The sequence below is a fragment of the Lepidochelys olivacea genome (genome assembly GCF_965140295.1).
Source record: "Lepidochelys olivacea isolate rLepOli2 genome assembly, chromosome: 4".
In the NCBI taxonomy this organism is placed as follows: Eukaryota; Metazoa; Chordata; order Testudines; family Cheloniidae; genus Lepidochelys; species Lepidochelys olivacea.
Window position 1 is genome coordinate 138,937,621 of NC_140414.1, and position 72,089 is coordinate 139,009,709.

Below are 72,089 nucleotides of genomic sequence, written 5' to 3' on the forward strand. Positions count from 1 at the left end.
TGCTTTACAAACACAAATGCAGCTCACAACAGCCTTATGGAGGTAGATAGAGCTTCCGGTCACCACTGTACACATGCAGAAACAGAATAACAAGGTCATATTAGAAGTCTGCGGCAGAGCCCATCACAATGCAGAGCCACCAAGTCACAGTCCTCTTCCTTTTCCCCTCAGACCGTGTATGTGGTGGTGTTATTTAATTCTTGCAGCACTGCCAAGAGAATATTCATTAAAAACTATTATGATAGCAAGCAATGATTACATTGCTGAATGCTATTAGGGACCGAGACCTCACAAACCCTTACTCACAGGTGTACTCTACTCACTCAAGATTTCCCATTAAAGTCAATGGTACTACTAATATAAGCAGAGGGTTTGCAGGATCATACTCACATTGATCTGGTGAATGTAGGGAAGATTGAATACCCAATTATTTTAAGTTTGGAAGCTTAATTCCACAGCCATGGTGCAATTCAACAGTTAGGATCCTTAAAACCCCATGCATGCCTGTGCTCCGATCTAAGCGGACATATGGAGGATGTGGTGCCCGAGATTCAAAAAAACTGCTTAAAAATAAATAAGCAAGACATAAAACTTGGGAAAAAAATATTTGGCAAGTTATTAGGCTGTCAGCTTGTTGACCTAGAGACATTCTTTTAAGTGAAAGCAAAGAGGGCTAATACCCTGGTGCATTCCTGCAGAAACGGTAGTGGTTGAAAGCTACCACTAAAACCAGGACATCAAAAGGGTGGCCACATGACCCCGCCCTCTCCTCCTAGATATGAGCATGGGAGAGGTAGCAGATAAGTGCAAGTCTTCAGAATCTTTTGGCATTTTCTCCCTAGAATACAGCTGTGTTTCCATATGAGGGAGGGTGAGGGAACCTACATTCTGAAGCAGTTCGATTGGTAACTTGATAATCACATGGGTGATCAGCAGGAGAAGACGGAAACTGGGACACCATTTTATTGCTCTTTGGACACATTGTCTCTTTGTTGTTTGTCTGTATCAGTCTGTCTGTCTTTTGTACATTGTTAGCTCTTTGGAGAGAGGGCGCACTCTGTTCTCTGTGCGTATAGTTCCGTGCCTTAGGCATTACAAGAATACAAGTAACTATTTCTGCTACCAATAATACAATAAATTTGAAAGGTAATTCAAGAGGGAGCAGGGCCCAAGACAATCATCCCCATGACACTCTGCCTGGCCACCAGATGAGACACCTGTCAACGAACAAATATGGAATATCCCCAGGTGCTCTTACACTTAATTATGGCGGCATTGCTAGCAGTGTTTATTTAATTTAATTTGGCTTTGATTTCATTTTCCCTCCTCCCATTTTCCTTTTCCAACTCCCAATCCACAAAGCTTTCAAAATGGCTGCCAGCACTTCCTGTGCAAAAACATACCTACTTTACATAAGTATTCTCCACACTTCCGATTTCCTGATCTTCTTCCAGGTAACGGTTTGCCTGCTCAAATGTTATCAGAAAAGAAAAGGGTTGCAAATATCTGCAGAATGCTTTGTCAGATTTATTTCCAGCATTTGTGATTTTTTTCTGTACCCATCCAACACCTTAAGTAAACTGTGACCCCCATACTGTGAGTCAATGCATTTTGTGGTGACACAATGTAAATTGAGAGCTCTGTATTGACAGGTGTTAAATGGAGGGATGGGTTAGATGTAAAGTTGCCTAACCTACCCAGATACATTGTTGGTAAACGCCAAATATCCACTTAACCCACTATCCCCCTCATCAAGTCTGTAAACTTGGACTAGAATGCTGCAAGAATAGGCCAGAAAAAAAGACAATGATTAAGCCTGGTGGGTCATGACATCATAACAGCACGACATCACCTCATCACTGGAAAAATGAAGGTGCCATCTGTGGCAATTGCACAGCTCTGGGGTCTTGATGGAGGAGCAACCTTAGCATCAGATTCTCCGGGCTGAGGACTATATGGCCCCGCTACATCAAGCTGGTCTATTCATCAATCCTTCCTGCACAGCACAGACCATGCTTGTAAGGCCCATAGGGCAACACACATATAACTGTGTATTGTAGGGATACTGATGATACATTCTCCCCAGTGTTTAGAAATGATTTTACTAAGGGGCTTGATAGACTCTGAACTGCACAATACAGAGTTAGTGACCCAATACAATAAGGGCCTAGGAATGAGACAACATATTCCGATTGATCAGGAAATGTTGCAATAGCTGTTTTCTCCCTTATTGTCTTTTCCCAGCAGACTGAGTTTATGTGGATCCTGTATGCCAAAAAAGATTGTTGGACTGTTCAGGAACTTTCATCGGTGCTCATCATGCAGTTAGCCTTCAAATACCCAGAGACAGAGAAATGTTAGCTCATTTCAAGCACTTTATTATGATCTAATTGCCCCAGAACTTGCTAAATAGACTGTCTACCAATAGTGTTTATATTTAATTAATGGTAATATTGTCTGTGTGGTATTGATAGTTCTCTCCCGTTTAACTTCATTCTTTACTTCATTGTACATCAGTTATACCTTGTTAAAATAAATTAAAAGCAGGATTAGATTTCTTACCAAGTATACATGGAGATGGTATTATCCATGGGAGGAAGGAGATACAGTGGTTGCAATTAAGGAGTCAGCGTTCGTTAAGAGAGACCAGATAGTGGTATCAGAATAGGAGATTGCCATAGTAACTGGCATCTATTGGCAAATATTGAGGTGTAGTCACTGCATGTAACAGATAATCACTTACTGCAGTAGGAAGAATTACCTAACTGGGTGTTGTATTCTTATTATGGTTAAATGTGGGCCCAAGCCACAAAGTTCAGTTCCAGATCCAAGTTTCCTCCAAAGATCTGTGGCATTTTTGTTCAGGGTCTAGTTTATGCCTAAATTTGGTTACAGGACCAGAAACAGATGAAATGTAAGAGGCCTCTTGCCGATAATAAGGATACAAAGAAGGGTGGCAATAGTTGGAACACCCTTCTCAGCTGTATGATTACAGGACAAGGATTATCTCTTTGTGATGTATTTCTATAGTGCCTACCAGAATGGAGTCATGATCGAAGAATACGTCTTCTATGCATTAATTCAATACTAATAATCTTAGCATGGGCTTGTAAAGGAAAATCTAGTAGGCCTAAACTTCTAGGCCTAAAACTTTGGTCAAGCTAACTGTGTATATGAAGCATAAGAAGAGAGTGTGGAAAATTCCATTGAGGGGCAATTGCAAACAGCACAGCTTAAGAAATGTAATCATAATCACTAGAAGTTAGAAAAAAACATTAACTGCAAAGAAAACACCTGTCAATAACAGGAAAAGCTTGTTTTTGCTAAACTCCAAGTAAGGCAAAGCTACTGTTAAAGCTTGCACTATATGCCAAATAAGGAAAATATTGTTGAAGGAAGTGGGTTTGACAAACACTGGTTTTCAGCAATATAAGCTCCTGTATTTCTGTTTATGCCAGAGCAGCTCCGGCTGACTCTCCCTGTATGCACATGCTTAAATAAAGGAACCTCAGGTTTGTTCTGATCCAAACACAATGCAAGGCTATTTTTTCCACAACAGGCTAATATTTAGATACTACCATGTGTTAGCTGGAACCTGATGCACATGTAGTGGTAAATGACCATCCACAAAGAAAGACAAGCCACTGTGCCAAGCAAGAGGTGCTTCTGTACTAAATTTACATGTCTGTAGTGAATTAGAATTAGCAAGGAAAGCCTGTCCCTTAGCTATAATATAGCGCCAGCATTCACTGTAAACCAGAAGACAACACTGAGCAGTCACACTTTCAGTTCATTTGTGGACATAGTCAAACTTCCACGGATACACGAAAAACCTTTCTGAAAAGCAAATGATGTGCATGTTTGTTTCCATGGAACAGGTAGCATGTTCAAACTGAATGTGGGTAAATATATAAACCATAATGCAGATGATGAAACCCTAAATGCTTCCTCTGCAGGGAAACATCGATATAAAAATCGACACTGGAGCTAATGCATATTGGGATAAATATCCTCTGATCTTCAAACCAGGCTGCATTGGGTTTGTTGGAATAAAGTGCAGTACAAGCATTAGGACAATATGGAAAAACATCCTTTTTCAACACTTTCTCTGAACCATCCTAGAGAGTATATGGGTGTTGGGAGGTTAGAAGAGATATCATGGATATTTCGGGTTTCAGCATCATATTTTTTGTGTGGTTCACACACCAGCACAATAAAATGAGGCTGCAGACACTGTCATATATTAGAATTCTCCTGCTCAGCTGAAAAACACAGCTCCCCTTCACACCAAAATATATGAGGGCTTTCTAGGCAACTGAAGCAAATATAATTGCCTACTCCAGTAATACTCAGGCTGGATTCCTGAGCTGTACACAGAGATCTGGTCCCCGCCGCACTGATTTTTCCTGCAAAGACTTTTTGGAACATGTGTTACCCCCCCTCTATTTCTCTATCTTCCAGAGTTAGAAGAGAAAACACTGGGAATACTGTGGCCAAAAGAGCTAATGCAATCCTTGGATGCATAAAAAGGGAAATCCTGAGTAGGAGTAAAGAGGCTATTTTACATGTGGATTTGATACTGGTATGACCACTGCTGGAATTCTGTTTCCAGACATGGTGACCACAATTCAAGAAGGATGTTGACAAACTAGAGAGGGTTCAGAGAGGAGCCAGAAGAATGATTAAGGATTAGAAAGCATGCTTTATAGTGAGAGATTCATAGAGCCTCAATCTATTAAGCTTACAAAGAGAAGGTAAAGGGGTGATTTGGTTACAGTCTGTTAGTACTTGCATGAGGAACAAATATTTAATAATGGGCTCTTCAATCTAGCAGAGAAAGGTATAACATGATCCAAAAGTTGGAAGTTGGACCTAGGCAAATTTAGACTGGCAATAAGGCATACATGTTTAAGAGTGAGTGATTAGCCATTGGAACAACTTCCCAAGTGTCAAGGTGGGCTATGTATCACTGACCATTTTAAAATCAAGACTGTATATTTTTCTAAAAAGATATAATCTAGGAATTATCGTAGAGAACTTCTATGGCCTGTGTTATGCAAGAGATCAGACTAAATTATTGCAATTGTCCCTTCTAGCCTTGGCATCTATTAAATTAGTCTTTTCTCATCTGGATCTAAATCACCAACAGACCAGTTGAGCTCGTATGATATACAGAACAGAGGACGATAAAAGCCCTGGCCCAATCTCCCAGTCTCAATCGCCAATGAAGGTGTCGTGACTCTTATTCATAGGCTTGCAGAGACTTAATTGTTTAAGGCCAATACCCTATTATTTGACACTTATGTAATCATGTCATTCTTTCTTTTCCATCTGAACTCACCCCAGATCTACTGAAAATATGATCCTTTTGGCTCCTGCCTTAACTTTCCTTCATTGATTCTGGCCACTGTTTAGTGCTTTTCTTCCAGGGTACCAAAGTCCCCCTGGACCAGCTGTCTGGTTGGTGTCTCCAACAGCCCTGCACCACTTCCTAGGGGCTAGCAGAGGAACCCAGGCTCACCTGCTACACTGGGTTCCAGCCCAGAAACCCTAGAATGGGCAGCCAAGGTCTTCTCAGTCCTACTCCTTACTGCTATTTCACTGGGCATCTTCCTACTCAGCCCTCGTAGGCTTGCTTTCCCCGCAGTTCCTCTGGGGCTGACCCTCTGTCCAGGTCAAAGATCCCAGAGCATCCTCTTGTATTTTATTCCCCCGCTTGGATTTTCTCCTTCCCATCTCTCTGCTCCCACAGCAAACGCTCTCCCTTGCAGCCTCCTTTTGCTCTCAATTTCCTGTCTTTATACTAATCAGCCTGTTCCTGGCCAGCTAGGCTTCATGATCAGTTAAGCCTGGCTCGTCCTCTGGCTGCATCCAGGTACCATAATTGGCCTGTCAGGCCCATATTAACCCCTTCAGGGCCTGTGTGGGGTAAGCACCCCATCACAGACCTACAGGTGGAGAAGATTTATGACAGAAGAGGGAACTTTCATCTAGCAAAGCCGTAATGAGATGCAATGCTGGAAGCTGAAGGCAGACAAATGCAGACTAGACATAAGGTGAACCCTTAATAGTGAGGGTAACTACTGGAATAATTTACCTAGAGATGTGGTGGATTCTCCATCACCTAATGTCTTCAGATCAAGACTAGATATCTTTCTAAAAAAGATGCTTTATTGGTTGGGAAGAATATCCACAGTCAAAATGAATATTCTGCCAACGATATTATTCTTATTTCAAAATCTTTCTGTGATTATCCCACACAAAACCCCAACAGGAATAAAGAGGATGTTGTTACAGTTTATATGTAATAAGAAAAGACCAAGAGTGAAAGAGACTCATTAAATGCTGTGGACTAGGTACTCCAGATATTCGGTGGAACTACCAGCAAGCCAGTAGTGGGCTGGGAGTGCTCTAAACCAGACAAAAACTGGGTTGTTATTGAACAAGAAAATTTCAGCAGTGTAAACATTGGTAGGCTACCAGGTACTACTAATATTTTTTTAAAAAAGTCACACCCATCAGAAATTTACATACATTCTTTAACAAAGGATACTCTATGGGTCTACGATAGAACTAGACATAAGATCAGTTCTTTTCCTTCATCAATGGCACATATTGCAAATAATACAGATCTTAACCCAAATCACGAATAGGAGAGCTTTAAAGATTGGGAAAGCCATGGAATGCACAAGGATACCAGTAAAGAACGTTTTCTAATTTATTTTGATATCAAAACTAACTTTAAACTGGCTCATTGGCTCCTAGTACCATGACTTTCAAGTCAGGCACCATGTTTCTCAAGTTTCTAGAAAACCTGTTTTATACAGAAAGCTAACTTTAATAGAAGCAATGGCGTCTGCTCAATTAGGAAACCAAAATATTAGAGAGGTCAAGCGATTAGAAAAATTAATCGTGATTAATTGCACAGTTAAATAATAATAGAATACCATTTATTTAAATATTTTTGAATGTTTTCTACATTTTCAAATACATTGATTTCAATTACAAAGCAGAATACAAAGTGTACAGTGCTTATATTTTTGATTACAAGTATTTGCACTGTAAAAAACAAAATAAAAAGTAATAGTATTTTTCAATTCACCTAATACAAGTACTGTAGGGCAAACTCTTTATCTTTGAACACACAAATGTAGAGCTATGTACAAAAAATAACTGTATTCAAAAATAAAACAATATAACATGTTAGAGCCTAAAAAGAAAAGGAGGACTTGTGGCACATTAGAGACTAACACATTTATTTGAGCATATGCTTTCGTGAGCTACTCTGAAACATGTTAGAGCCTGTAGGTCCACTCAGTCCTATTTCTTGTTCAGCCAAGACAAACAAGGTTGTTTACATTTGTAGGAGCTAATGCAGCCCACTTCTTGTTCACAATGTCACCTGAAAGTGAGAACAGGTGTTCACATGGCACTGTTGTAGCTGGCAGCGCAAGATATTTACATGCCAGATGTGCTAAAGATTCATATGTCCCTTCATACTTCAACCACCATTCCAGAGGACATGCATCCATGCTGATGACAGGTTCTGCTTGATAATAATCCAAAGCAGTGTGAATCGACACATGTTCATTTTCATCATCTGAGTCAGATGCCACCAGCAGAAGGTAGATTTTCTTTTTTGGTGGTTCGGGTTCTGTAGTTTCCACATCACAGTGTTGTTCTTTTAAGACTTCTGAAAGCATGATCCATGCCTCATCCCTCTCAGATTTTGGAAGGCACTTCAGATTCTTAAACCTTGGGTCGAGTGCTGTCGCTATCTTTAGAAATCTTACATTGGTACCTTATTTGTGTTTTGTCAAAATCATTATCTCCCGCGAACAAACTTGTTTGTCTCAGTGATTGGCTGAATGAGAAGTAGGACTGAGTGGACTTGTATGCTCTAAAGTTCTGCATTTTATTTTGTTTTTTCACTGCAGTTATGTAACAAAAAAAAATCTCAATTTTTAACTTGCACTTTCACGATAAAGAGATTGCACTACAGTACTTGTATGAGGTGAACTGAAAAATACTGTTTCTTTTGTTTATCATTTTTACAGTGAAAATATTTATAATCAATAATGATAATATAAAGTGAGCACTGTACAATTTGTATTCTGTGTTGTAATTGAAATCAATATATTTGAAAATGTAGAAAAACATCCAATAATATTTAAGAAATTTAAATTGGTATTCTATTGTTTAACAATTCATTTTTAATCATGATTGATATTTTGAATTAATTGCATGAATTAACTGTGATTAATATATTTTATATGTATTATATATATACATATATATATAAGATATGCTCTAGCTCCAGAAGAATTTATTATGGGCTTGATGCAGAAAATAGCTAATGCTCCCAGGAAGACATAAGGCAGATGTCCAGTAGCCCAGAGGCCCTTTCACAAATATGGTTTCTTCCTACTCATCAGATCTGCTTTTCCCCTGTATTCTCTTTTTATTTTTGTGACAAATATAAAATCTAACTACTCTATACTCCCATTGCCCTGAATAACCAATATAGCTAGAGCAGAGATATGGATTCTATTTTGGATTGTCTAGCACCAGAACTGCTAATTAAGTCACAGTTGCACGCAGAACCCCCGCAGTCAGTTACACCAAGTAACACAGGCACAAATAAGGGTAGAATTCAAGTGGTGTAAACTTTGTCATTGATGATGATGATGATGCACCAACCAGAGAGGACAACATTTTAATTTCCAGAACCCACATTGAGTTTTCAGGGAGGGTTGTAGGCAACTGAGAATATCTGATCTGGAGTCATTAAGACACAATGAATGACCCCAAGATATTATTCCTATGGACATGATTTTCAAAACAGAGTCACTCTTCAAAGAGTCCCTGACTTGGTGAAACTGTCTTCTACTGAAGCTATTGCCCCATGATGGAAGGTGAAGATGAGGCTAGGCAGCTGATGGTTGGACATGAAAGAGGGTGACATACCCTCCTGTTTTAGTCACACAAAACCATTTGAATAATCATGTTAATTAACTCCTTTATGTGCCTCCTATGAGGCTACCCATGCCTATGAAAACTCATGTGAATCTAACTAAAACTGAAAAATTTGACATCCATACTTTAACATATTCCCTCTGAATTTACACTGAGATGGTAGTCAACTCCAAAGAAGTCCCAACAGTTTCCATGCTAAGAGTGTAACGTAGTCCCATGGACATGGGAAAGTTCTCCATATACTTTCTTCTAAATATTGCAGTAGTTGTTTTGAAGCAGCTGATTAGGTCAAACGCTTGATGTGACAATGCTAGCATAATAAAGCCTTCTTTCATAAATAATGAGAATTCACATACAAAAGCCACTTTAAACAAAAGTTAAGGATTCAGAGTTATGGAAATCTACAGCAATGAACCAAGCCTCCAATACCTACTTCACCAACAGTGAGTCTCCATTTCAAAATTATATATTTTGGTTCTGTTATTTACAGTTATCTATAGAAGGTTTGAGCCTTAACTATAAATGTTGACTCCTTTGGTTAATTTTGTGTAACATCAACATTGCTGTAATACAACTCACAACATAAATATATGTAATTCCACATCTATTCCAATTGTGTATTTATTTTATTTAAATACACACACACACATTTCAACCCCTGTGAGCAAACATTAAGCAGAGACAGTGCTACAGTAAAGTTGTATATCACAACAAATTAATAGTATATTTTCCAGTCATATGATCAGATCAGGAACAAGGGTTTAATATGGCACAGAGAAATGGAACTCTACCAGCGTATGATAAAAATGAAAGTACAAGAATCAGATCACGATAGAAAGCAAGACTGTTGAATCTCAATTTTCAAATTGCCCTATTAAAATAATACTATTGTGACCAGAATGAGTAGAATAGCGGTGCCTGGATTTTACTGTGCGTTCTGTACATATTGTAAGAGAAATCTCACATTGCTGGGTTAGATTTAAACTATCAATCCAGAATTTGGACTGAATTAGATCAAGCCCTGCGTACTGCTGCTGATAGCATGTGTTCATATTTCATTATTCTATTTATTTCAATACAGAGTATTGTTTGCTACACAGCAACTCAGTATAGTATTTTTCAGTGCTCGTGAAAGCAGTGCTTACATATAGGCCATTGATGTTTATATCTGGGCTGCCGGCCAGGAGCTAGGTATATATGGGTTGAACAATGAATTTGGATTATGGAATATTTATTGGTTGTCTATTTTATCTCTTTCATACCAAAGAGAGAGGCTTTCATCTGTTACATGGTACAATACTGTTTTCTTCACTTGAGAGGATTATTTCCTTAGCAGTTTTTTCCTTACCCACCCTGGCATTTCTGGTTTTGATGTTTTTTAAATATACAAATACACCTATTTGCTAATAGAATACAAAAATTCCTGTGTATTCTTGACATCCCATGTACTACTAATATTGTAAGAATATTTGCCTGCATTTAAATGTCAGGATGAAGTCACCTCACATAATCTCTCCTTGCCGACTGTGTGTTGCCAACTTCTCTTTTGTCTGCATAATTCTCTCTTGCAAAGATCCTTTTGCAAACTAGTGTTTTTTTAAGAATATCACAGACAAATACAGCTCTCCTATGGCATTATGAATAAATGAAGCTGGTGGTGGGTGAATAGCAAGGGAAGTGAGATGCTAAAAAGAAGAAGAGTGAAGTAATGAAGGAAAGCAGACTTCGACTCCCTCAGGAAACAGATGGGTAGGATCCCCTTGGGGACTAACATGAAGGGGAAAGGAGTCCAGGAGAGCTGGCTGTATTTCAAGGAATCCCTGTTGAGGTTACAGGGACAAACCATCCCGATGCGTCGAAAGAATAGTAAATATGGCAGGCGACCAGCTTGGCTTAATGGTGAAATCCTAGCGGATCTTAAACATAAAAAAGAAGCTTACAAGAAGTGGAAGGTTGGACATCTGACCAGGGAAGAGTATAAAAATATTGCTCGGGCATGTAGGAATGAAATCAGGAATGAAATCAGGAGGGCACCTGGAGCTGCAGCTAGCGAGAGATATTAAGAGTAACAAGAAGGGTTTCTTCAGGTATGTTGGCAACAAGAAGAAAGCCAAGGAAAGTGTGGGCCCCTTAATGAATGAGGGAGGCAACCTAGTGACAGAGGATGTGGAAAAAGCTAATGTACTCAATGCTTTTTTTGCCTCTGTCTTCACTAAGAAGGTCAGCTCCCAGACTGCTGCGCTGGGCATCACAACATGGGGAATAGATGGCCAGCCCTCTGTGGAGAAAGAGGTGGTTAGGGACTATTTAGAAAAGCTGGACGTGCACAAGTCCATGGGGCTAGACGAGTTGCATCTGAGAGTGCTGAAGGAACTGGTGGCTGTGATTGCAGAGCCATTGGCCATTATCTTTGAAAACTCGTGGCGAACGGGGGAAGTCCCGGATGACTGGAAAAAGGCTAATGTAGTGCCAATCTTTAAAAAAGAGAAGAAGGAGGATCCTGGGAACTACAGGCCAGTCAGCCTCACTTCAGTCCCTGAAAAAATCATGGAGCAGGTCCTCAAAGAATCAATCCTGAAGCACTTACATGAGAGGAAAGTGATCAGGAACAGTCAGGATGGATTCACCAAAGGAAGGTCATGCCTGACTAATCTAATCGCCTTCTATGATGAGATTACTGGTTCTGTGGATGAAGGGGAAGCAGTGGATGTATTGCTTCTTGACTTTAGCAAAGCTTTTGACACGGTCTCCCACAGTATTCTTGTCAGCAAGTTAAAGAAGTACGGGGTGGATGAATGCACCATAAAGTGGGTAGAAAGTTGGCTAGATTGTCGGGCTCAACGGGTAGTGACCAATGGCTCCATGTCTAGTCGGCAGCCGGTGTCAAGTGCAGTGCCCCAGGGGTCAGTCCTGGGGCCGGTTTTGTTCAATATCTTCATAAATGATCTGGAGGATGGTGTGGATTGCACTCTCAGCAAATTTGCGGATGATACTAAACTGGGAGGAGTGGTAGATAAGCTGGAGGGCAGGGATAGGATACAGAGGGACCTAGACAAATTGGAGGATTGGGCCAAAAGAAATCTGATGAGGTTCAATAAGGATAAGTGCACGGTCCTGCACTCAGGACGGAAGAACCCAATGCACAGCTACAGACTAGGGACCGAATGGCTAGGCAGCAGTTCTGTGGAAAAGGACCTAGGGGTGACAGTGGATGAGAAGCTGGATATGAGTCAGCAGTGTGCCCTTGTTGCCAAGAAGGCCAATGGCATTTTGGGATGTATAAGTAGGGGCATAGCGAGCAGATCGAGGGACGTGATCATCCCCCTCTATTCGACATTGGTGAGGCCTCATCTGGAGTACTGTGTCCAGTTTTGGGCCCCACACTACAAGAAGGATGTGGAGAAATTGGAAAGAGTCCAGCGAAGGGCAACAGAAATGATTAGGGGTCTGGAACACATGACTTATGATTAGAGGCTGAGGGAACTGGGATTGTTTAGTCTGCAGAAGAGAAGAATGAGGGGGGATTTGATAGCTGCTTTCAACTACCTGAGAGGTGGTTCCAGAGAGGATGGTTCTAGACTATTCTCAGTGGTAGAAGAGAACAGGACAAGGAGTAATGGTCTCAAGTTGCAGTGGGGGAGGTTTAGGTTGGATATTAGGAAAAACTTTTTCACTAGGAGGGTGGTGAAACACTGGAATGCATTGCCTAGGGAGGTGGTGGAATCTCCTTCCTTAGAAGTTTTTAAGGCCAGGCTTGACAAAGCTCTGGCTGGGATGATTTAATTGGGGATTGGTCCTGCTTTTGAGCAGGGGGTTGGACTAGATGACCTCCTGAGGTCCCTTCCAACCCTGATATTCTATGATTCTATGATTCTATGAATGTAACTACGGTGAAATAGTGTAAATTTCACAGCTGAAATTTAGGATAATGAGTTAAAAATAACTAAAATACATATTATTCTTCATTTTTAAGTGAGCTAAATTCTTGCTAAAGGTGTGAGATTGACAGATGTTAAGTCCTCCATGAAAAGCATGGTACAAGCAGGAGAAACGTAATTTTTTGCCCCAGCATTGTGACTCAGCTCTGTTTTACAGTTGCCTCTGTTATGGGGAAGTATGCAGTTATTTTTCTATGCCCATTCAATCCTTTACCTGGTTGTGATTTTGGTCCATTAGAAATTCATATGTAAACACCAAATCATTTCACATACAGTAGACCAAACAGGATTCATATTATAATCACTGATAGTTATTCCCTTCTCTCGGTAGTAGTTTGAAAGTAGTCATTTACAGTTATATGACTTTGGGGTGAATTCCCTTGCTAACTAGGGTTCATTGTGGATATACAAAAAAGGTCCAATTTAAAGGAAAGCAAAACAAAATGAAACAAAAATTCTCCCCAACCCCGAAAATCTTTTAATCAAAACCAGGATGATTACTGAGTAAAATTGTATATTTTGTATGTATGTATTTTGTATGTAAAATTGTTTAACTCAAATGTTTGTTGTTGTTTTACATAATGTCATCAATATTTTCAAAGTCTGAAATTTTGTTTGGATGAAGTTAAATTTCTCATAACATTTATGAAAAAATGGAAGCTTTCACATTTCAAAGCAAAATTGGTCACAATGTGAAAAATTCACAAAAAGTTACATGAGTGGGTTATGAAATGGCCTGGAAAACTATTGCAAATATTTTTCCATTGAATTTTGGGGCACAGTGTTCTGCATTTGTAGACACCATTCCTGAACCATAACTAAGTTATACTGTGCATATAATTATTTATTTTCACAGTTTCCAAAAGAATGAAAGAGTGGGTTTTAGCACCTGCCGGAGAATGAGCTGAAGATATATAGCAGGTTTAACAGAGGAGTCTCAAAAACAGAATAATGGAGAAAATAGAATTAAGAGAAAGTAAATTCATGTTTCCAAGATTGTAAATAGATACGATCCTTAGAATGAATCCCTTGATCAATAACTTTTCTTTGGGATTCACAGAATGATGGTCAAAATGCTATCATCATGATATTTATGATATTTATTTCAGCGTGGTAGCCGTGTTAGAATGTATCAGCAAAAAAAACGAGAAGTACTTGAGGCACCTTAGAGACTAACAGATTTATTTGGGCGTAAGCTTTCGTGGACTAAAACCCACTTCATCGGATGCATGCAGTGGAAAATACAGTAGGAAGATATATACACAGAGAACATGAAAAAATGGGTGTTGCCATTCCACTGCATGCATCCGATGAAGTGGGTTTTAGCCCAAGAAAGCTTATGCCCAAATAAATTTGTTAGTCTCTAGGGTGCCACAAGTCCTCCTCATTTTTGATGATACTTAGTGAGAGAACAACTTGAAACATTTCAATAAGGTCTGATTTTAAAAGTGTGAGTCCTTTACACTTGCTGAAAATCAGGTCCCTTTTCTTGGCACCTTAATAACTCAAGTTGGCCAACCAAAAATTGAAGCACTGGAAAAAAATCACTGCTCATTTTTTGACAATGTAATCATCTGTGTTTCAAACACTCCAGGCAACATTGTACATAGACCACTTAGTTTTTTAGTTTGGAATTTAAAAAGCCATTCTCATAGCAGAGACTCTGATCTCTGTTGTATACACTGTAGTAAGCCCATTACTCAAGTCATAAATATTAGAGAAGTTAAAAATGGAAAAAAAACACAAGTATAGATAATCTAGTACATCCCTCATGCCAATACAAGACTGCCCTCTATAATATAATCTACATTTCTTTGTCCAGCCCAGTTTTCAATTACTCAGAAAAGTGGCCCCATCTGATATTTGGCTTACATTTTTCTTTCCTGAGTTTTATCCCATTATTCATAGTTACACCCCGGGGCTGTACACGCTTGACACTGATAGCAGTTATGTCAGCAACGTTTAGATGCCTTAACACATTCTTCTTTTTAAATCCTCCTATCTCTTCCCATGAAGAAACTACAAAAAAAGAAACTCTGGGTCCTCAAAGTAGTTTTGCACCAAAGAACCACCAATCAGTAGATGTACAAGAAAAATGTTCTAGTTATTTGTGTAGTAATGTACATAGCACAACGTCAATGGCTTGCAAACTAGAGAGACATTTTTTCCTTTCTGAATCTAAAACTGAGTGGCCTTTGTATCTTCATTTGAATTACAAAGTGAGCAACATTCTTTCAGTGGGAGACCCTGTAACTTTTGATTTGTTAATATTAATAAATGGCATTATTAGCAATTGGGGTTTTTTTTCTTATTTTCTTTGCTTTATCTGTTTTACTTCTTCAATCTATTTTGGTTTGGGATGAAAACCTTTTAAAATGCAAATTAATTCAATATTTACATAATAACATTTACCCATGTGATTTTTTAATCCAAGAATTTAATATAGCCTATAATTTCCAAATGCAGAAATTACATTTGTGTGTGTAGGTAGGTACTGTATTAATTGTGATTAAATGCATGAGCCAAAATAACTATAAGAGATTAGTTGACACTAAAAGGTCTGAACAGCAAGAATCTCTGATGCTTTCCATCCTTCTGTAACCTTGGTCACCTAGCTAATTTGAGCATCCCAGACATACCCTCTACATTTTTCAAGCTGGGGATTAATAAGGAATAGGAAAACAAACTAATTCGTTAAAAATAAGAACTGGACTCATGCTGGCTCAAATAACACAAATTAAAATCAAAGTTTCAGCTTTGGAATTGATTTAGATAAGGCCTTCTTGTCTCTCCCTAAACTGCGCCATTTCTTTGCTGGTACCCTGAACGATCCATTGTAGGAGTCTCAGGCCTAGAAAACACAGATGAGGTGACTGTGGCATCAAATCCCATTGTTCTTAGGGTCTGATTTCAAAAATGCCAGGCATCCAAACACCAGTTGAAATTAATCAGATTTGTGAGCTCACAGCACTTCTGAAAACTAGGTCCTTACCCTTTGGGGCTACTCCAGACTCAATAACCTGTGATGCAATGTTATATTTCCATGCACCAGAGAGCTAGGTATGTACTTTCAGTCTGAAGAGACTTATTTTAGATTATAGAAAACAACAAGGAAAGTACCAAGTAAAGTCTGCATGAGAGAGTAGAGTATGTCTACTAGAGTCTATTGCAGCTACACTAGTATTTTTAATGCAGTAGCTCAAGCCGAGCTAGCATGAATATGTTTCCTTGAGCTGTACTCCAGCTCCATGCCCTGTAAAATATGCTCTAGCTCAACCAGAAGTTATGGGCTTGGGGACTGAATCACTGGGTGAGGTTCTTTGGTTACTATTATGCAGTAGATCAGACATAATGGTGCTAGATGAGAGAGGACAATAGAAGTGGAAGCAAGAATGAAGCCCGACCATTGCACTGTCTTGTCTCTCTCTTTCTCTACTTGAACACTGAACAAGAAGCATCACAAACCTTATGAGAGACCCTATTATCGTGAGGTCTTCAGTTGTGCATCCTCAGACATCACCAACACCAACTCCACCATAGTGATCTGCACCTGTAGAGAATCTTCTAACCAAGCACTGCAAAATGCTTTATGACATTAAATGAGCCTCACAATACTCCTGCAACATATGAACATATTATCCCTCTTACGATTATCTTCTGGAAAACCTGTCTTATGGTGAGACACAAAACCAGCATAATCTATTCAGTTTATCCAAGGGAAGGTTCAGAGTTGACTTGATCACATTCTAAGAATGTTCCTACATTGAAAGAAGATTTCTGGCAATAGTGAGGTCTTTAATCTAGCAGAGAAGATTCAAGGACTGGGAGATAATGGCAGACAAACTCAGGCTAGAAATGAGGGGCACATCTTTAACAGTGAGGGCAAATTAACCATTGGAACAATTTGCCTAGGGATATGGTGGCCTCTCCATCACCTGAAGTCTTCAGATCAAGATTAGATGTCTTCCCAAAAGATATGGTGTAGCTCAACCAGATGTTATAATGGGCTTGATGCAGGAATCATTTGGTGAAATTCAACAGCCTGTATTAGGCAGGCAGACAGCCTGGATTACCATAATGATCCCTTGTCATAAATATAAAGGGAAGGGTAACAACCTTCCTGTATACAGTACTATAAAATCCCTTCTGGCCAGAAGCACAAAATCCTTTTACCTGTAAAGGGTTAAGACGCTAAGGTAACCTGGCTGGCACCTGACCAAAAGGACCAATAAGGGGACAAGATACTTTCAAATCTGGGGGGCAGAGCGGGGAAAGGTTTTTGTCTGTCTGTTCTGTGTGCTTGCCTGACAGATCAAGGAAGCAAGCAATCCAACTCCATTAGAATCAGTAAGTACTAGCAAGGGACTGTGTTAGCTTATTTTTGTTTTGGCTTGTGATTTTCTCTGTGCTGAGAGGAAGATGTATCCCTGGTTTTATTTTTGTAACTTTAAAGTTTGGCCCAGAGGGAAATCCTCTGTGTTTCTGAATCTTTTGTTACCCTGTAAAGTTATTTTTCATCCTGATTTTACAGAGGTGATTTTTACCTTTTTTTTTAAAATAGAATCCTTCTTTTAAGAACCTGACTGATTTCTCTATTGTCCTAAGACACAGGGGTTTAGGTCTTTGATCACTTGTAACCAATTGGTTAGGATATTATTCTCAAGCCTCCCACGGAAAGGGGGTGTAAGGGCTTGGGGGGATATTTTGGGGGAATAGGAACTCCAAGTGGTCCTTTCCCTGATTCTTTGTTAAATCACTTAGTGGTGGCAGCCTACCCTCCAAGGGCAAAGAATTTGTGCCTTGGGGAGTTTTTAACCTAAAGTGGTAGAAATAAGCTTTGGGGGTCTTTCATATGGGTCTCCGCATCTGTACCCTAGAGTTCAGAGTGGTCAGGGAACCCTGACATCCCTTCTGGCTTTAAAAAAACTATGTATAATATAGGTTTCAGAGTAACAGTCATGTTAGTCTGTATTCGCAAAAAGAAAAGGAGTACATGTGGCACCTTAGAGACTAACCAATTTATTTGAGCATGAGCTTTTGTGAGCTACAGCTCACTTCATCGGATGCATCCCGTGTTTCCATGGTATGCATCCGATGAAGTGAGCTGTAGCTCACGAAAGCTCATGCTCAAATAAATTGGTTAGTACACGGTATGTATCCGATGAAGTGAGCTGTAGCTCACGAAAGCTCGTGCTCAAATAAATTGGTTAGTCTCTAAGGTGCCACAAGTACTCCTTTTCTTTTTATGTATAATATAGTGTGACAAAGTTCCTCCTCTGCCTTGGTGGGTCCCGTGCTTATTGGCTGATTTGCTCACCTCAGACATTCACGGCAGCCCTCAGTTTGGCCACTTTCATGGCTCAAATCTGCCATTCACTCTGTTCGCCTCATCATTGGCCAGCATGGGGAAAAGGAAGAACAACAATCCTCACAGTCTCTGCTGATCCACCTAGTGGATCAGAGAACAGGCCAGAGACCTTCCTCTCTGGTGGAACTCACAGTCCAGGTCAACTCCTCCGGTATCAATTCGGGAGTTGGGGGTATAGAGGGATGGGGGGAACCCTGGCCCGCCCTCTACTCCGGGTTCCAGCCCAGGGCTCTGTGGATTGCAGCTGTCTACAGTGGCTCCTGTAACAGCTGCGGGACAGCTACAATTCCCTGGGCTATTTCCCCATGGCCTCCTCCCAACACCTTCTTTATTCTCACCACAGGACCTTCCTCCTGATGTCTGATAATGCTTGTACTTCTCAGTCTTCCAACAGTACACCTGCTCACTCTCAGCTTCTTGCACCTCTAGCTCCCAGCTCCTCGCACGCACACCACAAACTGAAGTGAGCTCCTTTTTAAACCCAGGTGTCCTGATTAGCCTGCCTGTCTTAATTGATTCTCACAAGATTTTGATTGGCTGCAGGTATTCTAATCAGCCTGTCTGCCTTAATTGTTTCCACAAAGTTCCTGATTGTTCTGGAACCTTCCTTGTTACCTTACCCAGGGAAAAGGGACCTGCTTAACCTGGGGCTAATATATCTGCCTTCTATCACACTGCTGTAGCCATCTGGCCTGACCCTGTCACAATAAATATAGATATATAAAGGAATAAAGCTGAGTGACATGGCCAAGATCACAGTGTACTCTAGAAAATCTGGAAACAGCTCCCATATGTTAATCGCAAACTCATGCTGAAATGCCCAACAGCTAATACAGTTGCAAAATGCTATTTGCCTAAGTGGAGGCTGCTAGAATATCTGTTCTGTGGTCTCCTTACTGCCTTACCCTTGTGAAGATATAAAAAAGTATTTGAAGACTTCTGACTGTGTATCTGGACTGAATCAGCATGCTGAACCTTTTGATGTTTTCCTATCCCTAACTATGATTAATGATACCGATGAACCTCGAGAGGTTTGTTAGGATAAGCATGCAAAAGTACATTTGTATCTTAGCTGAACTTATCCAAACCTGTCTCATTCAGAAACTGGGCTGGAAATAGAATGATAAACAAGTTCTTTCATGAGATTTACAGATTCAATTTCCCTATTTATTTTGGTTTGTGCCACTTAATATAGTTTTCCTATTTAATATTTTAAATGTACATTTTCAATAAATTCCCATCTCAATCTGCAGTTCCTTTAGGCAGTACTCCCCTCCTGATATACACTTGAATCCTAATGTTTTTGCACATGGACAGCATGTCCCCAGATATTGTCAACAGATGTATAGTTTAAAGCTGCATAAAATACCATTCAAAAGTCTCACCTGGGGTACAATATATTTCTACTCTGCTTTTATTCTGCCTTCTCTGCCTAGTACATGAGAAACTAAAATTGACAGAAACAATTTCTAGAGAGAGAACTGAGGAACCAGCAGGGGGCTGTTCTATTTCCAAGCATGGAAAGTTGTGTGGCTACATCATCACTATTTTCAGGTCTCTCAGCTGGCTGCCCATCCATTTCAGCCTGCCTCAAGACTCCATCTCCCTCACCATTTCCTCTACTCTGACTAAAGTATAACTTCCAGAAAGGCATCTAATCTCAACCTGAAAAATCAAGAGATGGAGAATTCATCACAGCCTTTGGTACTTTGTTCCAAAATGTTCAATCAACCTCACTGTTAAAAAAATCATGCCTTACTTCCAGATTGAATTTGTCTCGCTTCAGCTTCCAGGCACTGGTTCTTGTCATGTATTTTTTTACTAAATTAAAGAGCCCTTTAATACCTGGTATTATCTCCCTGTGAAAGTACTTACACACTGTAATCTAGTTTACCAAAAAGAAGATTGAGAGGTGACTGAACAAACTGAGCTGTTTAAATCTCTTGTTGTAAGGCATTTTCTCCAGTCATCAACTCATGATTGTGGCTCTTTTCTGAACCCTCTCCAGTTTTTGAACTTCCTTTCTAAATGTGGACACCAGAACTGTATGCAGTATCCCCCGTATCTGTCTCACTAATACAAAGGTAAAATCACCTCCCTGCTCCTGCTCACTCCCCGCTGTGTCAATAAGGGTGCATACATTCACCCTTATTGACACAGCATCATCCTGAGAGCTCTGGTTGAGTTGCTTGTCCACTATGACCTATAAATCCTTTTCAGAGTCACTGCTTTCCAGGATACAATCCCCCATGCCATGGGGCTGGCCTGCATATCTTGTTCCAAGATAGTTGTATTAAAACACATTTTGTTGTAATGAGCCTGACTACCAAGCAATAAAGAGTACTCTGTATAACTGCCCTGCCTCATCATTATTTGCCCATCCACCGATTCTTGATTCTTCTGCAAATTTTACCACCAGGGATTTCATAATTATTTCCAGATCATAGATGAAAATATTGCACAACATTGGGCCTAGAAATTCCACTAGAAACACTCGCCTGTATTCTGATCAGTGGAACTGGAGTCAGAAGGCCAGTGTTCCCTGGATGGGACACCATTGAAAAGGGACAGGGTGGGGAATTAGGCTGGAAGCAATTCTGTGACATGGACAGGGTTTAGTGACATTTCCCTTGTTCAATTTATCCTGAATTCAGCGTCACTCTTTGTAAATGAAATATTGGTGGCAGTGTCTGAACTGTTGAGTGCTTTGAAGAGCAGCGGCTGGCAGTGTGAGCCATGGAACCCTGAAATCCCCCAGCGCCCTGGATTTTGCAGACACAAACCCAGCAATGGGCACACTGGAATGAGGATTTTGAGCGGTCCACGGACCTTGCCATGCAGGAGGATGACATCATCAGGAAAGTAAAATTGTTCCTTTATCTTATGGGGGAATAAGGCAGAGAGATCTGCCCCACTCTGAAGCTAATCGCTGCCTCAAGCCTCACAGCAGTCCTCAGGGTCCAGCAGACCTATTGCTCCCCAGGGCAGAAAAAAAACTGTGGAGCAGCATAGGGTTTTCATTAGATAATAATTCAAAGGCGGGGGGATAGACCCCTACGTTACTGCCCTATGCACACTGGCTGCTACACAGAATTTTGCCTGCTTGATAGACTCCCTGATTCAAGGCAGTATAGTCTGTGGCACCTGGGATCACCACCTGCAGAAGCAGCTGCTCCAGGAAGGTGATCTTAAATCAGACAGATGCTTAGACATGGGAAGTGGAGCAGAAGCTTCAAGAGAAAGGATGAAAGCCCGAGAAGGCATAACACCTCCAGAAGTGAGAAAACAGTGAAGGAGAGCAGGTAGGTAGGGTCCCATACCCATAGTGAGATGCATTGACTGTGAGAGACACCAGGAGCAGGTAAAGGAGAAAGACCCTGCACTAAGGTAGCATTGCAAGGAATGTGGTAAGTTGAATAATTTTATCAGTGAGTACAAGAGCAGAAAATCTCAGAAACATTGAGTCAGACTTGTACAAGAGGGGGTTGGCATGTTAGACAGTGGTGACGATGTCATGACTCTCTAAATCCAAGAGACTATCAGGTCAGGCTTCCAGGACAGGAAAGCAACAAGGTACAATACCAACCTCCGTGTATGCAACAATGTCAACAGAGAAATGCCCTGTTTGATTTCAGCTAGATAGTGGGGCTTTCTGCAATGTGCTTCCACGGGGTGAATCGGACTTGAACACACCCATTACAAAAAGCAGGCACAATCTAATAATGTCCAACCAGAGCACAATGCAGCCCATAGGGAAATGTGACCTCAGAGTAACTAACCCTAAAAATAACAGGCAGTACCAACCGAAGTGAGTGAGTGGTAGTGGATGGTAAGCATCCCAGACTGCTCTTGGAGAACAGAGCCATGCAAGCTGTGGTTCTAATCAGGGTGCAGTGTCAGAATTTATAGCTGCAGTGCCAGAAGCAAAAAATGGGGAGTCCTGTAGACAGTGGAGACAATTTTAAAAGCATATGGGGATGTTTTCAAAGGAGATGGCTGCCTCAGAGAAAAGCTGTAACTGGAAGTAGATCCCACAGTGGAACGTACGTGCTTCCCACAAAGGAAAATTCCAGTGGCACTACATACAGTATATACTCGTTCAAAAGCTAAATATTTTTGGTAAAAAAAGTGAAGCATCAAAGTGCGGGGGTCGGCGTATCAACGGGTCTACTCCAAAATTTGATGGTTTTAAGCTCTATGGAATTATTGAATTGCATATCTAATACATTGTCGTTTTATTTACCTGGAGAGTTCACAGGCACAGAGCCCCTCAGCTCCCAGTGGCTGTGGTTAGCAGTTCCCAGCCAATGGAAGCTGCAGGAAGTGGCGGCCAGCATGTCCCTCGGCCCGCGCTGCTTTCTGCAGCTCCCATTGGCTGGGAACGGCAAACCGTGGCCATTGGGAGCTGAGGGGCCCCGTGCCTGCAGATGCTCCAGGTAAACAAAATGTCCAGGTCCGCTAGCAGCTTACCCTGATGGGCTGGGAGCCAAAGTTTGTCAACCCCTGAAATATAAGGTCAGCTTAAAAAAGGATCATACAATTTTTGCTATTTTTACCTATCCATCTTTGGGGGTTGGCTTATAAACAAACAGGCTAATGAACAAGGATATATACAATAGTTAGGTACACAAAGAGCTCAAAAGTCCGCATAGCAGGGGTATCGAAAGAAGCCATGATGCAAATTATGCATCTGCATAAACCCAAAGCCACTGAACCAGGCATTGACACGGATACCACTATCCACCACCCACAATTAATGACATCTTACCAGAACTTTCCAATGACATAATCTGTGTGGGATACATGTGTGTGTGTGTGATGTGATGTGAGGAATAAGTTTTGTCAGTAAGCTTTAATAAAGAGTCCAGCATGCTGACAACCTTTGCAACACGTTTTGGTCATTACAGATAGCTACAGATGCCAGTGGGCATAAACCCAGCACCAGAGTTGTTCCAGAGAAGACTCACCTAGTGCTGGAAGGACTGCCTAGGGTGAAAATAATTGCAGATGATAACCTCCTTGTAGGTGAAGGGAGCAACGATACAGCAGCTGAATGAGACCAAACCATAAAACTACAAGCTTTTCCACAGTGATGCAGGGATAAGAACATAAAACTCAACCTAGAAAAAAAAATATGATTCAAACAGAGTGAGGTGACATGCATTGGCTATCTGTTCATAGCAGAGGGACTGAAAGCAAATCTCAACATCATCAAAACAGACAGAGACATACCTGGTCCTGTGAATGTGAAAGGGGTACAGCACTTCATAGGAATGATAAAATTTTCTGTCCAAGTTCTGGCTGCAGTAGCAGAATCCTGATGTCAACTCACAAGGCAGGATGCTGAGTGGGATTGGGCAGGTCCCCAACAGCTAGCATTTGAAATGTTGAAAGAAATGATAGTGTGTGCCCCTATCCAGAAGTACTAGCAACCTGGAGAGCCACTGACCCACCAGCATGATCAATCGAAGAAATAATGGGGCATAGCTCTTTTGCAGGATCAACCCATCACTTATGCCAGAAAATCCCTGTCGGAGAATGAACAGGGGAATTGCCCAAATAGAAAAAAATTTACTTCTGACTGGGGTGTTTGGAGTGGATCAATTCCATCAATATACCAAAGGCCACCCAATAATAGTGCAATCACACCACAGATCCCTAGAGACAATCATGGGAAAGCCCCTTCTTAGAAAAGATGTTGATGGTCCTCCAGGGCTATCAGGTAGAGATCAGATATCGTACAGGATGGTTACTGGTGCTAGATGACACCATGAGTAGGGCACACATACCCAGCACTAGCAAACTGGGGGAATGGGATCAGGATATTAACATTACATTAACATGCTTCGTTAGGTCTCAGTAGGATTTCTATAAGCTTTGCTGTTGAAAATCAAAGAGGCTATGGATAAGGACACCCAATTACAGACAGTCAAGTGAGTGATACTAGCAGGGTGGCCAGAAGACAAAAGGCAAGTACTGATAACCGCAGAACCATATTTTCAAATTAAAGATGAGCGGAGCGTGCGGGATGAAGTAGTGTTTTGAGACAGAGACCGGTTGTCCCTATCTCATTATGTGAGGACGTCAAGCAAAAAATCATATGGGGTATATGACAGCTATCTTAGACAGGCTTGAGAGTGTTTTTACTGCCAGAAACTAATATACAACTCTGCTCCTTGATAGAAGGGTGTGATTCCTTCCAGTCCTGTGATAATTGCCCGCGAAAAGAGACTCTGTTACCAAATGAGCTACCCAACCAACCATGGGAGAAAATGTGTGCAGACTTTCTTACCTTCAAGAAAAAGCAGTACTCGATTGCAGGGGATTATTAGTCAAATTTTGTGGAGATCGATGCTCTGCCTGATACAAGGAGCAAGTTAGTGATTGGCAAACTGAAGGCCCAGTTTGTGAAGTATGACATTCCCAGCACTATATTCACTGACAATGGACCCCAATTTTCCTCAGAAGAATTAAAGGAATTTGCATGCAAATGGGAGTTTGACCACCATACCTTCTCCCCAGCATACCCACAGACTAATGGTAAGATGGAGTTAGCTATGAAAACAGCTAAGAGCCTGTTCACAAGGCAGTTTCTACTGGTTCAGACCTCTTGTTGGCATTTTTGGCCACAGGAATACCCCATCATAGGGATGCCAAATAGTCCAGTCCAGTTCAAAACCCTGCTACCAGTGAGGGGAGACCTGTTGCAGCCAGAAGGTTGAAGATACTGCTGAGAGGAGATGCCCAATTTACCAAAAGTTGTGGTGGATTCTTCATCATTGACAATTTTTAAATCACGATTGAGTGTTTTTCTAAAAGATCTGTTCTAGGAATTATTTTGGGAAATTTCTATGACTTGTTTATACAGGAGGTCAGAGTACATGATCACAACGGTCCTTTCTGGCCTTGGAATTTATGAATCTAAACAATCAGAAAAAGCAGGGACTACAATACAACAGGTCAGTTAAGGACTTTCCAGCCCTGGAGACAGGCCCTCCTGTGAGGATCCAGCCATGAGAGAGACATCAGGAGTGGACAAATGACTTTGTGAGGGGTGCAGTGACACCCAAGTCATATGAGGTGAGTATGCAAGAGGGACAAGTGATCCAGAGAAATAGGGACCACTTACAAGCTAGTAGACCCAACCCACAGAGAAAGGCTACAGAGATCACCACAGAACGGAGAGTCAGAGAACCATTTGGATGCCAACCTCACAGGGAGAGAGGAAACTCCACAGAGAGATAGCTGACCAGACTCAGAGACAGGTGACAGGGAGACAGAGATAGTCATTCCCAGTATGATAACCTGTTGTGGAGACCAAACCATCTCAAAGACTGTGTAACTATTTGAGTCTGTCACCTGTCTCTCTGCTAGCAACCTCTGGCCAAAATGAACAAGGAGTGGGGTCTGAGCCTCAATTATTTGTTTTAAATTTGTATATTAAAATATTTGTAAAAGAGGGGAGATGTATCATGGTCAGTGGAATGGGAGCTAGAGGGCCAATGTTCTCTGGAGGGACTGTTATTGATGGGTTACCAGAGGAACAGGGAACATGAGGAGTTCAGTTAGAAGGAATGTAGCCCCTTGGACAGAGCAGTCCACAGGACATAACAAAGTTTCACGTATTTAACTGAAACAGTATTTGTGAATGAAACACCCCCTTTGGCAATGATTCGCTTTACCCCTCTGTGTCTTCATTTCCCCTCCCGCCCTTTGTCTGGCTTGTCTAGAGTGTAAGCTGTTCAGATCAGGGCCTGTGTCTAATCGGGGTTTGTATGACACCTAGCACAGTGGGGCCCAATCTAAGTAAGAGTGTCTGTGTTCTATTGTAATATAATTCTCTTCATATTTACATCTGTCCTGGTAAGTGAGAGAAGAATTTGGTCCCTTCTTTACAGCATGTAATTCACAAAGGCAAGTATTCTACTTCTCTTCCTCGTGTCGCTCTATGTCATGGTTCTGTCTGTCATCACAGCTGCTAACACTGCAGTGTGCCACTCCAGTCTCTGGGAGGTTGTAGTGGAGAGGCAAGCATTGTGCACCATATGCCACTTTTGATCTTTGCTCAAAACTCTTACTGGTGAAGTTCTGAGCAAAGATCAAAGGCAGCATACGGCCAACAATGTTTGCCTCTCCCCTACAAGCTCCCAGAGATCGAAGCGGCACACTGCAGTGCTGGCAGCTGTGATGACAGGTGGAAGCAGGACACAGGTCTTACCTACACACTCAGATTTAGCTATACAGATGATCTGATTGAATGCTGTGCTACCATAAGCAGACTTCAGGGCCCAACACAGATGTTTATGTTCTGGGATGTTCTGTCTTGCATCTCACCCAGCACAATGCAGGAATGACCTGCAAATATGTGAACCACAGACAGTATCTGGCAGCTTTGTGCCCACCCACCCTTTACAACATGCATCATTCACAAAAGGAGGCTGGATAGGCTTCTATAATGGATAGTACTCAAAGTGGTGCCGGTCCGCGAGCCATCGGCTGCCGGTCTGCGCGCACTTTGGAAAAAAAATTGCCGGTCATCAGATAGCTTGGGAAGCACTGGTTTAGACACAACAAATCCTGCATCTTGGCAGGGGGTTAGACTAGATGACCCTGGTCGTCCTTCTAACCCTATGATTCTATGATAACAATATAGGTACACCACTGAGCACCACTGTTCACACCAGAAGGGCTAAAGCTGCAGAAGTGTTTCCATTAGGAATCCTGATTTTCTGGGGCTTATTTGGCTGTAAAAATTGCATTCAGGCTGATGCCGACAGGCAAGGTCTAATCAAAGGAGCACGTGGATTTTTTTAAAATAGTCAATTTGGCAAAAAAGACAGGAGTGTCAAACTCAGGACGCTTGTTAGGATATAGATATTCAGGCCTGTCTGTAAAGGCCTATACTCTAATTTAGGTGTATTCTTATCACTTAACTAGTTATAGAGGTATAAAAGAAAGAATCAAAATCACTGTCTGCCGGTGTAAGGGTCTTCTCTTACTGTGACAATCTGAGGCCCTGTTCTTTGGCTAAGATCTTTGACTAAACAGTAGAGGCAGCTATAAGCTAGGAAGTGTATGGTCACATCCTCACATTCCAAACTAGTCACGTTGAAATAAGGCAATCTGGGGCTGTTAGAAAGGTGATCCGATCTATCACCTCCAGAGAAAGGTAAGAGCCTATAGGATGTCAAAGAAAGTTTAGTTTGACAGTTTTCTGTTTGGTAAGAACTCACTTATCAATGGAAACCCTTATGTCTTTATAGATGTAATTGTGAAATCCTCATTTCTGTATTGTTTTGTCATTATAGTTCCCACTTTGCTATTGTTTATTTGCATGGTCTCTGTCTGGTTCTGTGATTGTTTCTGTCTGTTGTATAATTAATTTTGCTGGGTGTAAACTAATTAAGGTGGTTGGATATAATTGGTTAAATAATCATGTTACAATATTTTAGGATTGGTTAGTTAAATTTCAGTAAAAGGATTGGTTAAAGTATAGCTAAGCAGAACTCAAGTTTTACTATATAGTCTGCAGTCAATCAGGAAGTAAGGGAGGGGGAATGGGAACAGGGAATGGGGGTTAGGAAATTGGAATCATGTTTTGCTAAGGAGGGGAATGGGAACAGGGACACAGGTGAGGCTCTGTGGTGTCAGAGCTGGGAAGGAGGACACTAAGGAATGAAACTGGAATCATGCTTGCTGGAAGTTCACCCCAATAAACTTTGAATTGTTTGCACCTTTGGAGTTCGGTTATTGTTGCTCTCTGTTCATGCGAGAAGGTCCAGGGAAGTAAGAGGGCTTATTCCTTCACCCGCTAACAATGCTTACTGATGTCAGACGGGTTTTTAAAGCACTTACTATCAAATGTCCTCTTCTGATGTCTAACAGTTTCTAATGCATCCTCTATTCTGGTCTGTAGAACTCAGGGCTCCTGAATGCAGGGACACTCTTCTAACCACTGTGATCTTCCCCTATTCTGGAACATGGACTTAGATTGTGATAATACATAAGACTGACTGGAATCTTTGCCTAAACTCCAACCGAAAATAGGGCCTGATGCTCCTCGGGCTGTATCCTGGCCTTTGTCTTAGTGACATCATGCAAAAATGAGCCATACTCCAGGCAAGCTACAGACCAAGAGGTGAATGCCATGGCCTGCTGCTATGGCTAGGAAGTGGACTATGGGAACCTTCCTTCAAAGAGTACTGCAGATGTGGGTGAAAGGTTTTCTGTGTGGGAGCCTTCTCCCCTGAGTGTCATTTGGAAAGAAAGTGGATAACGAACCCCACAGATTCCTGCCCCGAGAGTATTGTAAATCATTTTGTCAATGAAAGAGGGAGAGGCAACAAAAAAGACCCATTAAAATGGAAATGAGAGTCAGGAGGTGGTTCAGAATTGCAGGAGGACAAGAGACCAATATTTATAAGCTGAAGTGGAGGCCTAGGGCCTTTACTAGTGTCAAACATTCTTAAAGCCCAACATGCTTTACTACTGTCCCTGCTAGCCACATATTTAATCTGATTTGGCAGAAGGGGCGAGGTCCAGGAGCAATTCGATAGGGATTCAAGGGGGGACTGATCCTTCACTGCCCTTTTTCCTTGTGTAGACATTTGCATTTCTGCACAGTATGTATAACAGGCTTCCAGTCAGAATTGGGTGGTATTCCGTACCCAACTTGCACAGGTGTTCACAACTACCCAGGGGTCAAGGCAATAGTATCCACAGGAGGGGATACTTGCTTGATTTAGGTTTTCATGGGCTAAGCTAACAAAGTCATCCAGAACCCAAGGATGGGCAGGATAATTTTGGAGAGCTGCAAACAAAGCACAACTCTTCCTCCTATCAAACCGTAGTTCAGCAGAAAGGGTATTGATTCCTGCATAGCAAAGTCTCATTCTCTTTGGTTTTGATTCTCCTCTCCCATGACCTGGTATAAAAGCCAGATGTGACTCCATTAAAGGTAACGGAGTTACACCAAAATTATAGATATCGCTGTCAGGCCATTTTGCTTATCTCATTTTTGATCTTCCTCACTTCTTCATGCTTTGCTTCTCTTCATCTTGTTCCTCCCCCATCCCTCAGCTCAATAAACAGAGATGGATTTATCACTGGATTACTCCCATTTTATACCAATGAAAATAATGGTGTAACACGGTTGAAAAAAAATACAGTGTAATACAGTTTGGATACGTACTTCCAGGAAAAAGAACTCAAACGTAAGCAAGGTTAGCCTCTCCATGGGAGAAAACCTTGAGCAGATATCTTGGGTGTTACATTTCAGTTCAAAGCCAGGGTTTCCTTTTTTAAAACACCTGAGAGCTGCTGAATTTAGAATGGAGAATTAGAATTTAGAATTTAGAAGTCTTTAGAATGGAAACTATTGTGACAGCAGCAGGCAAAGTGGCAACAATTTTCAGTTTCTAATATAATCTGAAATGGAATTGCTTTCATTTCATGACAAAGTCAATACTGTTAATGGAACAGAAACATTTACTCAGAGAGTAATGAAGAGAGTTCACATTTCTGAGAATAAAAATGATTTGTCTGATGAGCCACCTGGAAACTGGCATGTTTTTTGAATACAACTTTAAAATGCTAAATGTTAAAATAAGCAAATGTTTAGAATGAGAGAAGAACAGAACTTTAAATGAAACAAAGTATTGGGACAGTATGTTGCTTATGTCAACTCCCTAATTTATGCTCATTAAATAATCTTAACTAACCAGTTCACTTCCCACTGATTGTGCCTCTGTGCTTTTTATTCATGTTAAAGTAATTAAAAATCTAGAGGCACCAATGCATACCATAACACAAAACATTCAGGTATTTTGGTATACCTTAGATGTACCGTCCTTCTCGAAAAATTAAAAAATACCAACTAGTCAATAAATATGGGCTAGATCCTGCCACTGGTTTTCAGGCTCTGCCTACAAGCAGTACCACTGGACTGTTAACAAGACTGCTTCAAGAATATGGTCCCACTCAACGTGAATAAGGATGGCGGAATCTATTCCTTCCTGGGCTGCATGTTGCTTAACTTTCTTAAACATCTTCAGTCACACCGTTTAGCTCTCTGCCCTCATTGATTTGCACAATCTAAACAAGATCAAGTTTGGCTAGTATTTGCATGAAAGAGTTGCAAGAAAATCCACAGTGTCCTGCAGAAAGAGGTTTTGGTGATTCAGTCCAGTGCATTCTGATTCTGCGGTGACTCAGACACTACGCTCAGCATGGTGTTATGGGCTGCTAAATGCGCTCTCTTGAACAGGACACCTCATTGAAGAAAGTCTTTCTTTTACTTTATTTTTTATCTCACAACTATAGTTGGGTAATTACATTTTTCCCATGTCAATTACCCTACAGTTTTGATTGGCTATCCTTATGAAACCTGAGTACGTAACTTATAAATCATTTATTCAATAAATGTAGCCTCTCTTTCCTAATAGCAGGTTACCATTTCCTTGATTTCATTCATTATGGCCCAGATTCAGCATGATACTTAAGCATGTGCATAACTTTAATCATATGCTTAGTCTTACATAAGTCAATGGGACTATATATTGAATCACAGATTTGTAGATCTAGTCCAGTCCCCTACATGTGATTAAGTAGCTTGCTGAACTCAGTCCAGTAAGTCCAATCCTTTGACTTTAATGGGAGTTGGATTGGATGATGTTTGAGTTTATTTCACCATGATCTTTCCCCAGTTGTCAAGGTTCCTTCCCCACTCTGAACTCTAGGGTACAGATGTGGGGACCTGCATGAAAACCTCCTAAGCTTACTTTTACCAGCTTAGGTTAAAACTTCCCCAAGGTACAAACTATTTTACCCTTTGCACTTGGACTTCCACTGCCACCACCAAACGTCTAACTGGGTTTATTTTATTAGGAAAGAGCCTATTTGGAAACGTCTTGCCCCACCAAATCCTCCCAACCCTTGCACTCCACTTCCTGGGGAAGGTTTGGTAAAAATCCTCACCAATTTGCATAGGTGACCACAGACCCAAACCCTTGGATCTTAAGAACAATGAAAAAAAAACATTCAGTTCTTGAAAAGAAGAATTTTAATAGAAGTAACAATAAAAAGAATCACCTCTGTAAAATCAGGATGGTAAATACCTTACAGGTTAATTAGATTAAAGACAGAGAATCCCTCTAGGCAAAGCCTTAAGTTACAAAAAGACACACAGGCAGGAATATCCATTCTATTCATCACTGCTTATTTTCTCAGCCATTTAAAGAAATCATAATCTAACACATATCTAGCTAGATTACTTACTAAATTCTAAGACTCCATTCCTGTTCTCCCCGGCAAAAGCATCACACAGACACAGCTTTATTTTTTCCTTCCCCCCAGCTTTTGAAAGTATCTTGTCTCCTCCTTGGTCATTTTGGTCAGGTGCCAGCGAGGTTATCCTAGCTTCTTAACCCTTTACAGGTGAAAGGATTTTTCCTCTGGCCAGGAGGGATTTTAAAAGATTTATATTTATGATACCAGTATTTTAGAATCATAGAATATCAGGGTTGGAAGAGACCTCAGGAGATCATCTAGTCCAACCCCCTGCTCAAAGCAGGACCAACACCGACTAAATCATCTCATCCAGGGCTTTGTCAAGCCGGGCCTTAAAAACCTTTAAGGATGGAGATTCCACCTCCTCCCTAGGTAAACCATTCCAGTACTTCACAACCCTCCTAGTGAAATAGTTTTTCCTAATATCCAATCTAGACCTCCCCCACTGCAACTTGAGACCATTGCTTCTTGTTCTGTCATCTGCCACTACTGAGAACAGCCTAGCTCCATCCTCTTTGGAACCCCTGAAGGCTGCTACTAAATCCCCCCTCTCTCTTCTCTTCTGCAGACTAAACAAGCCCAGTTCCCTCAGCCTCTGCCCATAAGTCCTATACCCCAGCCCCCTGATCATTTTTGTTGCGCTACACTGGACTCTCTCCAGTTTGTCCACATCCTTTCTGTAGTGGGGGGCCAAAAACTGGACGCAATACTCCATATGTGGCCTCACCAGTGCCGAATAGAGGGGCATAATCACATTCCTCGATCTGCTGGCAATGCTCCTCCTAATGCAGTCCAATATGCCGTTGGCCTTCTTGGCAATAAGGGCACACTGCTGACTCATATCCAGCTTTTCATCCACTGTAATCCCCAGGTCCTTTTCTGCAGAACTGCTGCTTAGCCAGTCGGTCCCTAGCCTGTAGCGGTGCATGGGATTCTTCCCAATTTACCCTTGGGACTGACTGCAAATAGTTGAGATTCGAGATGTGTTGCTTATCACTTTTGATTGGAAAGATAGACACATAATATAGTTTCTGTTCTTTGAATGGATGAGCACACACAAGCATTCAAATTTCAATTTCTGCAAATGCCTGTGACCCTTTCTGGATTTCATATGCTGTGACCCTTTCTGCCATTAAAACATTATTGCACTAATGTGTGCTGAAACCAAGCACAAAATGAATGTGAGCACTTGAAAGCCACTGCTCTGAGTGTGGTTTGCATCTCCTCTGTCCCTGATCCACAGAAAGTATAAATTTGCTACAACAGCCAGGTAGAGGATTTAGAGATAAGACATTAGTCACATCACCTAATGCATTGTTTGAAGGCACTCAGATACTAACTAAGTTGATGAGAATGGTATAAGAAACTGTATTGAAGAGAATTCTTGTTCTCAAAATACAGAAGCTCCCATTGCAGCTCTGGAGATCTCATGTTTAGGCCCCAGAGATGATGGCTGTTAAATGTATTTGCTGCCTGCATGTTTATGTAGTTGAATGAACGTTGACAGAAAATATTTGGCATTATTTGTCCACCTTTAATACTTACAACAGTTTAGAACAGAAGTAAGTATCACGTAGCTGAGCACTGTTAAGTACCTGCCACATCCAGACACACAGGTGGCTAAATTTCAGTAGCAAGAGGAAGTAATACCTGTTTGTAAAGCAACAGAGGATCACTTGGGATGAATGTAAATTAATTATACTGGATGGGAAAAAACTTATGAGCAGAAAAATTAAATGTTTGCAAAAGGAAATTTTCTCAGTCTCTCTCAGACAAGATTATATCCAATTTAGTTTATATTTATCATAATATCTTAACACCATTTATTGGGAATGGTTATAGGATGAATTTACAAGCAAAAATAATAGGGAGTAATTTTGTTTTATAGACCAATTGGTCTATAACATCCTGTTTTAAAAATGCTTGTGGTTAAAACCCAAACACCTCTTCCCTCTCGCTTACAACTGCCTAACTACAAACAATACATCAACAGCAGGAAGTGTGGGGAGGGGGCTAGGGAAGATCAATTTCCAATGGAAAAAATATCTTAAAAATTGGGTTATCATTTCATTAGGACAGATTTTCTAATATAGCAGCTGCATTTAAAATTAACTCTTATAAATTAACCAACACAACTAAATACCCACAGAATTGTATTGCCATAATATAAAATAAAGCCTACATTATTAAAATTCCACTAAAGAAAATTTGGTATGACATAAGGCAGACATGAATGACCATTTAATATTAATCCTGATGACAACCATTTCCTCTTTGCTATTGAAACCCCCACTCCTACCTACATTTTCGTTTCCAAATTCACTGAGAACAACATGCACTAATCAATCACATGTACATCACCTTCATTTTATACAAGGCCCCATTATTTAAATATTTAAGTCGCCAAAGATCATTTATCTTCCTTCTTGCTTTGTAATCTTTCTAAATGAAAGGAAATGGTACAAAGAGGGAAGATCCTACAAAAAGGGAACAGGTAAAATGTGTAGGTTTAGGAGTCTTTGCTGATTTCTGCTCTCACTTGTGTATTCACAATGAATTCAGCAATATTGCACAGATATACCTGAGGGTAGAATTTAGCCCATAGGTAGATGGTGGGTATAGGGTGACAATATGCCCTGATTTTGTAGGGACAGTCCTGATATTCAAGGCTTTGTCTTCTATAGGCAGTTATTACCCCCCAACCCTGTCCCCATTTTTCACACTTGCTGTCTGGTCACCCTAGGGGGATATATGGGGACTTATTTATTTTGTCAAACCCAGTCAATGTCACAGTTATAACGTTCTCCCTCAATTTGATTTTTCTCCGCCTGCTGTTTTAACCCACTGGTGGGTGTGTTACAGGTTGTCCCCTCTGTACCAACTACACAGAATGCAAGTTGCTACAGCCCACAGCAACAGAGGCTTCACTCTTTAGCTGCTGTTGCTCATGCTTTTAGCTTTGCAGGTTCCTGGTTCAATTCCCGATATGTCAACCAAGATGACTTCTTGTCATATGCTTCAATTATAGTTTCTGCTCAAATGCCTTCTGATTGCATGTGTGCACTTAACACAATGAGGCCATGATATCCAATTGGTATCTCTAGGCTCTGTCACAATACATAACAACAACATAGCAGATGTCACAGCCTAACTCTATCATTTTAAGGCAACCAGATCCTCCCACGCCCACCCCCCACCTTCCCGACCGAGGCTGTCAAATTCCCTCCCTCCAGACATAAGAATGACCATCCAACTTGCCCATTCCAGAACTAAAACTGGGATTTTCAAAGGACCCTAAGGCAATTTCAATGGGATTTAGGGACCGTTCCTTCAGAAATTCCAGCCTAAATGCAAAACTCAATTCATTTTAGCTGGGGGACAGAGAGCGCTAAGAAGGGGGGAAAGCATGTAAGAGCAAAAAAAAAAAAGAAGAAGAAATAGAAGAAGACAGAACAAAGAAGCGGAAAAGCACAAGATAATGCAGACAGAAAAAAGAAAGGGGAGTGAACAGTCAGACAGAGGGAAAGGAGGAAGTGCCCATCTCTTAATCCATTCCAAGCAGAGGTCTTCAAAAAGAGGAATCAGCTCATCTTACCCTCCAGGGGAACTACCTTTTTCTGACATGGAGTAGAAAAAAACATTACAGAAGTCCCTGATCCTGCAATCCTTCCCTATGTGAGTAATCCTCACTCATTGGAAGGTTACTGCTACAGCGAGTTTATTTGAGAGAGTAAGAGAGTCAGGTCATATACTTGGAAGCATTAGGTCAAAGATTAAAGTGGTCATACTCCTTTAGTCTTTACAGTGAATCTCTGGCTGAGGTTTTTCAAACTTGGACACCAAAACTAAACTAAATTAATATTTGGGCACTTAAATACACGGCCTAGTTTTCAGAGGGGATGTCAAGAGGAGTTTAGCACATCCTAAAGTAAACATATATCAGAACACCTATTTAGGTGTCTGAAGAATTTAAATGTTTAAGTGCCCGAGTTTGAAAATGTGGGGTCAGAGATTCCACCATTCAATATAAAGACAGGATATTTGGTCAAATGCCATGAAGATGTAAGTTTGTTTTTGGGGGTGGAAAGATCTAGGTCAGTGTTTCTCAACGACCAGTCCATAGATCGGCACCTGTCCTGACAGCTTCTTGACACAGTGTAGGAAGGCAGCAAGCCAGTCCCTGGTATCAAAAAGATTGAGAAACACTGTTGTAGATGACCTAATAAGTGTCCTCTCTCCTTATTATTACAATTCCTCACCACCACAACTTTTCCCTCACTCTCAGGTCCTATGTGTAAGGTCTGTGGCCCTATTATAATTGACACCTCTATTAATATCCACTAGCTTCAATGAAGTCAATAGATGTTGGTGTAACTGAGAGCAGGAAATGGCTCTGCCTAGTAAAAAATAAACAAAACAAAACACGTTGGCTCTTTTTTCCCAAGCTTCCCACACAGATCCGCATAATAATATTCTGGCAGATTTTGCTTAACCGCTGAATTACTATAAACATGTGATGGTTCTAAACTGTAATTTGACATGGGATTGCATGGGATAATTTTCCAAACAAAAGACAGCATGTCATTTATGCCCTGTCATAATGTGTAATGCGAGATTTCAAAAGGTGAGAAGTGTTTGAAATGAGATGGGAAGACAATAAAATAAAAGCCCTTTTTTTAATTTTGAAAAAAAGTCACCATTGACAGTGACAAAGAAAAATAGATAATGTTATAAAAAAGTAAAATAACTTGAAAATTGGGCCTATGGAACAATAGTTTGGAGAGGATAACATGGGACTAGAGTCACAATGAAAAGGAGAAGGATGAAATGCAACCGTTATGCATGCAAACAAGAGAACAAGTGTTCAATCAATGCATGCAGATGCAAATCAAGACATTTAACATTTTAGAGAAAGGAAGTACAATACACCAGGAAGACTCCTCAGACAAGAACACATAACAGGGACCCGATAACTTCCATCTGAGAAGCCAATTGAATATGTTTTCTTAACAAAAGGTCTGTATAATAAACCACACACACACACACACACACACACACACAGAGTGCAGTCAGCAAATTTAGCAGTAGGGACCGCTCTTGGACCTACAGTACCCAAAACACAGGCCCCTACTATAAGAGCAGGCTTAGGAACACTCACAAGAAGGGAACAATCACACTCCCCAGGCCAACATAATACGTACGCCCCCTATGAGACAAGTTTGTCCCCAAGTATCAGAGTTGACAGGTGTTCAAGTCCCCTCTGCAATATTGCAATAACCAGTAACAATACCACCGTAGCAATCATCAGAGGAGACTGAACCTAGGATCTTCAGCGTGCACACAAATACACACACACAAAAGATCAAACCTAGGATCTTAACTACCACAAAGTAAGGTCTTTACCAGCTGAAAGGAACGGGACTGGCGAACGAAGTGGGTGGTGAGGAAATGAACCACCTATGTCAGTTTCAGTATCCCAACAAAGGTGAAAACCCAAAACACACCTGTAAGAATTTCAGTGGATGTGGTGCTCACGTGAGTCCTGAACATGAAGACAGGCTCATAGAAAAGGCACAGGCGAATGACGTTAAAAGAGATGGCTTGCAACAGGAGGTGTGTGGGTACGACAAAGTTGATTTCAATCAGAGCGCGTCACCTAAATCCTTAGTCACAGGCCCTAGAGCTATTCGTGTAGCAAACAGAACCAATCACCAGAGTAAAAGTAAACCAAAGTGGTCTTCAAAGACTTGAGCAAGTGGGTGGAATTACACGTCGCTGATGGCACAAAAGGTGTCCTGTTCCAAAAAGGATGGAGCATACTGAAGGAGCATATGGACACAAATACATTGACTGAGGTATACCCCCACCCTCAGCCTTGAGTTAATACTCTCTGTAGGCTGCAAAAATGGCAATTAGACCTGCTTTCGGAGTTTAACAACTCGGATAGGTTACGCTCTGCCCATAGACGTTAACAGGCTGGCCTATGTGAGAGCAAGAACCCTGCTCTGAGTGAAAGATATGTAAAAGAACCTTTATGAAACCCAGAACAACAATGCAGGAAAAGCAGCCACAAATTAAAGAACATCCACATACACCCCAAACCAGTCAAACAAAAAGAACGTGCTGGAGAAAAAAAAAGCCATTTCCTTTTCGTTTTCCTTGACCTGGGTGCTGCCTGTGACACATTTGCCCATTCCTATTTCCTCTATATTCTCCCCATCCTGAGTTCCTTTGGCTGAGGGCTCATTTGGGAGTGGAAGGGGCACCTTCCCCACCCTTTCTTCAGCGTCCCCTTCTTGGCCCACCCTCGGTGATCTCATTCAGTCCTATAGGTTCAGCCATCACCTCTGTGCTGAGAACTCCAAAACTACCTCTCCATTGCTTACATATGTTAGATAGTAGGTGAGCATTCTTCCATCCTGGGGCCCAGTCCTGAAACCGTTACTCAGAGGAGTAGCCCTTTCTCAGCAGAAGCAGAAGGCTCACGGAAGTCAATATTTGCACGACTAAAGAATATAGGCCTGAAGAAGGGGTTGTAGAATCTGGCCAATGTAAAACAGCCACTCTCCAACTGACACGTGGACCTATTTGATTGGCTGCTATGTTTTGAATTGCTCATTTCTAGAAGAGTTGTTTCAGAGATCCCCTTTCTCAATGTTTTTTGCCTGCCATTATTTCTCACACTTCTTATGATGCTCCCCCTTACGTTTTGTCTATTTCTCATTTATTTTTAAGCCTTCTCCCTTTCATTTTCACAGTGTTTGCCGGGTACTCTGAGCAATCTACCTACACAGGGTTCAAAAAAGAACTAGATAAATTCATGGAGGATAGGTCCATCAATGGATATGAGCCAGGATGGGCGGGGATGGTGTTTCTAGCCTCTGTTTGCCAGAATCAGGGAATCAGCGACGGGATGGATCGCTTGATGATTACCTGTTCTCTTCATTCCCTCTGGGGAACCTGGCACTGGCCACTGTCAGAAGACAGGATACTGGGCTAGATGGACCCTTGGTCTGACCCAGTAGGGGCATTCTTATGTTCTTATGTTTACAGAATGCTGTGTTAGTGGAAAGCCTGACAGACCTTTACCTGGGCTCCTTTCAACATACTTTTCATTCTCACATAGCTATTTCTTCTGATTATTTTTTCCGATTTCAGACCTCATTGAGGAGTATTACATAAGAGACAATTTATTTTAAACACATGAATGAGGTTGTTTTTTTTTAAATTTCCCTATGTGGATGTAGGAGATAAGGGCATGCCAGACAATTCAGTTCACAATAAAGGCAGCTGGTTTCCAGCAGTAGAAAGCAACAGAAAATAAACCTTTACCTGAATGTCTGGTTCATAGGCTTTCATCTATAACCAGGCCCTATATGGAAATCCATTGTTTCACTACCACCGGAATGCACCAGGTAGTTTTGGCAGGTGCACAACCCGCATGTTGCCAGTGAGTTAAGTCATTTTGCATATTGCTGGTATCATGGTAAATGTTCACTCTAAAAGGAAGCACAGGGGCATGTTGAAAGATCAAGGTATGTGGGTGGGAGACAACGAAGCAAAGTCACTTGCAATTAAATTCATGTCGGCACTGATGCTGTAGATTTCAGTGGGACAACGCACCAGGTTTCTGTTAGTGGATCTTGATGTAGAACCAGGGCCTTAGATTGTAAACTCTGTGGGGATGGGAACATGTCATTGCATGTATTTATTCATAGGCTAACCCTATGGGACCCTGATCCTGATTTGGGCTGCTGGCAATGGGTGTTCTGAGACCACTCCATACCATGCTGGGCAATATTGTTTCATTGTTTCTTTGTATTACCCCATCAGTCTGTGTGTATCCCTCTGTTGTCCCTTGGCTTATGCTTAGCTCGGAAGGTCATTGGGGCAGGGACTGTCTCTTTATTCTGTTTGTACTTTGTCTTGCAGATTGTGGTCCTGGTCCGTGACTTGGGCAACAAGGAGCTATGATCATACAAACAGTAATTTGGAGATAAATACAGATCTATTTGGGAGTAATTAAGGTAAAGGACTCAGAGTAAAGATTGCAGGGTCCTTTTCCCAGCTCTGCGATGAACATGTGTTACCTTGGAATAATCACTTAATATCTTAGCCTCAATTTAACTCTCTGTAAAATTGGTGTAATACTACTTATCACACTGGCGTGCCGAGGCTTCATTAAAATGTAAGTGCTTTGAAATCCTCGCTTGAGAAGCATTATATAAATGTGTATTAATACAAGGTAATATTTTATAGACATAAATTCAATAAATATAACCCCCAGAGACCACTTTGGCTGGCCTGGTTCATTGTAAGTGAGCAGTTAAAACCATTACAATAAAGTAAAGACAGAACCATAATCTCCATCAATAACAAAATTTCTTATCTTCTCATTTTTCAGTTTTAATAATGAAAGATTCCCACATAGGAAAAGAGTTCATTTAATCAACCTCTTGATGAATAGGTAGCTTTTCAGCCAGTTTTATGTGAACCATTCCTCTCCACCAAACAGATTTTGTTGATGTATGTTTTCGCATTGTTTGGATACCAGCGTGAAGAGACAGAATTAAACAAAACATGCTGTTCTTCTCACTGTTCTCCTTTAATCACCTCTCAGTGGGTGTTTTGCTAGTGATGGGATGGAGGCTTGATTTGGAAAATGATTAAAAGAACGGTTGTGAGGCTAAAGACATTGACAGGGAGTTGGGGGGGAAGGCTTCCCATTTCCAGGTCTGCCACAGTTTTGCTGCATTCCCCAAGCAAGTCCCTTACACCAGACACTTCAAAAAGTCTCAGCAGTAATTGGGGCCAGAGCAGGGGGAAATCTGGCCCTGAGTTTTTTTGAAAATTTGGCCCCTAGAGTATAAATATTTAAACTCCTGAGCTCTCTCCAATTCTATTGAAGTCAGTGTGAGTTGAGGGTGCTTAGCGACTTAACTTCCCTGTACCTCAGTTTTCCACATCTGTAAACTGAAGATAAGAAAACACACTGTCTCAGGCATGTTGCGAGGATGAATTCATTAATGTTACAAAGCTCTTTAAGATCCTTGCATTGAAGGCACAATAAGTATGGTTCTCCAAAGCACTCAGTAAGTCAGGTGCCTACCCAAAGCCTGGCCAAACTATCTCAGCCTCTGAAACAAGATCAAAAAAGTTCACAAGGACAAGGTTTCTCTCAGTCCTTGGAGTACCTGGTACATCTGGTGAGACCAGAAATAAAGAGCACCCCCTTTCAATATTATTGTATCCCTTGTGGGCCAAGATGGAGGCTAGAAACACAGAGGTGTATATAGTATATAGCAGGGGACTCCCACAGCTATCCCTCCATATGAGGGAGGGGAGTTCCTATCTGCACTGTACAGTATCTGGACATGTCAGTCTTGGATCGTGATTTTCCATTAAATCCCTCCCATGGCCTTTCCCACAACCAGCAACTCTTCCTCCGTGCTCAGGGTAGTGAAGACAGCAGCCAGGCTATAAACAAACACTGCCTTCAGGATCACTTTATTTTTCAAAGCAAAGCTCAGCCTCTAGCCATGCTGCAAATAAAGGCCATCTTTTGGAGGTCCTTCTTCCTCAGCAACACAAGGAAGGAAGACTTGAAAGCAAGCTGTTAAAGTAACAGGAGTGCTCTGTCTGTCAAGTTACTAGATAAGTCAGCAAACCTGCTCTTCTGCAGTTCCTCCTCTTCTCCCTAAAGCTTTTCTAGACCGGCTAGATAGCAAGTTAGCAAACAACCCTAACATCATCGTGTTTGCCTAGCAATTTATTTCCCATCCCTTAGTCAGACTGAGAGGATCAGAGGCAAATGAGTCACAGCTGCTTCTGGCTTTGTCAATTAGTCCATGTCCCTCCAGCCAGGAGCCCTCTGGCTCTCTCAGTTGGGCACACTCCCCATCATCTGAGGCCCCTGATGGGCAATAAACCCCATCCCAGGGAGAAAAAGTTAACTCTACTTTTGACTTTTTACAAAGGTGTAGTTAGAGATTGGAGTCAATTTAGAGTTAACTCTTATTTCATCCCAACTACTTCTCCCAGCTCCAGGTTTTTGAAACTTGTATGCTATGTAGCTTAAAATAAGAACAGAAACAGTGGATCAAACGAGTTGTCCATCTAGATATCTGAGCTTAGACATTAAATACAATAGGGAAAGATGCAAGAAAACCCACAATGGACAATTAGCTTTCATGTCACTGTCTATTTTTTATAATTCATACAAATGCATATTTTTTAGTCCTGCTAAACTCTTGGCCTTCTTGCTATCTTGTGGCAATGAGTTCCACAGCTTAATCAGTTGTTGTCTTGCAGACCCATTTAATATCTTCACTTTCCTGTATTATAAGAAAACATAAATAGGAGCATTGATTTACCTTCACAACTTTTATAAAGTGATACTGTAGCAAATTCATGACTATGTTGGACCCCAGACTTCTCACGGCACTACACACCATGAGTTATGTGGATCTTCATAGTGATAGCAATGGTAGACATCCCATCCTCATGCTGTAAAACCATAGCTGATGGATAAACTTCATTAATGCCTAGCTGTATAAAGCCTAAACTATTCAGTTCAGGAGTTCTGGTTCTAGCCAATAAAGGGTAATAGTTCACCTGTACATCAAGCTGCCTACTATAATATCCCTGTGCAATCCTTAGAAGTTTTCTTGGGTGACACACACTTCTTTTGAACATCATGTGGGTTTATATACCCAATAGCCTGTGATGTACCAAATTCAAATATTTCAATAGCTCTCCAACTGTAGAACAAAACTCAGAGTCACTTGTTCCAGAAACACTTTTTATTTTTTTCAGTGTGAATCAGTAGGTTCCTTGCTGTGAAAAAGGCCCATGAAATAGTGTTTAGAGATAGAGCTGAATTCCTCTAAATCAGCAATGCAAATGCAAATGTTGCGCTGTTCACTGAACCCAAACACAGTGCAGAGAGGGGGGGAAAACATTCTCTAAAGCAAACCTCCTGATGTACACTTGAGTGCAATAGCTATAGGAAATCAATCCTCTTTATTTCAACTTGCTGATCATAGAATTTTAAGGTTGGAAGACACCTCAGGAGATCATCTAGTCCAACCCCCTGCTCAAAGTAGGACCAACACCAACTAAATCATCCCATCCAGGGCGTTGTCAAGCCGGGCTTTAAAAACCTCTAAGGATGGAGATTTCACCACCTTCCTAAGTAACCCATTCCAGTGCTTCACCACACTCATAATAAAACAGTTTTTCCTAATATCCAACCTAGACCTTCCCCACTGCAACTTGAGACCATTGTTCCTTGTTCTGTCATCTGCCACCACTGAGAACAGCCAAGCTCCATCATCTTTGGAACCCCCCTTCAGGTTGCTGAAGGCTGCTATCAAATCCCCCCTCACTCTTCTCTTCTGAAGCCCAGTTCCCTCAGCCTCTCCGTATAATTCATGCGCCCCATCCCCCTAATCATTTCCATTGCCCTCCGCTGGACTCTCTGTATCTCCAATTTGTCTTCATCTTTTCTGTAGTGGGGAGCCCAAAACTGGATGCAATATTCCAGTTGTGGCCTCTCCCGTGCAAAATAGAGGGGAATAATCACATCCCTCGATCTGCTGGCAATGCTCCTACTAATGCAGCCCAATATGCCATTGGCCTTCTTGGCAACAAGGGCACACTGCTGACTCACATCCAGCTTCTCATCCACTGTAATCCCCAGAATTGCTGCTTAGCCAGTCGGTCCTGAGCCTGTAGTGGTGCATGGGATTCTTCCTTCCTAAGTGCGGGACTCTACACTTGTCCCTGTTGAATCTCATCAGATTCCTTTTGGCCCAATCCTCCAATTTGTCTAGGTCACTCTGGACCCTATCTCTACCCTCCAGCATACCTACCTCTCCCCGCATTTTAGTGTCGTCTGTGAACTTGCTGAGGGTGCAATCCATCCCACCATCCAGATCATAAATAAAGATGTTGACCTATAAACATAATCTGTTCAGAGTATTGTCTAGTGCTAAGAGCAGAGGACTGCCACTCAGTACAACAGACTTTTATTCCCAGCTTTGAATTCCATTGATTGAGACATTAAGAAAGATACTATCTTGTCACACTCCAATGTACACATAGTACACTTAATGGGCCAATGTCTTGGAAAATTATCCTAATTGGGTCAACCTAGTCTCTTGCAGCCATTGAACCAAATCTGGAGCTTGATGTGTTTGTGTGTGTTTACATTGCTGCCATATTATAACATCAGCATTGCCAGATTGTGGAAGTGATTCTTTGGGAAAAGAGTGGAGCGTGTGGATTGAGTTGCTTTTTAGAACTTGATCTCCTTGTTTATTATATATATATTCTATGAATTGCTGTGGTTGGGAACCTCATCACAAAATATTTTGCATCAGATCCTAATGGAAGTGTCACCATGCTATTTATTCTCTCAGGATAGATTTTATTCAGATCCATTGTATTGTTGGTACTAGACACTGTTCACAAAAAAAACAGAAACAAACAAACAATGCATCTGTCATAAATATAAAGGGAAGGGTAAACCCCTTTGAAATCCCTCCTGGCCAGGGGAAAGCTCCTCTCACCTGTAAAGGGTTAAGAAGCTAAAGGTAACCTCGCTGGCACCTGACCAAAATGACCAATGAGGAGACAAGATACTTTCAAAAGCTGGGAGGAGGGAGAGAAACAAAGGGTCTGTGTCTGTCTGCATGCTGCTCTTGCCAGGGACAGAACAGGAATGGAGTCTTAGAACTTTTAGTAAGTAATCTAGCTAGGTATGTGTTAGATTATGATTTCTTTAAATGGCTGAGAAAAGAATTGTGCTGAATAGAATAACTATTTCTGTCTGTGTATCTGTTTTGTAACTTAAGGTTTTGCCTAGAGGGGTTCTCTATGTTTTTGAATCTAATTACCCTGTAAGATATCTACCATCCTGATTTTACAGGGGGGATTTCTTTATTTCTATTTACTTCTATTTTTTTATTAAAAGTCTTCTTATAAAACACTGAATGCTTTTTCATTGTTCTCAGATCCAAGGGTTTGGGTCTGTGGTCACCTATGCAAATTGGTGAGGCTTTTTATCCAACATTTCCCAGGAAAGGGGGGGTGCAAGTGTTGGGAGGATTGTTCATTGTTCTTAAGATCCAAGGGTCTGGGTCTGTAGTCACCTAGGCAAATTGGTGAGGCTTTTTACCAAACCTTGTCCAGGAAGTGGGGTGCAAGGTTTTGGGAAGTATTTTGGGGGGAAGGACGCGTCCAAACAGCTCTTCCCCAGTAACCAGTATTTGTTTGGTGGTGGTAGCGGCCAGTCCAAGGATAACGGGGGTAATATTTTGTACCTTGGGGAAGTTCTGACCTAAGCTGGTAAAGATAAGCTTAGGAGGTTTTCATGCAGGTCCCCACATCTGTACCCTAGAGTTCAGAGTGGGGGAGGAACCTTGACAGCATCTTTCAGTAAGCAGCAATAAAACACAGACTATACAACTCTGATCAAATGACTTTGACTTTGTCATTCAATCAACATTGTATCTGTATGTGTTGGGTCCTTAAAAGAGATGCAGAAAAAGTGACTCCAACATAAATGGCTTTTTTTTTTTTGTAAAGAAAATAATTCTCAAATGACTTGCAACTATTAAAATAAAATTACCTACATCAGTCTTAGGCAATTTCTGATTTTCTTTCTCCCCACTTTACATTGTCAGACTAATTTGTTAATAAAAACAAACAAGTTTTACTGTTTCAGAGTAACAGCCATGTTAGTCTGTATTCGCAAAAAGAAAAGGAGTACTTGTGGCACCTTAGAGACTAACCAATTTATTTGAGCATGAGCTTTCGTGAGCTACAGCTCACTTCATCAGATGTATATCGTGGAAACTGCAGCAGACTTTATATATACACAGAGAATATGAAACAATACCTCTTCCCACCCCACTGTCCTGCTGGTAATAGCTTATCTAAAGTGATCATCAGGTGGGCCATTTCCAGCACAAATCCAGGTTTTCTCACCCTCCACCCCCCCACACAAATTCACTCTCCTGCTGGTGATAGCCCATCCAAAGTGACAACTCTTTACACAATGTGCATGATAATCAAGTTGGGCCATTTCCTGCACAAATCCAGGTTCTCTCACATCCCCCCCCACCCCCATATACACACACACAAACTCACTCTCCTGCTGGTAATAGCTCATCCAAACTGACCACTCTCCAAGTTTAAATCCAAGTTAAACCAGAACATCTGGGGGGGGGGGGTAGGAAAAAACAAGAGGAAACAGGCTACCTTGCATAATGACTCAGCCACTCCCAGTCTCTATTTAAGCCTAGATTAATAGTATCCAATTTGCAAATGAATTCCAATTCAGCAGTTTCTCGCTGGAGTCTGGATTTGAAGTTTTTTTGTTTTAAGATAGCGACCTTCATGTCTGTGATTGAGTGACCAGAGAGATTGAAGTGTTCTCCGACTGGTTTATGAATGTTATAATTCTTGACATCTGATTTGTGTCCATTTATTCTTTTACATAGAGACTGTCCAGTTTGACCAATGTACATGGCAGAGGGGCATTGCTGGCACATGATGGCATATATCACATTGGTGGATGTGCAGGTGAACGAGCCTCTGATAGTGTGGCTGATGTTATTATTATGTTACTGTGTGCCAACAAATGAAATCTAGCTCAATACATTCTGGGTCACTCTGGAAAAACCACAGCTTTATATACCATTTACAGAGAAATAGAAAAGGGCTGCATCTGAGTACACATTCTACATGTGCAACTTAAGGTTTCTTTGGTTCACATGCAAGGAAAACCAGGACATTTTACCAGATAGATAAGGAGCGCAGAATTAACGAGAACAAGATGCACCTGCATATAATGGTGGCTTGAGGTCAAAGCAGCATAGATTGCAGAATAAAAGGCCTTCCACTTGATCTATTTACTAGAGAGATATTTATCTGTCTAGTTTTTAAAAAAATCACACTCTTCACTGTGCTACTTAGAGCCAGCAACAAGGTGTAAACCCACAGACCAGGTCTACACTATAAACTTACTAACTATAGGCCTAAACTATAACCTCTTTGCCCAGGTGTCATAAATATAAAGGGAAGAGTAAACCCCTTTGAAATCCCTCCTGGCCAGAGGAAAAACTCCTCTCACCTGCAAAGGGTTAAGAAGCTAAAGGTAACCTTGCTGGCACCTGATCAAAATGACCAATGAGGAGACAAGATACTTTCAAAAGCTGGGAGGAGGGAGAGAAACAGAGGGTCTGTGTGTCTGTCTATATGCTGTTTCTGCCAGGGATAGACCAGGAATGGAGTCTTAGAACTTTTAGTAAGTAATCTAGCTAGGTAGTGTTAGATTATGATTTCTTTAAATGGCTGAGAAAAGAATTGTGCTGAATAGAATAACTATTTCTGTCTATGTATCTGTTTTGTAACTTAAGGTTTTGCCTAGAGGGGTTCTCTATGTTTTGAATCTAATTACCCTGTAAGGTATCTACCATCCTGATTTTATAGAGGGGATTTCTTTATTTCTATTTACTTCTATTTCTATTAAAAGTCTTCTTGTAAGAAAACTGAATGCTTTTTCATTGTTCTCAGATCCAAGGGTTTGGGTGTGTGGTCACCTATGCAAATTGGTGAGGCTTTTTATCCAACATTTCCCAGGAAAGAGGGGGTGCAAGGTTGGGAGGATTGGTCATTGTTCTTAAGATCCAAGGGTCTGGGTCTGTAGTCACCTAGGCAAATTGGTGAGGCTTTTTACCAAACCTTGTCCAGGAAGTGGGGTGCAAGGTTTTGGGAAGTATTTTGGGGGGGAAAGACGTTTCCAAAACAGCTCTTCCCCAGTAACCAGTATTTGTTTGGTGGTGGTAGCGGCCAATCCAAGGACAAAGGGTGGAATATTTTGTACCTTGGGGAAGTTTTGACCTAAGCTGGTAAAGATAAGCTTAGGAGGTTTTTCATGCATGTCCCCACATCTGTACCCTAGCATTCAGAGAGGGGGAGGAACCTTGACACCAGGTGTGCAAAAAATCCACACCCTCGAGCAATGCAGTTATACTGACCTAACCCTGAGTGTAGACCCTGTTATGTCGACAGGAGAACTTCTCCAATCAACATAGCTACCACCTCTCGGAGGTGGATTAACTACACCAACGGAGAAGCACTGCAGCTTTTTAAGTGTAGACCCGCCCATAGCCTAGCAACCAGTATGGAGATAATTAACCTGAAACTGAGACTGTAACATTTATAAATAAAAATAAACCAGCATTTATGCTGAACATATTTCCTCATTTTATTGCAATTTTGACACAAATGAAGCCAAGATACATTTGCTGCATTTTGTGTTTTCTGTTTATGTTCTGTATTATGGCCCTTTTGGGATGCAAAAGTATGAACGTAAAGTAGTCTATAAATTAAAATAAAACCATGTTTTACTGTAAATACAACAACTTCCTTATAATGTGTTAGCTTAACTTGTGCAAACAGTAGTTTTCACAGCATAATTCTCAGTGCTTCATTTGCATTTACTTCCCTTCAGGTTCCCAGATATTTTGGAGGTATAATTTCTTAGCTCAGGAGAAATATTATGGCAAGAAAATAAATAAGTGAAACACATGGTATTTTCCCCCATTCATATTCTTTATGGTATTTCATAATAATCTAGCACCTGAGTATCACTCCTCCCTGCCAGCAGGAGGAGACAGACCACCTGAAGTTTTGCACATTGTTGTCTTCTTCATGTATTAGACAGTCTAGACAGCTGCATTTCTTTAGCCTGAGACTTCCAAACTACTTCACATATATTTTCCAAAATGCAAATTTGCATACAAGTCCATTCACTAAATCCTTTAAAGAATAGTGACCCACAATAAACCCAAATTGAACTTCATCAGATTTCTTTTGGCCTAATCCTCCAATTTGTCTAGGTCACTCTGGACCCTATCCCTACACTCCAGCGTATCTACCTCTCCCTGCAGTTTAGTGTCATCTGAGAACTTGCTGAGGGTGCAATTAATCCCATCATCCAGATCGTTGATAAAGTTGAACAAAACTGGCCCCAGGACCGACCCCTGAGGTACTCTGCTTGATACTGGCTGCCAACTAGACATCAAGCCATTGATCACTACCTGTTGACCCTGAGAATCTAGCCAGCTGTCTATCCACCTTATAAATGACTGACAGTTCCCCTCACAGGTACATTTATCTCCACTGAAATATATACCTTAAAACCTTCACAAACACATCTGCATGTCAGAATGTTGGTATAACGTCTCACTCTTGCCATAAGGAGGACAGCAAGAAAAGTAGATGCTCCTTCCCCACATTATGCACAAATTAATTGAGTGGAAGGAAATTCTATTGATTCTAGCTAAAAATACCATGCTTTCAATTGTGATTCTCAACTCATGTGCCTTCTAGGTTCTTGTGCATGTCCATTAGACTGAGCTAATACACACCCCATTTAATCTGATCATGATTCACTGCCTGCTTTTCTAATTAACCTTCATTTGTATACCTAAACTCTCTAGAAAATAAATTTTGAAAAAAAAACCCAAACCATTACTCAATCTATTTATTCTTTAGGATTTTTTTTTCTAATTACACCCATCACATTATTTAGGCAGATAATAAATCTTTGCAATTATGTAGTTCTTTATTATTTTAGCTTACAAAGGATTAAATAGTCATCTCTATCCCCTACCAGGAGATATTATCATCACCCTCAATATATAGATAGGGAAACGGAGGCAGAAATTACCTACTTTGCCCAACACCATATAGCAGTTGCACACAGCACTAGAATTCAAGATACTATCTGATGACTAGGCAGTGGCCAGTGTGACGTTAACATGGTGATCTCCACACAGCTCCCTCTGAACAGCTGTCCCACTCATGGGGGAAAAAAACAAACACTGTTGCAACTGGTTCACTTCCTGGCTGGCTTAGGCAGTGATCCCATGAATTGGATGAACATTATAAACTGAACCCTCCTCTCATGCCTGGTTTGTGGATACGTGGAGCTCTTTGTGCTGTCACTTGTTAAGAGCACCAAAGTGCACACAAAACTCTAGACACACAAGCTTTTCAATAGCTCCCCCATCCCCGTAACACTAAGCCATGTTTTTTGGTTTGTTTCCATGAGGGTGATAAAGAGTTTTTCTGGTGGTGGTTGTTTTTGTGTATCAGAATCCTGAGAATTCAACCATATAATATCCTCTAAAGAACCACACCATGTGTCTGACCATGACTTGAAACTGAAATTAGAGACAGTCTTTGGTTTACATGAAAGCCAGTGCATACTGGACTAGGGCATGGGACATTAGTGGACAGTTGCCCAATGTTGATTATATCTAATACCTGCAAACTATCTTAACACTGAATTGTACTGTCTTCCTTAAAGTCTTTCCTTAACCTGAGACCCAACATGTCACATCATTTCCCCTACCCCCACCCCACCATTATTCAGCCCAGTCCTTCAGGCTTTCCACTACAGCCACAAACCTACCATGATGGGCTTCATTTGAAGGTCTTTAGCAGCACTATATTCAGGGTCATCATGGAGCAATACAAGGCATGCTTCTCCTACATTCCCACAACCATGTGTGATATACCTACAGCCCTCCCATGTCCTTGCCAGTTAAGAGAACACATTCCTGGTCTCAGTCTCTCAGTTTCCTGCATGGCAGCACATGGTGCTTACTCCCCATTGGGATAGGAATATCAAACTGGTCTGCCGCATCATGCTAATGAAGGGGTCTTCTGCAATTAATCACCACTGAAATAAATTAAATACTGGAATGGGATGGCCTGGGTTTTTTAATCCACAAAATCAACAGACTCCTGTAGGTCCCATTTTGGTGGATTCTAGGTATGTCATAGGCTCATACTCCCTTTTTCTTCTTTTATGGTAGCACAAAGCTACATACAGAAGTTAAAGTCTATTATAAAGTCATTAAGGTAAATGCTGCACAGCCTCCTCCACTCTTAATTGGATCCCTTCCATTTTCACTGTGAAGACAGAACACTTTAGAAATACAGAACCAGAAAGGACTTCCTATCACAAGTCTGATCACAGGCAGCCACATCATATAATCAGCAAAGCATAGCTGATTAATTGTTCTCAGTGGATGGATTAAATTATTTTAAGTTGGGCTTTTATTTAAATTAGATTTTTTTTAAAAAAAGAAACCTGTTTAAAATTAAGTTTGAAATAATTAAACTACTTTAAGGCCTGTATATATTATAATTTATTAAAATAGTTAAATAAAGAAAATTCAATCAGCACACATTTGCTGACAACATTTTAAAATCAGTCTAAGCACTGAACTAGGTGTAATCACTGGCTAAGCACCTGGAATCCGTGTTTAAGTCCTAAACCAGCTTTGGACTGCACCTGCAGAAGAGGTAACATTTGAGAGAATATTTTCTTTATTTCAGTTTATTCAACTAGTTCAGTTCAGTGATTAGTTCATTGAAAGTTGAGAAACTGATTAGGAGGGGAAAAAACAGGAAGTCTTCCAATTGTGATTAAAATGAGGTGTGAGCAGATGAGATCTACTATCTCTAAACTCTAGAAGGACACAGTAACCAGAATTCAGTAACTACAAATAATACTTCTTTATTTAATAAATCAGTTGTTTTGCATTTAAAACTATGCTTTGCTAAATTTATTTTTTCTTACTTATCCAGAAAATTTGAGGTAGCTTTATTTAACTAATAAAAACAAATTTAAAATGCTGACTTTAATTGAATTCCAATTTCTATCCAAATGAAGCTTGACACAAACCACAAGGTTTTTAAAAAAAAAAAATCTAGTAAATAAGATCCTGTCCATTTACCACAGGAAACATATCATTAAAACGTAAAAAAAAAAAAAAAAAAAAAAAACCCAAACAAACATAACATGTACAATTAAGAATCTGAATAAATGTATGTTAAACTGTGTAAATGCTTAAATAAATGTATATAGTTATAGTATATCCTCCTGCTCAGCAAATAGAAGTATGAACTTTAGTGTGAAGGTTGTATTTAGTTGCAAATCATTTTGGTTACTGACCAATGAGATCCATCCTTACTTTAGGACACTAACTAAATAGTACAAATACAAACCAAGATTTAAATGGATTATTTAAAGTTTCCTCTTTGCTGATTTAAATCAGGATTTAAATTGGTGATTTAAATAACAGATTTAAATCACTCCACCACAACAGAGTATGAAGGAAAATCTTTTACTATATCTGTTTTGCATAAGCACAGACTCAAATCAGCAAGAATAACTTCTGCTGCTTTGCATCCGACGTGGATTTTACACAAGGAAAGCATTAGCCTGCCCTGTCAACTACAGCCCTAGTAAAATAGGTATGTTGAAGTGGGATTTGTGTAGTTGTTATTCTGATCATGAACAGAATCATCAGGTGAGTGCAAATGGTAATTTTGGTTCTGTGGTCTACCACTGAAATGGCTTTGTGAATGAGAAATCACAACACCCCATTAATCCTACCCGATATTAAAACACACAGAAATAATGAGGAGAGAATGGGTGCTGTTTGTTCTCAATTATGTTATCACTTCTGCAGCTGCTTACCTCCTGATAGACAAAATGCTCCACTTGGTTTTCAGCCATGCTCTGCCATTAGGAAATATATGTTTGTGTGCATATTATATATAATTTGAGACACAAATATCTCAATTACCTGGCTAGATTTTCATACTTGTTTGAGTAATGTCACTTATTGGCTCCTGGACTTCTATTTTCAGTCATTTTAGCCAGAGGGATGAAGCAAACTGTTTGGCAGTAAAATATTAAATGTGTTTTTCCAATCATGTTATTCTGAGAGCAATTTGTCCATTAACTGTAAGTGCATGGACATGAGGTGGGCATGGGAGGGTGGGAACCAGCTGGAGTTGAATTTGGATATTTAGACCCTTAAGCATTACTGACAGGAAGGCTTCAGATGGTTCACTAGAAATGTGAACAACAGTCAACAAACACCACTGACAAAGGTTCAGAGCTACAAAAAACTTGGGCACTTAACTCCCCAAATCCAAATTGTAGGCACCACCGAGACCCTCAAAAACCCTGTATGCACCTAAAATCCTGGGGGGGGACTATTTTTTTGCCAAAAAAGCCTCCTAGGTGCCTAAGTTTCTGCCTCTCGACATGTGCTCAGCAGCCTGACCCTGGGCACCTGGACACCTAAGCTCCACCGGAATCCTCAATCCAAATACAGATTGGAGTTTCCCCACCCCTCCCTTCTCACCTATGGGGTCTGATCTGATAGGTGTACTCCCTCCAACCTGGATTTAGGCATCCAAGTTGCAGAAAGGGGCAGGGCTTAGGCTACACTTCTCTTGTACTTGTTAGCATCCACTACTGGCCAGGCAGGGAGACAGGCCTAGTGTACTTGATTTTGTGGATCCCATTATTAGTCACCTATCTCTCCCCATTCATTAGGGGGAAGCCTGGGAGCCTAATCCAAGCTCTGTGGATTCGAGAGATTTTCTGAGCACCTATAATGTAGGCGTTGCAATGTTGGGTGTCAAAAAACTTAAGTCCCTTTGTGGATCTGGGCCAGAGCGTCTCATGTACCTGGGATGCTTCTGCCCAAATTAATCAGCTACATCATGGCATGTGACTAGAGTTACTTTACTCTACCACTTAACAAGGAGCTTTGTTCCAAGCCAGAGAACAGTGTTATCCCTAAAGCAACTCTGCCTCTCTCTGCCCTTCACTGTCAAACCTGTGACTAGATCCAACTCTCTCCTGCCTGGTTATTAGCTACAGCTTTAAAGAAACAGTACATATACCATCACACTTGCGTCTGATTGCTAAAAATGAACCCCAGGAACGGAAATTTTTGCTTTTTTCTAGATGTTCTCTTTGAAGGGGAAGTAACGGGCAGAAATATCCTGTCCCAATTCCACTGCTGAATAGCAACCCATAGTAGAGGAACCAAGCATTCCATTGAACAGAAATGGTGGGATAGAGGAAAGGGGGACTCTCAAATTGTAGGATGGTGCATATGCCACACAGTGCAGAGCACAGTTCTTCTGGTTTTTGCTTGAACTGCAACATAGATTGGATGTAGTATGAGCAGGCTATGGAGGAGTGGGGCTGAGAGATCTGTGGCAGCACCCACAGAATTCCAGTACCTCTGGTGGGAGCAGTCAATGAGCTGAACAGCATCCCTCACCATTCACAGATCTTTCAGTGTCTGGCCTGGCTATGAACACCAAGCACTGGGTACCGCGTTTCTCCATCTGTCCATGGCTCGTATCTCATCATAGTTAGAAATAGCCCTGAACCCAAATCCAGCATCCAAACTTCTGCACTTTCAGATCTGAGCCTTCAGACGTGGATACAAATTTGGCAGCTAGCCGTCACCTCCATATGGATTCAGAACCAAACCCCAAATCCAAACACATCCCCTTTCTCCCTGAATTTTGGGGACATTCAAGGCAGATAGGAGCTCTTCAGCTTGGGACCCTCTTTGATCATGATGGGCACACACCCTCTTCAAGGTGGGCAAGTCCCCTCACAAGACTGCTCTAAATCTGTATATAAGTCTGTATATATAGGGCCTGCTTTGAGCAGGGGATTGGACTAGATGACCTCCAGAGGTTTCTTCCATCCCTAATATTCTATGATTCTATGTTAATAGTTAATACATAAGGTGCCAATAGATGGCACTGAAAGGTACATAGCATAGTTCATGGATTTTGTAGCCCCAGTACAACTTGTCATGCGCTGCAAATGGCTTGCTCTGTACATCTTGTAACACAGTCCTCATTTTACAGATGGAGTAAAGAGACACAGAGGGGGTAAGTGATTTGTCTAAAGTCATGCCATGAGTGAGTCACCAAGCCAGGAACAGGACCTGGATCTCCTCTCCCCCATTTCTCTGTCTTAACCACTGGACCTTGTAAGTAGAATTAGACTTTTGTATATTTCAGGGGACAGATTTTCAAAGGCACAAGAGGGAGTTAAGCACCCAACTAGTCACTGAAAGTCAACGGGAGTTGGGTGCTGAACTGTCATGTGTCGTTGAAAATCTCCCCATGTCCTTCCGCTGGCAGAACAACGCTGCAGTGTTTACCAACGACAGCCCTGGACCCTTTAACAGGGCAGTGCACACACAGCGGGCAGTAGGCATAAGCAGACTAAGTAATTACGTACAGCCGCGAGCGGCTCAAGGGGCCCCCCTATTAATTATATATATGTGTTGTGAGGAGGGGGCAACAATATTCCTCTTTAGAACCTCCAATGCCACAGAGCAAGCCTGGGTAAAGTCAGAGGGGATACATGTTGTGCAACTGAGTTAATTAACTGTACTGCAATGGAGAGTAAATAGCTTGTGGTTGAGCTCCTGCTCCATGCTTAATGCCAGCAGAGAAAACATTTTTCATTAGCGAGGCCCTGCACAGATATGCCTCAATATGAACCATGTTAAAGAGAGGTTTCAGAGTAACAGCCGTGTTAGTCTGTATTCGCAAAAAGAAAAGGAGGACTTGTGGCACCTTAGAGACTAACCAATTTATTTGAGCATGAGCTTTCGTGAGCTACAGCTCACTTCATCGGATGCATGCCGTGGAAACTGCAGCAGGCTTTATTTATACACAGAGACCATGAAACAATACCTCCATCCACCCCACTCTCCTGCTGGTAATAGCTTATCTAAAGTGACCATCAGGTGGGCCATTTCCAGCACAAATCCAGGTTTTCTCACCTTCAACCCCCCCACACAAATTCACTCTCCTGCTGGTGATAGCCCATCCAAAGTGACAACTCTTTACACCGGTTAGTCTCTAAGGTGCCACAAGTACTCCTTTTCTTTTCATGTTAAAGAGGATCTTAGATGAACCATTACTTGTTTAGGAGAGTGAAGCTCACCTGCTGTAAAATCTCACTTCTTCTGTCACTGATGTACTTTAGTAATTATTTAAATTTCTGCAAACACACACAGAGAATTTTTTTTTTTAAAAAATGGGACCAACATTGGTCATCAGGGCTATACTGTAGTTATCTGAAAGAACCAGGTTCTTCCATCCTTCCTCCTGCTGAGTAGGACTTACTCTATGAGCAAGAACTACTCCTATATTGGTAGGAGCAGCAGTAGCTGCTTGCAGTATTTTTTTTCCTAGCACATTCTAGCAATTGTTTTTTTTCTGGGAGGAGACTTTCTGAAGTACTATTTAAACTTCCCCTGTACACACTTATCTCTAGCTTTCTTTTTGAAGTGCAAGCAGCTGAAGAGAACAAAGCTCCGAGCAGCCTGTTTTTAAGCCAATTGAAAGTGAAAAAGGAGACATATAGTTATGTCTGAGCTACAGTGCATTTCCTCCCCCCCCCATGCAAAAAAAATGCACTCCTTGATTTAAATCAATATTAATGAAAGTATTTGAAACAATTCGGGGGAAAGGAGCAGTAACAGTTGGCGCTTCAAGCTCTTTTTTGTTGTTGTTGTTGTTCCTGTGCCATGCTTTGTGATGTTAAAGCAGCTCCCCTTTAAAATCAAAAGGGAGCTTTCCAGGAACAGCTTCTTTGGGAAACTTAAAAAGAACAGGAGGACTTGTGGCACCTTAGAGACTAACCAGTTTATTTGAGCATGAGCTTTCATGAGCTACAGCTCGCTTCATTTTTTACAACAGTTATGTCGAGCAGTGCTATAGGATAGCACTATTAAAACGAAGCACAAGATCCTCTGATGGCTACTTACCAACGGTGCAGTCCCAGAAAAGACTAGGAGGACTTGTGGCACCTTAGAGACTAACCAATTTATTTGAGCATGAGCTTTCGTGAGCTACAGCTTAGGGTTAGGGTGAGCTGTAGCTCACGAAAGCTCATGCTCAAATAAATTGGTTAGTCTCTAAGGTGCCACAAGTCCTCCTTTTCTTTTTGCGAATACAGACTAACACGGCTGTTACTCTGAAACCAGAAAAGACTGCAAGCAAGTAAACAAACTTGTAGGATGACAAGCAGCAATCGGATCAGATCTCACCGCCTAAGCAGGGTCAGTTTAAAGGAGCAATAAGATGGGAAACCCCTAGTGAAAACTCAAGATGCTCTGAGCGAGGTCCAAGCACACCCACAATTTAATTGACTGTTAGAAGTATATTGTTGCCATTTATTATTATTTGTTTTTATCAGTAGTGCCTAGGAGACCCACTCTTGGACCACCATCCTATTGTACTATGCACTGGACAAAAAACAGGACAAAAGGACAGCCCCTACCACAAAAAGCTTCCATTGTAAGGCCATGTCTCCACTACAAAATTAAGTTGGCCTAACTTACGTTGGCATACAGCCACCACAGTAATTACATTGCTTGTGCGTGTCTACACTTTGCTTTTTGTGTTGGCAGTGTGCGTCCTCACCAGCAGCGTTTGTATCAATTGTACTGTCAGCGTAGGGTATAATGTGGGATGGCTCCTGAAAGCTAGTAAGAGCTGACATAAGCAACACAGTGTCTATACTGACTCTGCGTTGACCTAATTACATGAATTCTGACTCTAAGCCGTTTGTGGACGGGGAGTTATTAAGTTGGTGTAGTGGGGCAGTTACATCGGCGGGAGCAAAATTTAAGTGTAGACATTTCCATACTCTCTTTTTCCTTACGGACCATTCGATTTCAGTTAGTTGGTTAATTCTTCTTTTATATAGAAACTTGAAAAGCAACATTAAAGGTTGACATCCAATTGTTTCATCCTCTCTGCGGCTTGCAGGGACATGGAATGAATCAAGACTGTCCTTCCGGAAAAATATCTTTGAGGGCAGCTGTTCATTAGGTGTTCCGTGGTTTGGATGTCCTCTCCACATTCACATACCAGCTCCCCTTCATATTCCATTTGTATAGTAGGTAATTGCAGCACCTGTGTGAGGTTCTGATACAATTCACTGTGATCTATATCTTAGATAGCATGGTGAAGCCAAGTGGTTGATTGGTAGGAGCCGTGATCAGGTCTTAACTCTGGACACATCCTTTTCTCACAACCTCCACCACCTGTCTTTTGGTGATAGTCCTGAGGTTTTGAGAGCTTTGGCTGCTAACCAGAAGGGGATCCCGGACTTAAGGCAGCACCTTGGAGTGTTTTGGAGCTCTCTGTAGATGAGCAAGTGTCGGTTTGTTATCGTGCAGTCATATCCTCCTTTTATTACTGCTTTTCTTGGGCGGGATGGAGGTAAGATATACATGAGAATGGGGGACCAGACTGTTTAGATTTGACTTCAAAACACTTTTGTGAGAATTGCCACAGTAGTGTTCAATTGCACATTGACAAGTTCCATATGTATGCTACCTGCCCAGACTGACAATCCATAACCATTGCCAATTGGTGCTTAGAAACCAAGGTGCTGGATACTTTAGAAATACAGTCATGGAACAAGTCAGCGTGTTCTCTCTCTCTCTCTCCCTGTCTGTCCGAGTCAGATTTTTCCCTAATTTTTTGTTTCTTTTGACCACATAATGATCATTCCTCTGCCTCATCGCATGCATGTACATTCTGCACATTGGTGGATGGCAGTGGCCCTATTTCCCAGTTTGGTTATGAATCACTTTTTAAGAAAAAAATATCTGGGTTTTGTGCCATTTGTGACCTGTAGCTGGAAATCATGTTGTGTTCTTTGGAACATTTACACCTAGTTGTGGGAAAGAGCAGTATGTTTGCCTGGCTTATCAGAACAGGCCACACCAGGTTTGCAGGTGGGCTCTTATGGAACCAAGGGACTATGATGACCAAGTTGGGCAGGAGGATTCTATTACTCTTGCTACATGCTATTTATGTGGATGAGTGCTATTGTTTGGTTTAGGGTCAAGCTCATGACAATATTGTGTACGTGTTGACACCAGCACATTATTGGCCAGCTTTTCCAGGGTGCTCAGCACCCTGTTGGCTCACTGAAAACAATGGCACTTGGAAAATCTGGCCTCATGTCAATGTGATGCTACATACACTCCTATATCATAGAATATCAGGGTTGGAAGGGACCTCATCTAGTCCAACCTCCTGCTCAAAGCAGGACCAATCCCCAGTTTTTGCCCCAATCCCTAAATGGCCCCCTCAAGGATTGAACTCAAAACCCTGGGTTTAGCAGGCCAATGCTCAAACCACTGAGCTATCCCTCCTGCTATGTATTAGGGAGAATGAGCACGCTTCTACCTATCATTGCTGCATAGGAGAGTTCAACGTTACAGATGGGAAAATTAAAAGCAAAAAAGGAGAAGTGACTTAGCCCAGGTCAAAGGGCAGGACATTGACAGGGACAGAATTCCATGACTCAAATCACAATCCAGAGCCCTATCTAAAGGACCATTCTGCTTTCCTATTAGTCAACTCTTTACACTAAATCCAGGCGATGACCTTAAGCACTTTTGGTTTATGGTCTACGAGACAAGTGCAGTTCAGTTTTTATGTATGTTTTGTGGTTTTGAACTTAAAAAGAAAAAACAAGCTTTCCCTCTGACCTCATTGTTAGATATAGAGAAAATACGCTCAATTGCATCTGTTCGGTAGGTGTGGGGGGGAAATCAAAACAATTATATCTAATTACTGCCATAATTTTGCTTGTTTACAGCAGCAAAAAAGCCTGGTTGCTGAGTTGATGGGAAAGGTATTTAGAATTATAATTGCTGTAGCCAGAATGAAATATTCTGCTTGACAATTAAACAGCAAAAAATTGGAAGTACATTATTCAAAGTGTTCGGCACAAGCAACAAGATCATGGAAAATAATGAACCAGTCCTGGACCGTCCTCAGACAGTATCGGCATCTGCCCAGAAATGGACACTACAATGTAGATTTGTACTCAGAGTGACAGGTACAAGTTCACATTCTTGGCTCTGCCACTTACCAGCAGTCGAGCACAGGTCTGAGTCACAAATCAGTGCTCTGGCCATTGAACTACAATGCACCTTGCAAATTTGTTGCTTATTAAGTAATTCTACAAAGGCAAGGGTGGAAGATGCTTGCTACCTCTCGCCAGCAACAGGAACATAAGGCATCAGGTTTGTAAACCCAAAAGAATCTGTCCCAGTCAAAGCTATAGAATGCCTGCCTACTGTAATCTATTTAGTGTAATTATACACTGGAGTAATGCTTTACACTCCTCTGGTATTAGATGATCAGCTGAGCAAGGATGTTAGAAAAAACAACTATTCAGAACTTTCATTATGTGCAAACTGAAGTAGAGTCTTGAAAGAAATCAGTGTTCCCTGAGTGACAGAATAATGATATAGGACCTGATCCTGAAAACCCTAACTTGTGGAAATAGTTTTTAGTCATGCAACTTGGCCCATTAAAAATCAATGGGGTGAGTAGCATAAATAAATATTTACATGAACCACCGTGCGGTTTCATTCAATTTTTCCTCTTCCCAGTGAGTGGTCTTTAAAGTCTCAGATACAAGGGAAGATAAGTGGTACTTGACAATCACTAGCCAGGGTCACACACTGGGCTGAGTATGAGAAAAGGGATACTGCTTATTGTTGATCCTGCTTACAATGGAAGGAGCAGACACTCTTCCAAAACTTCATGCAAAATTAAGATACAAGGATATAAGAGAAAACATTATGTCCATATAGACTTAATACGATAAAATATTTTCACCAATCTCATTTAAGCAGCTGTTTTGACAAACGCCTTTATTTAGCAAGGCATAGACGCATGTATTCAAAATCAATGGGATTTAAGTCTGTGCTTAAAGTTAAGTGCTCAGCTGAACAAGGATAGTTTGTTGAATCAGGCACCTGGGTTGGCAATTTCAGCAGATAGGACAAGGACTGAATGAATGAGGAGACCAATTTAGCCGCTCACCCTGAGATGTGATCCTTCCGTGACAGGAGTGTAGATATAGGATATATGATGAATCTTTGACTACCAGTAGAACAGAATGCTTCTCACAGAACGTGCATTTCCAACAACATCACCAGTATGACAATTCTGTCATTGCTAAGGGCCCAAACATGCAAGTGACTCACAAGTGGAGCTCACATTGATTCTTGTATACAAATCAAGTTTAGTGTAGGGCCTATACCAATTTAAATTAAGTATAGTCAAAACATGTATTCAGCTTGTTATTTACTTTTTATTTGTGGTTCTGGGACCACTTTTGGTTCTGGGACCACAAACTTTTTGTTTGTGGTTCTGGGAGATTGGTGGATGGGGCCAGGTTTTGGTTTGAAAAAAATATGCTTGTTGGCTTTTATTTTTTCAGAACCTCCTGCATCAGGTTCTGGATTCTCAAGCCAAAGACTAAAAGCAGGTTTCATTTTAAGTGACCCACTAAAAATGTGGGATTGAGCAAAAACTTCATGTTTTGGCTTATTTCTACGGAAGAGAGTATCATAGCAAGTTGAGCAGATGCTCCATCCATTCTGGGTCCTTTTTTAATTTCTCAGATTCAGCTTTTGAAAATTGATGCACTTTTATCAGCAGCATTTGTTCTTGGGTCTGATCCACTCTCTCTGCTCTTTCATCTGGATTAGAAACAAACAAATTAACAGCTTTATCTTCTCTAGCCAACTCTCCTAGTCAAGCTGAAACAGAAGTCCAGCAAGCTACATGGTGACTAGTCAGCTCAAAATTATGGATCTATGTCAAATCTATGGCTTGATTCATATCCTCTATAGCGGTTATCAGCAACTCAAGTAGAAGTGTGTCACACCGTACCTGTGTGGATCTTCTTTTTTCCTTTTGTTTATGTCAGGGAAGGTATGCTGGATTGACAGCCCTGGGGATTGAAGATTTCTTTATCCACAGAACAGTGCAGTCTTCTGCCCCATTTGTTTGCCTTTATCCTGACCAATGGGAAACATCCATGGAGGTGAAAGAAAAATTCTTGGTCTCTTTACAGAGACTGTCAACAGGAATGCCAGTTGTGTTTGTGCTTTTGTGGTTCATGGACAACTGTTCACTGGAAACTGAACTGAGAGCTCTAACTTATTTCCCAGAGACCATTAAACAGCCAGAACGTCTTATGAGTCACTGCCAACCCAAACTGGATTAGAATTGATGAGAGAGAGATAGACGGGCCTCATCCCATTCCCAAACCCCTGTACCTCCTAATTTCCCCCGCCAACACCAGCAAACTGCATCTGCATCCTTGTTAGATGGTATCCACTGCACCATTCCTTCATGCCCACAGTGTACTTGTCACAAAAATACAATATCAAACCTGGTAGATTGGCATCATTATCACAAATAACTATCATCTGCTCAACACAGTCATGGTTTTAACGGTCTCAAATCAGTCTATAAAATGGCCAAAACAGTTCAATAAAAAGTTGATTAATGTTTCACCACAGCTACTTCTCTTGTTTATTGTACACATTTCTAAAAGGCACGAGCCTCATTGACTATGCCACTAATGAATTGACACCAATTACAAACACAATCACATGTTGTAATGGGATCTTCTGTACATCGGAAAGTGTCTACTTGAGACGTAAATTCCATTAGGAAAATATCAATGCATGGCCTGTTAAGCAATTCCTCAGTATCCCTAGAACTAGCATGTGTAAGGATCCCATTAGGTGGGATCATACCTTTTATTTATGTACAGTTCCACTGTATTTATGTAGATTTATTTATGTACAGTTCCACTGTCCTTGATTCCCATAATCAGGATAATAACAATTTATTCTTCCTTCCCCAATAACAGAGACACTGGGGATCCCACAGGAGCCAAAGTGACCATCTGGGCAGCTATGGCCTCATTCTAGGCGGGGTGGGTGTGCCTATGCAAATGAGATCAGCCCCTGAAGTTCTTTTCCACAACTTGCCACGCCTCACCACCAGATGTCAGGGTGGAGCTCATCCTGACTCTGCTTACATCTGCATGATATAATCTTTAATTACATCTCCATATACTATTTGTTCTGTAGGATCCCTGCCCAATTAAGTGCCCAGCTTGGACACACACTGAGGCACAATTAATGTTTGTCTATAGAACCTATCTGGCATTCCTCAACTTTCAAGTGTTTGAATTTGCAACCCCAATAACTTTTAATTTTGCAGTTTTTTGCCTGTAGTTATTTATATCTCACGAGGGTGGTGAGGCTTAACCAGGTTTCAGAGTAGCAGCCATGTTAGTCTGTATTCACAAAAAGAAAAGGAGTACTTGTGGCACCTTAGAGACTAACAAATTTATTTGAGCATAAACTTTCGTGAGCTACAGCTCGCTTCATCCAGTGACAGATAAAGACTACATGGGGCCTGAATAACCACCAGATTTCACCAGCGTGATACATAAAGCATGTAACTTTAAACATGAGAGCAGTCCTACTGAGTTCAAGGGGAGTTATGCATCCAATCTCCTTAAGCACTTTTGAAAGTCCCACTTGGGCACGCATCTTTAGCATTCCATGAAAACCTAGCCTTGAGTGCTTTGCTGGCAATCAAGGCCTGAATGAGCGGCTGGTACTTATAGGAGTAAACCAAAGAATCAGAAGCATTGCAATAGCCAAGACATATGTAATTAGAAACTGCCAAAAGCAACTCCTGCTTTGCTTTATAACTTATGGACACAACCATATAGCACTGGAGGGGGAAAGATTCTAGTTTCCATTAAATTTTTCTTTAATTTCAGAGATTCTCCTGTGCTAGCTTTGTATTAGGTTAGAATATGCTCACAAATATGATGATGAAACCTGACAGCAAGTGTCTTGTTTTGACCAATTTTCAGCAACGCTGGTCATTCTTGATGGGGAAACCATTTGCTAAGCACCAGAGGATACCATCAGAATATTTGTCAGCGTGAAGTCATGAATGGGAGTATTTTGGACTGCATGATTTTTGTGCTGAACAGAGCTGCTAAAAAAAAAAAAAAGAGGATATATTCACAGTATTCAAACTGAATTATTTAAGCTCACCCCCCCTTTTTTTCCCTTCTCCCCCAGAAAAAATGTGCAACTTTGCATTTTAACAGGGGGAGAGGGGGCAGGAATCATTACTGAATATTGCTCGATTGTCTCATGAAACTGACAGCATGCTGCTAAACTCCGTCCTGTTTTAGCTTTTACAGAGCACTACCAATCTCACTTATTTAGCTTTCTACTATTCCCCTTTCCAACTTACTGAAACTGGTCATTAGAACTTTGCCAAACTACTTCTCACTGCCTTAGTCAAATTGTTGGGGGTTGTTTTGTTTTGTTTTTAATATTAGTTAGAAGGAACGCATAGAATGGTATAATCCACCTCATCACTGTAGGATACAGGTGCCCCTCTGTGCCAGAGTCACAAAGGCTATGAATAAGTTACAGCCCCAGCGGGAGAAGGGTAGCCTCTTTTGCTCAAACTGTAGCAGTTCATCAGGTTTCAGAGTAACAGCCGTGTTAGTCTGTATTCGCAAAAAGAAAGGGAGTACTTGTGGCACCTTAGAGACTAACCAATTTATTTGAGCATAAGCTTTCATGAGCTACAGCTCACTTCATCGGATGCATACTGTAGAAACTGCAGAAGACATTATATACACAGAGACCATGAAACAATACCTCCTCCCACCCCACTCTCCTGCTGGTAATAGCTTATCTAAAGTGATCACTCTCCTTACAATGTGTATGATAATCAAGGTGGGCCATTTCCAGCACAAATCCAGGTTTTCTCCCCCCCCCGCCCTTTTTTTCCAAAAACCACACACACAAACTCACTCTCCTGCTGGTAATAGCAGTTCATGTTTTTTGCTTTGGATATCCCCAATTCAATCCCTGGTGTTTCAGCCAAATTGGTAGCTGTCACACTATCATAAGTGGCTTCTCTGATTACAGGAGTGTTGCAGCTTGGTTTGGTGCAGAGTTACATACATTTTTACCGATTCTTCTACAAGAAAACTTGGGGAATAGGGTCTATGAGACATAGGTACTGGTACCTAAAGCCTAATTCTTCCACCTTTCACCTAGATAAGAGCTCTCAATGTTCAGCATCCTGGAGGCCCAGGCCCTTATACAACAGAGTACAGATGCTTTACAAATGCAGAGAAACATCAGAGTGACAGATTCTGATGCCCTTATTCAGCACATTACTCTGAGTTGTCCCATTGCCTTCAGTAGGACTACTCATAGATGAAGGTACTATTCAGCTGAAGTATGAGTAGCAATATCTTGCCAACAATAAGTACATCTTTCAACATTATTACATACAAAAATATTGTTTCCAAAGTCAAACATTTGTGTAGAAGTGGAAAAAGTGCCTGGAACACAGTGTTCTGCTATAATATAACAATCTCATCATAAATTAAAGATGAAATTATTTCACAGAGGTTATGGAAGGAAAATAACTATGGCTTTGTGTATACAGGAGAACTATCAACCCTATTGTATGTACAAAGGTGAGCTTAATAAGCAGGTTTGCAATCCCTTTAAAAAAAAAGACAACTTAATAAATTTAAAGATACAGGAGGGGGTGTGTTCAAGATGAGGAAGCGCATGAATTCTTTGAATTAGCACAAGATACAATTCATGGGTTACATGCTAGAATCCATGCCTGCTTCACTGTGACTCTTAAGCTCCTATGGGAGGCTACTTCCAGATGGTGGCTGGTCCCCACAGACCAGACATCTGCCCCCTTCACCCACGCACCAGAAGATATACTTTGAAAAGCAAACTTCCATCATGGTCTCCTCTAGCAGACTTCATAGCTTTATTACATCAACAGAACATACAGCCGAGGGAAAGGTCTGCTCACTCATTAGTGCACGAGAATTGTCCACACCCAAACAGCAGGCATTATAGCTCCGAAAAGTTATCTAAGGTACTTACTTCGCCCCCATCGCTGTCATACACGAGTACTTCACAACCGTCAACGTATTTGTCCTTACAACAATCCCGGGAGGTAGGGAAGTGCTATTAGCCCTGTTTAATGAATGGGGAAGTGACTGAGGCAGAAAGGGAGGCCAAACCAGACAGTCTGTGACACAGCAGTGGTTTGGACCTTGGACTTCTGAATTCCAGTCTACCACACCAACTACTGGACAATCTTTTCTCCGCCAGTCTGCCTGGGAATGTTTATTGACACACAAGAACAAACACTCTCAAAATATTCACCACGAAGATTCCTTTGGAACACTCCCCTTATCGTAAATGAAAGAACATCTCTCCGTGACAAGCTCCATCAGGTCATTATGTTTGCTATAATAAAGAGTTTGTTCTGAGCTATTGTTCCTTGCGCCCATTCAAATGAATCAGGAATAATGCAGTCATCTCTCAGGGACAGTTCATCCTCTGGCAAAGCATTTCATGTCCTGTCCACTCTCACGGTAGACAAGAATGTGGTCTTCAGTGCATAAGAGACAGTATGGATGGACTTTGTGCCATTAGAAGTCATTATCAAGTTAATAGGTATCATGTGGGGGAGGTTTAGATTGGATATTAGGAAAAACTTTTTCACTAAGAGGGTGGTGAAACACTGGAATGTGTTACCTAGGGAGGTGGTAGAATCTCCTTCCTTAGAGGTTTTTAAGGTCAGGCTTGACAAAGCCCTGGCTGGGATGATTTAACTGGGAATTGGTCCTGCTTCGAGCAGGGGGTTGGACTAGATGACCTTCAGGGGTCCCTTCCAACCCTGATATTCTATGTATCATTGCTTTTATGGGATTAATTAAAAATAATCTTTGCAGCCTTTTCATAATCATTTCAGAAAGCAATAAATGTGCTAATATTTATCTTGTAAAAGTTAAGCATTCAGTTGTGCCTCTTTACCAAGTTCTAGGCAAAAATAGCCTTGGCCCCTGTAATCCAAGCAGGCTGTGTAAAGGTAGGCAATCCTTATCGCTGATCAGCCCTCTAGTGGTACTACTGCATGACAAATAAAGGGGCTATATTTTACATTACTCAAACACGTATAGTCCTGTTCGCAAATTCCCATGTTACTGAGGTCGTAGAGTTTAAGGCCAGCAGGGACCATGTCATGCAGTGTGCTCCCCACACTGGCTCTACAAGAGCCAAATTAGGCCCGGTGGGCCTAATCAGCTAATTATGCTGCAAACTAGGGAGCTTTATGCTAGAGGCAGCTAATTGGAGAGCTCTCCTCTCCCTCACAGGTGGGGTGTCTCCAAAAAGACAGGAAATTGGAAGCAGAGGGGCAGCAGGGAGAAGTCTGCAGCACCACCATGGGAGTGTTTGAGGGACTACAGAAACAAATTGCCTAAAGTTACTCCTTGGGAGGAGGGAGTGAAGAGTCCGGCAAACCCCGAGGAGTGGAAAAGGCCAGAAGATATGGAAGTGGCTCAAGGAAAGGCATCAAGGTGCAGGGAATGGACCTGGCCTGCTGTGTGGAGGTTATCTGAGCTGGAACCCAGAGTAGAGGGTGGGCCTGGGTTCCCTTGCCAGACTCTGCGGGAGTGGCGTGACCCAGCTAATCCCCGGAACCATCAGGAGGAAGCACTGTCCTAGTGGTGACTAGAGCGACCTGTGACAGACCACCAGATCATCTAGTCTGAGTTCCTGGATATCACAGGACACCAACCCCCCCTAGAACACTGGTTCCCAAACTGCGGGTGCGTGAAGAAATTCCAAGGGGGACATGAGGCTGCCTGGCCCTTGAGCTCCTGATCGGGGAGGCTCGCTCCTGGCCCCTCCCCTCCTGTCCACCCTCCCCTACAGCCACGTCACTGCACGGGCATTGCAGCTTGCACCAGCCCACCTCCCAGGCTTTCCAATAAGCCAGTCCTAGCGCTCTGAGCGGCCTGGTAAGGAGGTGGGGAGCAGGGGGGTTGGATAAGAGGCAGGTCTAAAGGTAGGGCAGTCAGGGGACAGGGAGCAATTGGATGTGGTGGAGGTTCGGGGGGGGGGGGTGGGTCAGGAGACAGGGAGTGGGGTTGGATAAGTGTGGGAGTCCCGGGGGGGCTGTCAAGGGGTGGGGGTCTGGATAGGGGTCAGGGCAGTCAGGAGACAGGGAGCCAGGCGGGTTGGATAGGGGGTGGGGTCCCAGGGGGGCGGTCAGGGGACAAGGATCGGGGGGGTTGGATGATGGTAAAGGAGAGGTGAGGGGGCATGAGGGTTTATCAAAAATTAAAAAGAGGGTGTGATGCTGAAATGTTTGGGAACCACTGCCCTAGAACCACAAACTAAGCCCAACAATCTCCTGACTTCTGCCTTGCTGTGATTTCCCCAAAGCTGCTATCTAAGCGAGGATAGCTACTCCTCTCATCCTGTGTGCCATGCCTCCTGGCTCCTCTATGTCTGAGTCTGCAGAGAGGCAAAAGTTGTCCTGTGAATAGGGTACCGGACTGCTGACACTCAGAAATGAGAATACAGCACACAGTACGAAGCTGGGTAGAGAGACTGCCTGCTCCACACAGTGCAGAACGGACTTGAGAACATACACTGCAGCTGATGAGCTGTTACCTCTCAGGAAGCTGCAGCCAATCAATACAGCTGTCAGTACAGTGCACGCTGGTTCAAACAGCCGTGGCCTGGCCACTGACTTTGATTTCTCATGTTCCGTCCGCATCCTGAGTAGGAGAGGGAAGGGAAACACACAAGAGTATACATGTGTGAGCTCGAGAGAGATGCAATGAGCAGAAAACCAATTAAACGGTGGTGTTGGATATGTGGCAAATGCAGGGGTGAAAGTAACTTAAAGGATTTACCCATATGCCGGAGTCCTGAGCAGGGGGCATGGCCTCAACCATAAGAGGCGGGGCCTTTAAATACCAGGGCACTTTAAATCAAGATTTAAAGGCCCTGGGGCTCCAGCTGTGTTTGGGAGGCCTGGGGCCTTTAAATCACCGCCGTAGCCCTGCCTCCGCTACCCCAGGGCTCTGGCAGTGGAGCTTGGATGGCACTTTAAAGGGCCCGGGGCTACAGCCACTGCAGGGAGCCCTGAGCCCTTTAAATCGCCAGCCTGGGGAAGCCGGTCCAGTCTGGCACGGCGTACTGGCTCTTGTCGGTACGCCGTACTGTACAGGCTTACTTTCACCTCTGGGTGAATGCTAATTTAAATTTATGGTATATAGCACCTTGCAAACACAGAAACTGGGTTGAAGTGTTTTATTTGATGCAGAGAAAAAGAGAAAGGCATGAAAATAAAGTTACAAGTTCAGATCCAAATGCCAGGCAGCAAACCTATAAAGTAGGAACTGAAAGTGAGGTAATGATCACATTTGAGGTAAATAGACTATGACTTAAAGCAGTCCTTAACAATGGAAGGCTTGGTGGAGAGAAATGCTCACTACAGTTAAGCAGGTCTAGATGGCACAACATTTAAAATGATGGTGGCCATTTGATACATGGGCTGCCGCTCAGGGGAAATTATAGGGGAAACGGTCCAGCAGCCCATTTGCTATGATCCTTGCTGGTGAGGGACTTTGGCAACCATGAACCTTAGGAAGTGGGATATAATGTACCATCTCTTCATGCAGGTCTCATCAAAGAGATGCTCCCATCTTGAAGACCTTTAATTTCATTTGTTTCTTATAAATGGTGTTGGGGAGGATCTAAGAGGAAATTGAGAAGTTAGGAGGGAATTTTATGTCTGAGTTACTTTGGGCTACTAAGTCAAATATGAGTGATGTTATTTGATCAGCAACCAGAAGAAACTGAACTATAACTCTCTCCATAAGATTAAGTTATTCATTTCTGGGTTTTTTTCCCTTCCACCTTTCCCCTTGTGCCTGCTTTTCTCCTCTCTCAGTTTGTTCTCCACTGTGTCTTCCAAGTTACATGCCCCAGTTTTTACACTGCATTTCAGGGCTCAGGAAGCTGCTCAAATCTATAGTCTTTCTTCCTCCAGAGCTGCCCTCTGCTTAGGAGCTGAAGGAAGAACTAAGCCAACCCAGACTCCTTAAGCAGAAGAATTGCCAGGTCCTTTAAACACCCCTCGCCCCCAAAAACAAACAAAACAAAAAACTATACAACCTAGTCTATGCCTATATAGTAAATTTAGAGCCCTGTGCATTATTGAAAATGGAGGCAACTTCCTCCAAGAATGGTTGGGTTGGAGATTTATGATGTTACCATTAGACCAAATTGTTAAACATCAAACAAACACCCAACTCACAAGAGGTGGAAGAGACTGTTTGTAGGATAAGTGGTTCTGTAACTCGGTGCTGGGGATAGCTGTTGCTTGCATCCAGATACATGATTCTGCATATTTGAATAAACAGTAACAAAACTAGCAATGGTTTGCCATGGGCACTGCTGAAAGAGACAAAATCAGACTTGAATCATCAGCCTGTTACTCCAATTTTACACCAGTATAGTCCCATTACTTTCAATAGAATGACAACAGCATGACGCAAGGGTAATGCACTGGTGAATCAGGCCCAAATAGACACGTGGAATAAGGCACAATTGTGTACTGGCTGGATGCTCTAATAGGTCTCTCTCCTCTTTAGTTTCTTTGATAGACTCACAACCATCCCTCTCCTAACAACGAAAATGATGAAGCCTGTTTGGAAGCTTTACCGTGAGTGTAATTAATCAGTGGAATAATTTACCAAGGGGCATAATGGAGTCTCCATCACAGACACCAGTCACTTTTATTCTTGGACTTTATTAATCTGTTTACTTCAATGTAGGCGAGATCAGAATAAGATCACTTGGGACTAGATTCTGATTTCAGTTACTCCAGTGTAAATCTGGAGTAACTCCACTGAAGTAACCAGAGGTACCCCAGATTCAATCAGGCATGAAACCAGAATCAGAGCCTCAGTATATAATGTACTGCTTTATTAAAGTTTTGGGGATATATACAGCCTCAGAGAGGGTAAATCCAGGCCCATATAGGCATAGCCTTGACACAGTTTTATTAGCTGTGCTTCTGCACAAGACTAACATTAGACAACTACCAGATGCTGTCAGGTGATCTATAAAATCACATATGTTCCATTTTATGATGAGATCTCAATACTGCACGGAAGAAGCCAAGGCTTCAACATTAACGCATCCCTGGCCACGTAACACTTTAAAGGAAGAATATAACAGCCATTTCTCTTCTCAGTCACATTTGGCCTGGGATTTTCAAAGGCACTGAAGAGGGTTAGGTAATCAAATCCCGTTACAAACAGATGGGAATTGGGTGCCTCAAGAGTCAAGCATAGGATACAAAGGAGGCTGTTCCTTACAAATAAGTATGGCTATAGTGTTCAGACACTTGACTTTGCACCATTCTGCTCTAACTATTTCTATCCAGCATCTCTCTGCAAAAAGGATTGGATGAGATGAGATCTTTTATACATATTTTAGTTTAGTTACAATATTAGAGTCCATTAAGTTCCCTATTTTTCTACTGTAGCTGATACATCATATAAATATTTGATATTAATTTAAGATGACTTAATTCATTTCCTTATTCACAGATGGGAGGCGGGAAAGGGATCTTTCTGATTTTAATAGGAGAGGAATAGAAATGAGTTGCCCAGAATACCTGCAACTTGAAGGGGCTGGTGGACAAAAATCGTGTAGGTAGGAATCAAACTCAACTCTAGTCAAAAGGCTTACAGGCATCCCTTGATTCCCATCTGATCAATATTTCTCTTTTATGACGTGCCAGATTTCTTTAAGTGCATGTAACTTGTTAACTTACATAGTCACCTATCTGTGGCACAGAAAGGCATGATTCGCTCAATTCTACTAGTCCGTATTTCAATCCAGGTATTTTAGACTGCTATTACAGGCTGCCAAATTACAGTTCTTATCATTAGCCCTGCTTTGCATCCAGAGCAACTCAGGAGAGATAAAGCAGTGTTGTTTAGCATTTGCTGTAACATGCTTTGAAGCCAGCCTTTTTTCCCTTCTCTTTAAGGAGAAAAAAGACCAGCCATCAAATTAGAGAAACTCATTTGGAAACATCTGAAGGATTCAGCTGAAAACCCTCAATGCTAAGACAGATAATGTAAAGATCAACATCACTAATGAACCATAACCTCTTCAAAATATCCCCTGGCTAATTAAATACAATGCCCCAGTGTCTCAGTAACTCCTCTACAAATGAAGGTTTCTTCTCAGGAAACAGAAAGGAATCTTTGGAAAGACAGAACACAAAGCGAGATCAGCTAACAAGCAGGGGAGGTTTAGGGGAGAAGCACATTACAGTATATCCATCTGAATTAAAGCAAGTAGGAGCTATTCCAAAGAAGAAAGTTGAAAGAGCATGTATTGCATCGTACCAGGGAAATAATTATTTTTGTAGATAATATTAGGACAATAGGGGAAGTAAGTTCTTAGACCAGTGGTCAACACCAAGAGCTATGGACAAGGATCCCCTTTCAGCTCGCAGTGGGGAAATTCCTCCAAGGGGGAAGGTGCAAGAAAAGAAGCCTACAACTCTGGTGCCAGTTTTCTCGAGCCTCCTATTCAGAGGACTTATGGCTTCCACTGATGTAAATGGGAGATATCAGTGCTCAGCACCTCTGAAAGTCAGGCCTGTAATAGTCATATGATGCTTTCCCCCTCTGGTGTGTTTACATACCATGAGCTCGATCCAAGCGTCCTCTGCAGAACCACTCAACAATTGTGAAATTCAGCAGGAACTGAGGGTGCTCAGTGTCACTGTCATGGTAGGATCTGGCATCACCTATACATTGCTGAAAGGAAGCCATCTCA